This window comes from Musca domestica, unplaced genomic scaffold, assembly GCF_030504385.1.
Source record: "Musca domestica strain aabys unplaced genomic scaffold, Musca_domestica.polishedcontigs.V.1.1 77, whole genome shotgun sequence".
NCBI lineage: Eukaryota > Metazoa > Arthropoda > Insecta > Diptera > Muscidae > Musca > Musca domestica.
In genome coordinates this window covers 1,265,181-1,337,269 of record NW_026712400.1, presented here as the reverse complement: position 1 = coordinate 1,337,269, position 72,089 = coordinate 1,265,181, and the positions used below count along the sequence as shown (strand labels likewise).

Below are 72,089 nucleotides of genomic sequence, written 5' to 3'. Positions count from 1 at the left end.
CATTTTGAATATAAAACAAGTAAAAAAGTTGTAAGTTCGGCCGGGCCGAACTTTGAATACCCTCCACCATTTGGAACGAATTTGGCACTTCTCCAAAAAATAAAATCCGTTAAAAATTCTGTTAAAATCTTAAAAATACCGAATAACGGGGGTACGGTATATGGGGGCTATATGAAGACGTGGACCTATATGGCTCATTTTCTGTTTTATGCTGCAGTATCTATTACGAACTTCAAATACCAAACTTGGAACGATTCCGCTCATTTTTTGACTTAGCATGTAGTATCCATTACGAACTTCAAATACCAAATTTGAAACGATTCCGGTAAACAATGTCGCTAAAATCATCAAAATACCGAATATTGGGAGGTACCGTTATATGGGGGCAGTACAAAGACGTGAACCTGCACAGACAATTTTCTGTCATAGGCTGTAATATTCAGTACGAACTTCAAATACCAAATTTGAAACAATTCCGATGAATAATGTCGCTAAAGTCATCACAATACCGAATATCGGGAGGTACCGTTATATGGGGGCTGTATGAAGACGTGGACCTGCACAGACAATTTTCTGTCTTAGGCTGTAGTATCCATTACGAACTTCAAATACCAAATTTGAAGCTATTCCAGTGAAAAAATGTGACAAAAACCATCAAAATACCGAATATAGGGAGGTACCGTTACATTGGGGCTATACCGAAACATGGCCCGTTTTCAATACCAAAAGTCCTGCAGACATAACATACATTTGAGCAAAAATTTATCAACATACTTCAATCTACCTCCATACTAAGGTGGAGTGTATAAACCCTTTAGAACGAAATTGGCAATTTTCAAAAAAAAAAAAAAAAAAAAATAAAAAAAAAATAAAAAAAAAAAAAATAAGTAAATAATTTAATTAATTAATCCGTTAAAAATTCTGTTAAAATCTTAAAAATACAGAATGTCACCGTTATATTAGGGTCTAAACAAAGTGGACCTGCACAGGCAATATTTGCAATACGCCATTACAATATTCGAATGCGAAAAAAAAATCAGGGAATAATGTAGCTAAAATCATCAAAATACCGAATATCGGGAGATACTATTATATGGGGGCTAAACGAAGACGTGGACCTGCACGGAAAATGCTGCGGTATCCATTACGAACTTCAAATACCAAATTTGAAACAATTCCGGTGATTAATGTCGCTAAAATCATCAAAATTCCGAATATCGGGAGGTACTGTTATATGGGGGCTATACGAAGACGTGGACCTACATGGCCCATTTTCAATACCAAAAGTCCTGCAGACATAACACACATTTGAGTAAAATTGTATCAACCTACTTCATTTCGTTCGGAAGCTCGAATGATTTCCACAGTCGGATAGATGGACAGACGGACGGACAAAGCTAAATCGACATAGAATATTAGGCTGATCAAGAATATATATACTAGTGGGGTCTACAATGTATATTTCGAGGTGTTACAAATGGAATGACAAACTTAATATACCCTCCATACTATGGTAGTGGATATAAAAATGCCAAAATTTTTTTGTATTGGCTTCATATCTTTTTTTTTTCTTGAGTTACAAATACAATTATTGGAATTACAAGTGAAATAATTCGAATTTCAAATGGAATAATTCAAACAAAAAATATAAAAAATCAATCGTCAAATGAAGTAATTCGAGTTTCAAAAGAAATTTTAAGAATTGTCATATTATTATTTTTGTGCACCGTTTTTTGGGAAGTACCATTAAGATTGGACCTACATCCTAAATTTCGACTAAATATCACGGGAATTATATTTATTCAAAATGTTGACCCTTTTCGAGACGGTACCAGAAAGTATAGCCTATTCAAGCCTATCTTTTTACCAGAACTAGGGTTGCTAAAAATATTGGAATTTGCAAAATTTGAAAGGAATCGGATGCTTATTTTGCATTGTGTAATCGTCAAGGTTATTCAAAATGTTGTTCAGTTGTGAGAAAGGTACCAGAAGAGGTAATCCGGTCTATCCTATCTTCATACCAGATCTAGGATCACTAGCTTGGTTCGCATAATTCTAGAGTTGTAATAATTCTAAATATTAACCCTTTTGGGGGAGGTACTACAAAGGAATGGGTCACCTGATCTGAAGTGGGATGAGCCTTTCTCTTTCTATGCGGAAAATTATTTTCTGTTATAATCTTGACCTTTTACCAGAAGGGGTGAACCTGCCCATTTTCGAATTTGATATAAGTTCGATAATAATATTACGATATACAAAGTCGAATACTCTCGGAAGTGGAGGGACACCATCTAGTAGACTTCAAATGTTCTGAAACCTACTTCGATTATGGTCGTATCAAAAGATAGCCTTTGTGGCCATATGGCTGAAAATAAACCCTTGTCCATTTTATTAAGAGACTTTTTCAAAAATGTTCATTAGGTATCAAAATTTCTTTTTGCCTGACAAATGGCGAAAACTAAAAACATTGTTTCGACATTTAAAATCAAATGTATGCCAGTTCTCCTGTATGGCACGAGAAACCAAATAATTTCCACGAAAATGACCCAATTAAAGAGGGAATGTGGGGCCAACTACTATTAGCGCCAAATCTGAGGAATGTGCTTTTCTATTTGCTTTGGCATTTAAAAAGTTGAACATTCGTTTTTTTTAGTTCATTTTTGTTCAGAGGAACCCCACAAACCAGCCAGCAAATCACCAATCGCAATTGAAGCAAGCAGCGAAAAACGCTTGTGTCTTATCACCAAAAACTAAAAACGACGCATGCATATCGCTAAGCAAACAAATCAAGCCATCAACCGCGCAAAGTTGACTAATACCTACACAGAGTAAAGAAAGCGAAAAGAATACGAATACGAAAAGAAAAACAAATACCAAATGCAACAACAACAACAAAACTAAAGGCGACGCTACAAAGATAATTGAAGACATTAAATTTACCTTTTTTCGGAGCATACCTTGCTGCTCGCCCCGTACGACGCGTCGTTGTTCCTTATCAAAAACGCCTTGAACATCGAGCATGCGGTTGGTGATGATGAGGCGATTAGGGAGCGATATCAAGCCAGCATTTCCTGATACCCAACCGGTATTTGATTGGCTCAACGTTTACCTACTTTTTTCTTTTATTCGTTTTGTTGATGAAACGACAAGTATGTAAATACATACATACGTACGTGCACACAAGCAAACAAATCTATCAAATTGTGCACACAACCAACCACAACGTATCAGACTCACATGCGCTCCAAAATAATTCCTCTATTTTCCCCCTCCACCTACAACCATAAATATTTACTTGTCGTTTTGAATTTGTGTTTTATGGAAAAATAAACAGCTTCTTGAAAGAATGCTCGTGGTTAGTCTTGCATTTGAATGGAGGAGCCACGAGGAAGCATTTCAAATGGCGTAATATGAAGGATGGCATCTGATTTGGACCAAGCCGCTTGACATTGGTTGTTTTTTTTTTTTCGTTAAAGGAGATAACATAAAACATAATCTAACCGGTTATGGAACGCAGATGACCTTATGATCTTGGGAAACCAAATAAGATAAAATCATTAGAAATGACGTTTAAATATTATCCATTTTTAAAACTAAAATAGAAATGGTAACATAAGAAATGATTTGACATCACAAAACGCATATTCACAGCCTATTTGTTAAATATGAAAATAAGTTAAACAATGTTTCAGTTTATATTATTTCAAAATATTTTATCTTTCCTATTAGGTCTGCTCTCCTATAAAAGTAATTAAATTGTGCTTTTTAATGGCTATAGGAAAGTTAATTTGACTGCGACTGCGCCTTCCGCTTATTCCAATTTTGGCAAACTCTCTCCAACATTTTCAATGCGTCAATTAAAGCAGACTAGATGTTCGATTATTTAATTATATTTTGACTTCTGTTATGATTGTTCAAAACATAGGACCTAAATAAATATAATAAAAATATTGCGAAGTGCCAGGTTTGGACTATATTGGTTACATTCACTTTATATGAGATAGCTGAACCCGGTGCGCTTCGCTACCCCTTTTGATTTTATATGCATTCAAAAATATATTTACGAATATATGTTGGTTAAAAAAACAAATTTTATAATTAAAAAAAAAAAAAATATTGCACTACTTTAATGCGTAAATATACAAAACCATTAGAAAAACAGTAACATGACATATATACACGAAGGGTTTGTCGTTCGGATTTATTTATTTCATAGCAAATACCAAGCGTGCAGTAAACTGCAATCTTTTGAAGTTGAGTGGCATTTCTGTTGCAATTAATGAATTCGAGATAGCAACATACTTCGCCGTAATAAGCGTATTTCAAATTAATTGTTGTGTTGTTTTTTTGTGTTAGCCTAAGGCGTTGTGGGTCAATGGTTCTTATTAAAATCATATCCCAATCTGATACGATTTAAATATAATTTTAAAAAAATTACTTTTACACCAAATTCCGCCACACCTTTCATATTTCATTGAAATTGGTGCGTCAAATGCGTGAAATCGGCCGAGAATATATATATGGGAGCTATATCCAAATCTTAACTAATTTCCAATTAACCTCAACTGATTTCAATAAAATTTGGCAATTTTTTCTGGTGCCAGATTTCGTCTTTCTCGCTTTGGGTGCATCAAATATGTGAAATCGGCTGAGTATACATATGGGAGCTATAATTAAATCTGAGCGTATTTGAATATAATTTGTCAATTTTTTTTTTTTTTTTTTGTACCAAATTTAGCCACTCATGCCGAATTTCATTGGAATCGGAAATACGTATCGTGTTTTGTGCATCAAATATGTGAAATCGGCGGAAAATATATATGGGAGCTATATCCAAATCTGAACCGATTTTAATATAATTTGACTAATTTATTTTCTAATCAAAATCCCGTTACATATTCCAAATTTCTTTGGAATCGAACATACATATCGTGCATGGTGCATAAAATACATGAAATCGGTCAAAAATATATATGAGAGCTATATCCAAATCTGAACCGATTTTACTATAATTTGACAAATGTATATTCGTTTTAATTTCCCCTACAGATTCCAATTTTCATTGAAATTAGAGATACATAGCGTGTTTGGTGCATCAAATACATGAAATCGGTCGAAAATATATATGGGAGCTATATCCAAATCTGAACCGATTTCAATATAATTTGGGAAATAAATTTTTTTAGATAAAATCTATCACACGTTTCAAATTTCATTGAAATTGGGGATACATAGCGTGTTTTGTGCATCAAATGCTTGAAATCGGCCGAAAATATATATGGGAGCTATATCCAAATCTGAACCGATTTCAATATAATTTGACAAATTTATTTTCGGATCAAATCCCGTCACATATTCCAAATTTCATTGGAATCGAACATTCATATTGTGTTTGAGGCATCAAATGAACGAAATCGGTCGAAAATATATATGGGAGCTATATCCAAATCTGAACCGATTACAATATAATTTAGCAAACTTATTTTTGTTCCAAATTCCGTTACACATTCCAAATTTGGAGACTGTATCTTTAACCGATCAATAGATATGTGCATATAAAATCTAAAGATTTGGGAGGTACCTCCGATTCTGATGCTATATCTCCAGTTCCAAGTGGAAATTCAAAAATGTATATAGCCTATGTTACTTTCAGGCGATGTTGCAGTATATATGGAAATTTTCAGAAAAATCTATTCAGCAGTTTTCGAGTCCATAAATTACCAACAAACAAACAAACAAACAAACAAACAAACAAACGTACAAACATTTTCCTCTTTTATAGATATAGATATGTGATAATTTTAGAAACTGTTAAAATGTGTGTGAGGTACCGAATAAAGTCGACCGAGATATTCCATTGGTATGAGGAAAATTACAAGAAATTCAAACATTTCTATCCAATTTTATGCGAAATCATAAATTCCATATTAATCTCAGGTTTCTGGTGGAGAGAAATATTTAGATGCAAACAAGTAAAAAAGCTGTAAGTTCGGCCGGGCCGAACTTTTAATACCCTCCACCATTTAGTACAAATTTGACAATTTCCAAAAAAAAAAAAATAAAATCCGTTAAAAATTCTGTTAAAATCTTAAAAATACCGAAAAATATACGACGACGTGGACCTGCATAGCCAACTTTTGTCATAAGTTATTACAATATTTTAATGCGAAACTTGAAGAAAAATCCGTTTATAATGTAGCTAAAATGATTAAAACACCGAATATCGGGGGTACCGTTATATGGGGGCTATACGAAGACGTGGACCTGCACAGACAATTTTATGGCATGGGCTGAAGCATCCATTACGAACTTCACATGCGAAATTTGAAACAATCCCGGTAAATAATGTCGCTAAAATCATCAAAATGCCGAATATCGGGGGGTATGGTATATGGGGGCTATACGAAGACGTGGACCTACATTGTCAATTTTCTGATTTATGCTGCAGTATCTATTACGAACTTCAAATACCAAATTTGGAACGATTCCGTTGAATAATGTAGCTAAGATCATCAAAATACCGAATATCGGGGGGTACCGTTATGCCAAATGCCAAATTTGAAACAATTCCGGTAAACAATGTCGCTAAAATCATCAAAATACCGAATATCGGGAGGTACCGTTATATGGGGGCTATATGGTAACTTAGACCTACATGGTCCATTTACGAACTTAACCTGCCTACTGGCAAAATATACATGTGTGCAAAATTTTAGACTTCTATCTCAATTTGTTCGAAAGATAGCGTGATTACAACAGACAGACAGACACACAGACAGACAGACGGACATCGCTAAATCGACTTAGGATTTTACGCTGATCAAGAATATATATACTTTGTTGGGTCTGATATGAGTATTTCGAGGAGTTACAACGGAATGACAAAGTTAATATACCCTCCATAGTATGGTGGAGGGTATAAAAGTTGTAAAGAATCGCGAACTTGTTGCTTCACAAGCTTGACATGTAACAGTATTAAAATTTGTGACCCTATGTGGGTGAGGTACCAGAAAGGGGTTCGCAGATACAGGGTGAGATGAAAAAACTGCAACCAACTTCAGACTGCTGTCATTTCTAAGCCACTCGTCCGACAGCTGTTAAAATTGTTCCAGTGACAGCTCATTATATTGTTTACAAGCGCACAAAAGCATTTTGGTAAGAATTTTCCAAAAAAAAAAAATATTCGTGAAGGAATTCAAGCGTGATAGTGTGATTTCTTTAAATTTGGCTGGAAAACCATAAGTGGCTATCGTTAGGGCACTCCAGCATATAAATGTGAATAAATCTTTTGTGTCTCGTACCATCGCTCGTTACCGTGATACTGGTAGCGTAGCCCGACGTCAAGGAAGTGGACGGAAGAAAACAGCAACATCAGCAGAAATGGTTGGAAAAGTAAAGAAATGACTTGATCGAAACCCGCGTCGCAGTGGCCGAAAATGGCTCGTGAGCTCAACATATCGCAATTTTCGCAACCTTATTTTGTAACATTCTTCAGTGGCGCGTGCTGAGTGCGATGGAGCTGAGTCCTTGTTTGCATGCCCAAGGCTTTGATACACCTTCCACAATATTTTCCCGATAATATTCGGCATTTATTCTGATGCCACGGTCGATTAATATGAGCGGAGAGCGACCATCGGCTGTTATGGCGGCCCACACCATCTCCATGACCGGTTTCACATTTTCAGCTGATCTCTTTGGCAATAAAACACGATCATTATGTTTGTTTACAAACTGCTCGAAAACGAATGTTTTTTCATCGGAGAAAACCAAATTCGGTAGTTCACCACTTTCGGCCAAGCGAAGCAACTCTTTAGCTTTTTTGAATCTATTTTCTTTCTGCTTCGGTGTAAGTTCTTGCACTTTTTGGAATTTCAATGGCTTTACCCCGAGCTCATTTTTCAGTATTTGCCGAATGGAATATTTCGATATGTTCAGCTCACGAGCCATTTTTCGGCCACTGCGACGCGGGATTCCATCAAGTCGCTTGCTTACTTTTCGAACCATTTCTGCTGATGTTGCTGTTTTCTTCCGTCCATTTCCTTGATGTCGGGCTACGTTACCAGTATCACAGTAACGAGCGTAGGTACGAGACACAAAAGATTTATTCACATTTAAATGCTAGAGTGCTCTAACGATCGCCACATGTGGTTTTCCAGCCAAATATAAAGAATATACACTATCACGCTTGAATTTTATCACGAATAACTTTTTTTCTGGAAAATTCTCACCAAAATTCTTCTGTACGCTTGTAAACAATATAATGAGCTGTCACTGGAAAAATTTTAACAGATGTTGGGCGAGTGGCTTAGAAATGATAGCAGTCTGAAGTTGGTTGCAGTTTTTATACCCTACAACACTATGTGTTGTTTGATTGGACCAAAAATTATGTAACACCACGAAATATTGGTTTCCCACAGAGGAAAGTATATATGGATCTTCCTATCTTGCCGAGCTGAGTCGATCTAGCTATGTATGTCCGTCCGTCCGTCTGTCCGCCTGTCCATGTTAATTTGTAATCACTCTACAGTTCGCAATTATGGCACGATCTTCACTAAATTTAGAATGGAGGTGGGGCTAGGGTCAGAATAGAACCATATTTCTTTTGGAGATGATCGCATAATATTTAGAGGTCGAAATGGACCATAAACTGAAAAAAACTGATTTTGCAGTTGCTCTACAGGTCGCAATTATAGACCAATCAAAGCGGAAGTTAGCATGGGGCTAGAGCTTAGGGCTGGGCAGAAGCCTACCAATTTTGATGGTCATCGGGTAATATTTAGTGAGTGAAATAGGCCACAACATTTGTGTTAAATAAAAGTCATATTTTCCATTAAACAGCGAATATTTTTAATCCCGGCGAAATCACAAATAAGCGAACAGGTCAATTCTGACCGTTACGTAGATGCTGACAGTAAATATATCGGATATATCTAGGGGTCACAAATGGAAACCAAAGGACACGGAATCTCGCATTAATTTAGAGTTTAGGACAGCGGGTACAATGGACCACTAATTTTGTGTGAAAAATACCAGCATTACTTACAGGCGATATCCGTAATACACAAAAGGCGAACTTCTGGCTTTTTTATGCTGATTTCGTTGACGAATATAGCCAAATATCGTAGACAAGCAAATCATATAGATGAGTCTAAATTTGGAGATATAGAGGGGCTTCTTGCTTTTGGAGATGATTGCAAAATATTTAGGGGTTCAAATTAACCAAAAACAGAAATGTTTTTCCGATCCCACAATTGAAGCCAATCTACACGCCTGTGAAGAGAGTTAAGGACAGGGAGGAATTCTAGAATTTTGGATGACCATTGGATTATATTTATCTGTAAAATAGACAACAACAACTAACAGCCCAACGGAGTGCATAAATGTTGGGCAAATGTCCCTAGTCAAAATCCTAATTTCAAAAGCGAAATCTTCCAATATGGATTTGGACATAAGTGGGCTTCTAACATATTGTAGTGTTGTAGGGTATAATATAGTCGGCCCCGCACGGCTATAGCCTTTACTTACTTGTTTCATCTCACCCTGTACTATGTATGGTGGAGGGTATAAAAAGATATGTCGAAGTCACTTGGTAAGTGTGAAAACCTCACTTCCCCAAAGTTCTAATTAAATAATTTTCTGCTTTTTACCAATACAAATATAAGCGAAATATTCAAGAGTTTTTTAGCGTTCACTTTACATTTTTGAAAATTACACGACACTTTCAACAACAACTACAATCGGAGGGTATGAGAATACACGCCGCTTCGTAATAAAATCCATTATTTATTTTCAAATATCACACAATTGCACTTGTAAGTCAGACATTCATTCATTCGGTCGCTGTAATCACGTTTCCGCCATTCAAAAGTTCCTAAACTTAAACGACCCCGCTCATGTACGTGTGGAAGATCATTTGCTCTGATCGTTATCTTAAGTATCTCTGATGTAATAGAAATAGTTTACCCTCATTTCCACTTGGGCACAAATTGTTGTTGCTGGCAATTGTTGTAACTGGCATTTGTTGTTGGTGTTCGGTGAGTGTATTATGCGCCACTTTTGTTTAATATTTTGCGTTTCTTTTGTTTAATGCAAATATACTATGACATTGTTTACATATTTCTTAGAGAAGAGAGAGATTGGATTGAAATATGTTACCACTATTTCCTGTTGTTGTTGTTATCAAAATCATCCTTGAAATCATATTCTAGTTATCTAAATATTTCTTTTTCAGCAAAGAGAAAATATCCAATAAAAATCCAGCAATAATTTGGTAAGTATATGTGGCACTTTTGGCTCCACCAGTAATTATAACTTTAAACCCTTGTCATTAGCATCGTACTAAATTTTCAGCTGCACCAGTTCGGTAACACTTTATTCATATTCAAGATGTTTTCTTCAAAAATGATTACGTCTTTTCGGAAATCCTAGAAACCAAAAGTGACCTCAACATCAAATTTCTGGATTCAAGCTCTATTCATTCACTCAACGGCAAATTTAGTACCATTCAGTACCTTTCGAACAATCATAGTACTCATTCCTAAACCCACCTCCTTCTGTCAACTACAGACACCAAGGGTGACATCCATATTAAATGCGAGGATTCCAGCTCTATTCCTTCAACCAATACCAAACTAAGCACTTTTGATACATATCCAAAACCACCTCCATATCTCAATTTCAGATACAAACAGCGATCTCAGTATTAAATTTCGGGTTTCCACCTCTATCCCTTCACCCAATACCCAATTAAGTACCACTTAGTACTTGTCAAAAAATTATAGTACACATTTCCAAAACCACCTCCATTTCTTAACCACAGAAACCAACAATTTTGGGATTCAAGTTCTATCCATTCACTCAACAGTAAATTTAGTACCATTCAGTACTTTTCGAACAATCATAGTACGCATTTCCAAACCAAACTCCTTCTCTCAAATTTTCAAACAATCTCCCTATCTCATTTCCAAATACCAACAGAGACCTTAATATTAAATTAGAGGATTCCAACCATATCCCTTCACCCAATACCAAATTTAGTACCTTTTGGAACTTTTCGTACAAATATAGGACGCATTTCCAAACCACCGCCAAATTTTAAACACATGAACAGCGACCCTAATAACAAATTTCAAATTTCAAGCACTATCTGTTCATCCAATACCAAATATAATACTATTTAGTACTTTTAGTGCACTTGTAGCATACTTTTCAATAATCTCTTCTTTATCACAAACCTGCCAACAACAGGGACCCCAATACAAAATTCCAGCTTCAACTGCTCATCCTAAACCAAACTGTTGCAAATTTAGTACCATTTCCAAATCTTCTGTCCAACCTTGATTCTCATACCAAATTTAAATTTTTTAGTTCTATCCGTTCATACACTCAGCCATATGCCTACAGAGGGCATCTTTGAACAAAATCCGTTACAGGACATATGGAGCCGATCTAGCGATGTCCGTCCGTCCGACCGTCTGTCTGGCTGTTGTGCACGATAACTCTCGAAGAGAGTATCCGATTTGGTCCAAACACGATACGTCATAATATTATTATCAAACTTAGATCGAGTTCGGAAGTGGGCAGTATCAATCGACTCTTACTTGTCCCTCCTTCACAAAAGGTCGAAATTTTCTAAAAAAAAGAAATATATATATATATATATATATATATATATATATATTTTACTGCACAGAAAGAGAAAGGATAATCCGATTTTGCTCCAACTTTTCAAATCCTAATATTTGCATAAGTGCTAGGTCAGGTACGAAAATGGACAATATCGGTCCACTCAATCAAGTACCCCCACAAAGGATCAACATTTTTGAATAATTACAACTCTTATAAAATTTTATAATTTTTTTTTTATATTTTTACTAATCCAATGTCTGGAGTGAAGATGGAATATATCGGTCCATTCATTCTGGTACCTCCCCCACAAAGGGTTAACATTTTGAATATACATTAAGCACATAAAACGTGAAATTAACATTCGATTCTATTCAGACTTTGTACATCTCAATATTTCCATCAACACAAGATAATAATAAACAAATAAAATAATATAATAAATTGACAAGTGATTGATATAAAGATGGAAGAGATCAGACCATTTCTTCTGGTACCTTCCCCACATAGGGCTCAAGATTTTGGAAATTGCATCCAACTCTCCTCAAATTTCACACAATATTTTTTGCTAACACAAGATCTGTTGTGAAGGTGACATACAGGGTGAGATGAGAAAACTGCAACCAACTTCAGACTCCTGTCATTTCTAAGCCACTCGTCTGACAGCTGTTAAAATTATTCCAGTGACATCTCATTATATTGTTTACAAGCGTATTGGGGAGAATTCTCCAGAAAAAAAGTTATTCGTGATGGAATTCAAGCGTCATAGTGTGATTTCTTTATATTTGGCTGGAAAACCACATGTGGCTATCGTTAGAGCACGCCAGCATTTAAATGTGAATAAATCTCGTAACATCGCTCGTTACCTTGGTACTGGTAGCGTAGACGACGTCTAGGAAGTGGACGGAAAAAAACAGCAATATCAGCAGAAATGGTTCGAAAAATAAAGAAGCGACTTGATCGAAACCCGCGTCGCAGTGGTCGAAAATGGCTCGTGAGCTGAACATATCGCAATATTCCATTCGGCTCGGGGTAAAGCCATTGAAATTCCAAAAAGTGCAAGAACTTACACCGCAACAAAAAGAAAATACACTCAAAAGAGCTAAAGAGTTGCTTCGCTTGGCCGAAAATGGTGAACTGACGAATTTGGTTTTCTCCGATGAGAAAACATTCGTTGTCCGGCAGTTTGTAAACAAACAAAATGATTGTGTTGGTCCCCAGACCTCAAGCGCCGGTCATGGTGATGGTGTGGGCCGCCATAACATCCTATGGCTGCTCTCCGCTCGTATTAATCAACCTTGGCATCAGAATAAATGTCGAATATTATCGCGAAAATATTCTGGAGAGTGTATGAAAGTTTTGGGCACGCAACCATTTTGGCCGCAGACCCTGGACATTCCAACAAGACTCAGCACCATCGTGCTCAGTACGCGCCACCCAAAAATGGTAATAAAATGAGGTTCATCGCTTAATTTCCAGCGCATAATGGCCACTAAAACATACCAAAGTGTCGATCACCTCAAGAAAGCGCTTCGCCGGGGATGGGCCAAAATACCGCAGAGCAATATTCGGGCAGCGGGTGACAGTTTCATTGGCCGTTTGAAGGCCATAATTCGTGCCAAAGGTGACCAATTCGAACAAATCATAACTTAATCTAAAATTTGATGTTATTTCTGACATTTTTTGCTTTCCTTCAATAAAATTAAAAAAATGTTATAAATATGGGGTTTGACTTTGTTGCAGTTTTTTTTTTATCTCACCCCGCATATTTTTTGAGTTGAGTTACAAATGAAATCACAAACTTAATATACCCACCTAATATTATGGTAGAGGGTATGTATTGAATATTGACATCAATCTTAAATATTATCAATGTTCTAAACCTTCAAAGTCAGCCACTGCAATTGGTAATGATATTCAATGGCAATGCTTCGAAATGGGTTCATTCATCACTCACATCACTAAATGTAAAATCTAAATAAAACATAAAACACAAGATAATAATAAACAAATAAAATAAAATAATAAATTGACAAGTGATTGATTGATAGCTACCAGACGAAAAGCTAAAAACTATTATCTTTAAATTTTGTAATATATCGTATTTTTAGCGCGGGGCAAACCGGTTGAGTTAGAAATGAATTTGCAAGAATATTAATGTGTTCCAACATATGTGTTGAAACCCCTTTCTGAAAATATAACACCGAATCTTAGTGGCGTCTTATATAGGATCCGGAATCTAACGAGTCAAGTACATATGCATGTACAAGGTGGCGCAAAATTAAACTTCCGATGTATTTTGACTGTAATTTACACAGTAGGGGCCAATCGTAAAATTTATGCCATTTTCTGATAGAAAGTAAATGTGCCTCATCAAATAAACGGTTGTGGAACACATTTATATTTGGGCGAAATTCGATTCAGGGCATTTGTGGTTAGTCCAAACTTAGCACGTCGTATTATTTATATCATATTTAAACTTTACCATCGTTCTCCTCTAATAAACAAACGTTGTTTTTATAAAAACAACAATAAAGGTATTAAGCCTAACCATTTTGCAACAACAAAATACTATGGTATCCCGACTATGGTATCCCGAACAAACAAGCCAACACTGTTCTATATCATATTTATCTAGATCCAATACGAGATGGACAATATTGGCCCATTCCTTCGGAACCTACTCCATTGAGGTTCAAGCATTTGAATTATAATGACAGAAGACGACATATATTTAAACAAGTAAAAAAACATTAAGTACGGCCGGGAAAAACTTTTAATACCCTCCACCTTAGGGTAAAGGAAACATTAGAAGAAATGTGGCAAAAACCATTAAAATGCCGAATATCGGGAGGTACCGTTATATGGGGGCTATACCAAAACGTGGACCTATAATTACAATGACACACCACACGAACTGGGACCCATTATGATCTACAACTACCAATTTTCAGAGAAATTCTTGAAAAAATGTCTCAAAAATCATCAAAATACCGAATATTGGGAGGTACCGTTATATGGGGACTATATCAAATCATGGACGTATACATACAATGTTTCGCCACACGAGCTAGGACCCATTATGACCCACAAATACCAATTTTTAGACAAATCAGTGAAAAAATGTGGCAAAAACCATCAAAATATCGAATATCGGGAGGTACCGTTATATGGGGGCTATACCAAATCATGGACCCATACATGCAATGTCTCGCCACCGGAGCTGGAACCCATTATGACCAACAAATATCAATTTTTAGACAAATCCGTGAAAAAATGTGGCAAAAAAAATTAAAATACCGAATATCGGGAGGTATCTTTATATGGGGGCTATACCATAACGTGGACCTATACATTCAATGTTTTGTCACACGCACAGGGACCCGTTATGACCCACAAATACCAATTTTCAGACAAATCCGTGAAAAAATGTGACATAAATCATCAAAAAACCGAATATCAGAAGGTACCGTTATATGGGGACTATACCGGAACGTGGACCGATATATCTCATTTTCAATACCAACCATCCAACAACCAACACAATACAAATTGCTCTGCTAAATTTTGGCGCTCTACGTCAAATAATGTGGGCTGTATCGTGATTTCAACAGACAGACGGACGGACAGACAGACAGACAGACAGACGGACATCTTTAAATCGACTTAGAATTTTACGCTGATTATGAATATATATACTTTATGGGGTCTACGACGAATATTTAAGAATGTTACAAACGGAATGACAAAGTTAATATACCCTCCTTTCCAAGGTGGAGGGTATAATAATCGAACATTGACTGAGGGTATACATCTGTGGGCAAAAACGACTGATACTTTTTAGATTGTTTATTATACCCTACAACACTATGTGTTGGGGGTATTATAAGTTTGATTGGGCCAAAAATTATGTAACACCACGAAATATTGATTTCCCACATAGGAAAGTATATATGGATCTTCCTATCTCGCCGAGATGAGTCGATCTAGCTATGCCCGTCCGTCCGTCTGTCCGTCTGTCCATATTAATTTGTAATCAAGCTACAGGTCGCAATTATGAACCGATCCTCACGAAATTGAAATCGGAGGTGGGGTTAAGGTCAGAATAAAACCCTATTTCTTTTGGAGATGATCGCACAATATTTAGGGGTTAAAATGGACCAAAAACTGAAAAATTTCCTGATTTTGCAGTTGCTCTATAGGTCACAATTATGAACCAAACGACGCGGGAATTTACATGGAGTTGGAGATTGAACCTGGGAAGAATCCTATCAATTTGGACGGCCATCGGACAATATTAAGCGGATAAAATAGACCCTAACTTTTATGTAAGTAAATAGGAAATTTCCATTAAACCGCGAATATTTTTAACCCCAGCCAAATCACAATTACATTAAAAGGTCACTCCCGACCATTAAAGCGATGCTGTTAGCCAAGAAATCGGATATAGGAACAATATATATGTAAAAGAAAAGGATCTTATTTATTCTGCTCATAAGTTAAAAACCGCTGGGTCGATTTTCACAATTCCCCTTAATTCTGAATGGTCTCTGGCCAAAAAAGGATAAAATCTAAAAAAAAAATTGCAGAAAAACATATCAATAAATGAGAGAATATCTTTTGTTAATTTTTTTTCAATTTATGTCATATTTTTTATCGCATGCGATTTTTTCGATTTGACTTACAATTTTGAATTGAAAATTTTCTAAATTTTTACACTCCTCAGCACTACGCTTTGAGGGTATTATATGTACATTGCAATTATCGTCCAATCCTCACGAAATTTTGCATGGGGGTAGCGTTAGGTTCAGAATTAAAGCCTAGTGTTCTTCTATTGTTCTTCTATAGGGGTTCAAATGGACTAAAAAAAATAAATTTTTCTAATTTGTAGTCGCCACAAATTGAAAACTAATCGACACGGAATTTCGCATCAGAAGAGAGTTAAGGACAGGGAAGGAGTTTAGCATGTTGGATGACCATTTCGTGTGAAATTGTTTTGAATACAACACGACGGAGTACGTGATTATTGGCCAAATTTTACGAGTCTGGGCAGTGCTCCGTGACATAATTTTAAAAGTGAAATCTTCCAAAATGGATTTGGACATAAGAGGGCTCCTAACATATTGTAGTGTTCTAGGGTATCACATGGTCGGCCCCGCACGACTATGAACTTTGCTTACTTGTTTAAAAATTTAGATTTGGGATCCTGCTTTAAGGCATATATCTGAATAAGCAACTGAATTGCCCTTTTAATATTACTCCCTGCTTATCTGTTCTCAAAAAAAAAAAAAAAAATGCATTTAATAACAATTATTGTTTTAAAACCGACTCCAGTTCTTTGATAGGTGATAGTTTATATATATGTGTTTTAATTTCAACACGTCTGGGTCAAACAATATTATGTCTCAAGAAGTTTTATTTCTGTTTAGATAAGATTAGGAATACCAAAGAAACGATATGTGTGGTTGTGTTAAATTTCTCAAGGCAATAAACTTTTTTACGATCACTTCGGCCTGTTACGAGTTTTCTTTAACGAATTAGAAGAGAAAATGAAACGATATGTTTTTGTTGCTGTTTTTTTATCGGCATATTGGGTAAATTAAAAAAAAAAAAAAACTCTTTTTATAAATGCGACCTAACGTTGAATTCTCTTTTTAAGTCCTCCACCATTCCAATTTGTTAAAATTTAAAATTTGTTAAAATTTGTCATTTCATTTGTAATACCTTTAAAGTACCGATGTAGTCAGTACCCAAGAGTTGTCGGTAAGGCTCTCCATCTTCAACGTGTAATGGCTTATCGTCCAGCGGGATCATTGGCTTAAGGTTTTGCGATGGATTACGCAAACATAAACATAAATGAAACTATTTTAAGGCGAAAGTATCCGGACCGTGTTATATACGCCAATAGCCCAGCGTCGGTCATCGTATTGTTTTCCATTATTGACATTATACCTTCCTATTAGTAATTAAAAATAAACATATGATTATTTACCTCAAAACATGGTACTATAATAACAAGGTAAGCCTATCAGGTCAGCTGTTGGCAATATAGTCGACCGAAGGTTTCCATTTTCATACATTATCTAATACAAATATAAATACAGGGTTGCCCATATTCGACGGGCCCAAAGGTCTTTGGGCCTATTCCAATCGACGAGGCTTGTCCACAGGCAACATAATTTGCGTCAATTGAATTTTGTACGGGAACAAATGCAAATCAATGCGAATAATCCGTTGTAAAGTGGACCGAGCCATGCCCAACTGCTGAGAACAGCGTTTTTGGGATGTTCTTGGGGACCTCTCAACACTGGCTCGTACGGCAGCGATATTCTCGGTCGATCACCTTGGTCAATTTTTATATGACCTCTTCGGATTAGAAAGAGCCTTATTAGTCGAAAATTTTTCGTATAAACGCTTAATGGAGTTCTTAGAAGTCGCACTTCTCACATTTTTTTCACAATTGACTTCTTCTGTTGAATGTAAATTTCAACTATTTCAGAGCGCTCGCATGGCGTGTATTGGTTCATGGTAAAAATCTGCTTGGACTGACGCTTCAAACGCGGTATGTCCGCGGTATGTCAAAAGTTATGGCGTTGCCAGATGGGTCCGTCGAATATGGGCAACCCTGTATTGGTATGGGCAAAATTACAAGAAAGTAGAACATTAAAATATATATAATTTTATGCAAAACCATAAATTCCAATTAATCTCAGGCTTATGGTTTGGGAAATTGGAGTTTTGGTGAGAATTTTCCAGAAAAAAGTTATTCGTGATGGAATTCAAGCGTCAAGTGTCTATCGTCAGAGCGCTCCAGCATTTAAATGTGAATAAATGTTTTGTGTCTCGTACCATCGCTCGTTACCGTGATGCTGGCAGCGTAGCCCGACGTGAAGGAAGTGGGCGGAAGAAAACAGCAACATTAGCAGAAATGGTTGAAAAAGTAAAGAAGCGACTTGATCGAAACCCGCGTCGTAGTGGCCGAAAAATGGCTCGTGAGCTGAACATATCGCAATATTCCATTCGGCAAATATTGAAAAATGGGCTCGGGGTAATACCATTGAGATTCCAAAAAGTGCAAGAATTTACACCACAACAGGAAGAAAATAGACTCAAAAGAGCTAAAGAATTGCTTCGTTTGGCCGAAAGTGGTGAACTGCCGAATTTGATTTTTTTCCGTTGAGAAAGCATTCGTTGTTCAGCAGTTTGTAAACAAACAAAATGATCGTGTTTACTTGCCAAAGAGGTCAGCTGAAAATGTTTTGTGGTTACAAAATGAGGTTCCTCGCTCATTTCCAGCGCTCAATGGCCACCAAAATCTCCGTATAGCAATCCATTGGACTATTGTGTGTGGAGTATTTTGGAAGCAAGGTTGGCACGAAAAAATACCAAAGTGTCGATCACCTCAAGCAAGCACTTCGCCGGGAATGGGCCAAAATTCCGCAGAGCAACATTCGGACAACGTGTGACGGTTTCATTGGCAGTTTGAAGGCCAAAATTCGCGCCAAAGTTGACAAATTCGAGCAAAACTAAACTTATTCTAAAATTTGATGCTATTCCCCACATTTTTTGCTTTCAACAAAATTCCAATAAAAACTAAAAAGAAAAAAATAATGAAAAAATTATGCAGAAGTGACTTCTTAGGGATTGTCGAACGTAATTGATTGCATATTGCAATAATAATGTAAAACTTAGAGCAGGTGAGAAAATCGACAATATCGGTCCACTTCTTCTGGTGTCAAAATTTGGAACAATTGTAATTTCTCTATTCTCAATTAAGACTATATACAACGTGAATGTGTGTCCAAATCTGATATTTCCTCCACCAAGGTACAACACTTTTGAATATTACATAATTTCCAATAGCACTTAATCCAGAATGTATATAGGCTATGTAAGTCTTCTACTTCTTGGCAAAATGCAGACAACTTTTAGAATTAGAATTAGAACACTTCTCAAACTTTTCTTCCAATAGAAGTTCTAGTGAGGAAATTGGGAATACATAGCTGTACTTTCTCCTTTGCCTCCCCAAAAAAATTTAAAAATTTCCAAAAAGAGAAAACAAGTAAAAAAATATTAAGTTCGGCCGGGCCAAACTTTTAATACCCTCCACCTGAGGGTAAAAGAAACATTAGAAGAAATGTGGCAAAAACCATCAAAATACCGAATATTGGGAGGTACCGTTATATGGGGGCTATACCAAATCATGGACCTATACATGCAATCTTTCGCCACCGGAGCTGGAAACCAATATGACCCACAAATACCAATTTTTAGACAAATCCGAGAAAAAATGTGGAAAAAAAAACTAAAATACCGGAGGTACCTTTATATGGGGGCTATACCACAACGTGGACCTAAACATGCAATGTTTTGCCACATGCTCAGGGACCCGTTATGACCTACAAATACCAATTTCCAGACAAATCCGTGAAAAAATGTGGCATAAATCATCAAAATACCGAATATCGGGAGGTACCGTTATATGGGGACTATACCAGAACGTGCACCGATATATCTCATTTTCAATACCAACCATCCTAGACACAATGCAAATAGCTCTGCTAAATGTTGGCGCTCTACGTCAAATAATGTGGGCTGTATCGTGACAGACGGACAGACAGACGGACATCGTTAAATCGACTTAGAATTTTATGCTGATTATGAATATATATATATATATATATATATATATATATATATATATATATATATATATATATATATATATATATATATATATATATATATATATATCGAATATTTAAGGATGTTACAAACTGAATGACAAAGTTAATATACCCTCCTTTCCAAGGTGGAGGGTATAAAAATGTGTATCATGAAATAAAACGAGTAGATATTGATATTTTCAAGGAAACAGTTTCGGTTTTGATGTGAATAAAACAGTCTGTCGCAAAGATATTACATATCTATAAAGGTATTGCTCATGTAACCCGAAATTTTAGGAATTTGGAAAAGAACAAATTTAGAACGGGGCACAAATAGTTCAGTCATGCCGAAATCAACGCCATTTTTTACATTACCATTCCACCACTCCAAAATGAAAACTATATGCGCATACCCACATACATCCACCCTGCATGTGTTAATTCTCCCAACATGTCTAGCGTTTTGAATGACATTATAATCCAGCATTTAATCCATTTATCAAAATTTCCCAGAATACAATGAATGCCATCATGTGAGTTTTTTTTTTTTTTTTTTTTTTTTTGATGATTCGATAAATATAGAATATGACATTTTTCTTTTCAATGGAAATTCGACACACTTAGCACGACAAATGATGGATAAATAAATAGATTTTCCCAATAGTTTGTTACTTTGTCTCAACAGACACACGCACACACACACACACTCAAAAGAAATGCCGCTGAAAATTTGTTAGTTTTGTAATTGAATCCCCCAGTGAAAAATTCGAATTTGGAATTTATTCAAGTGAAATTCACAAACCCTATGCAGTGAAAACAACAACAACAACAGATGAATGAAAAATCGTGTAATTTAAATATGCAGCCTTTCTTAAAGTTGTAACAACAACAACTACTACTGCGTGAACAACACACTGTAGCACTGTGTAAACATGTGTAAGAGTGGCCACTTTAGATAGACACAATTTCTTTGTGACATTCTTGTACGCATTACTGAAGGAGAAACAAGTGGCTGAACAGTGGTGAACTCAGTATCAAGGGGGTTGATGGATGGACACAATCTGCCCTGGGAGTTTGTCGCATCACGAAATGTTGATTGTAGACCCAGTATTTAATAGAATTTAGTATCTACGAGGACCTGACATATCTCAATGAGCAGACAGATGTTCATACGAATTTATTATCAATTTAGAAGACACAATATTAATTATATTAATAATCATGTATATATATATTAAAGTAGTGCAATTTTTTTTTTTAATTTTTTTTATCCAACCCATATATATATATATATATATATATATATATATATATATATATATATATATATATATATATATATATATATATATATATATATATATATATATATATATATATATATATATATATATATATATATATATATATATATATATATATGTATGTACAGTGGTGGCCATATCATATGCAACTAAGATTCATCTACGTTAAAAGGCTATATAAATTTGTAAATTTCACAACGAAGTATATAAAGATGGGTTAATTATAGTCAATACGTTCTTACGATTTCAAATTATTATCAAAATGTGCAGCTTTTGTTTATATCTCTATGTTCACAGGTGTTTTGTTGACAAATATGAAATTTGGTGTGGTCAAAACATATGCAACTTTATATATTTGGTTTAAATAACGGCATTTTTACAATTTCCTTTGTTCTATTGTTCTTCTTATTATTAGCTAGAGACACTGCGTAAAGAGATTTAAAGCTACCTTCACATTTTTATTGCGTTGTTTTTTCACAAAGCTACAATAGAGTTTGGTCAAAAATGGCACGCGATAAATTTGGATTTGAGCTCAGACAACGAATTGTGACTGCGTATTCTTCTGGATTATCACAGAAATGTATTGCCGAGAAATATACCGTTCATAAAAGCTCCATATCGCGCATCATTAATAATTACAAAAAAAATTCACAAGTCTCTGTTATACACCGTGGTGGTCGAAGTCGAAAAACAAGCGATCGGACGGACAAATTAATAATCAGACACGTGAAAAAAGACCCATTTATATCTTCCTCTAAGATAGTGGAAAGATTTCAGTTGCCAGTTTCTGCTCGCACCATCCGTAGAAGACTTTTACAAGCCTCCCTCTGCGCAAGACGTCCTGCAAAAAAACCACTGATATCGAAGCGAAACCAGAAAAAGCGTTTGGAATTTGCTAAAGCTCATATAAATTGGACAGAGAGTAAATGGAGAACTATATTATTTAGTGATGAGTCCAAATTTAACATCATTGGTAGCGATGGCATGTGCTATGTAAGGCGACCAGAAGGAAAACGACTCGAAGCACGTTACTGTAAAAAAACGGTCAAGCATGGAGGGGGCAATATAATGGTGTGGGGTTGTTTTTCTGGTGCTGGAGTTGGCCCCCTACATAGAATTTTTGGTATTATGGATAGATTTATGTATAAAGACATATTGCAAAGGGTAATGCTCCCATTCGCAGAATATAATATGCCATTGCGGTGGGTCTTTCAACAGGACAACGACCCCAAACACGCTTCGAAGGTGGTCAAATCGTGGTTTGCCGATAATAGAGTTACGGTAATGGAATGGCCACCCCAATCCCCAGATTTAAACCCAATAGAGAACCTGTGAGAAATCGTAAACAAAAAAATTGATCGAAAAAATTGTACAAGTTTAGATGTTTTATTTTGCCGGCTGGAAGATGCCTGGAAATCAATCCCAAAAAGCGTCATTGACAATCTTATAGCGTCAATGCCTCGAAGATGTCAGGCTGTAATCGACAACAACGGATTTGCAACAAAATATTAACTTTATTTGCACTTTACTGAGCTCGATTTAATTAGTTGCATATGTTTTGGCCACTTCATAATAAGACTGAATATCTTTTTCTAATTTTTTTTTATAAATGAATTGAATATCTATGGAGTATATGTTTTTTTCTTAAACTACAAGCAATAAAAAATAATATTTAAAAAAATAATTGCATAATTTTGTTTTCAGAAAAATTTTTCACGGTTTTTGGTAAAGGTTAGATTTCAGTTGCATATGATATGGCCACCACTGTATATATGTTGGATAAAAAAAAAATTAAAAAAAAAATTGCACTACTTTAACGCGCTAATAAACAAAACCATTAGAAAAGCAGTAACATGACATGTATACACGAACGGTTTTTCCTTCGGATTTATTTATTTTATAGCAAATACCAAGCGTGCAGGAAACTGCAATTTTTTGAAGTTGAGTGGCATTTCTATTGTAATTAATGAATTCGAGGTAGCAACATGCTATATCCATAGCCGTAATAAGCGTATTTCAAATCAATTGTTGTATATATATATATATATATATATATATATATATATATATATATATATATATATATATATATATATATATATATATATATATATATATATATATATATATATATATATATGTTGGATAAAAAAAAAAATTTAAAAAAAATTGCACTACTTTAACGCGCTAATAAACAAAACCATTAGAAAAGCAGTAACATGACATGTATACACGAACGGTTTTTCCTTCGGATTTATTTATTTTATAGCAAATACCAAGCGTGCAGGAAACTGCAATTTTTTGAAGTTGAGTGGCATTTCTATTGTAATTAATGAATTCGAGGTAGCAATATGCTATATCCATAGCCGTAATAAGCGTATTTCAAATCAATTGTTGTGTTGTTTTTTAGCGTTAGCCAAGGCGTTGTGGGTCAATGGTTCTTATTAAAATCATATCCCAATCTGATCCGATTTAAATATAATTTAAAAAAAAAATACTTTTACACCAAATTCCGCCACACCTTTCATATTTCATTGAAATTGGTGCGTCAAATATGTGAAATCGGCCGATAATATATATATATATATATATATATATATATATATATATATATATATATATATATATATATATATATATATATATATATATATATATATATATATATATATATATATATATATATATATATATATATATATATATATATATATATATATATATATATATATATATATATATATATGTATGGGAGCTATATCCAAATCTTCACTAATTTCCAATTATTATTGTAACCAAATTCCGCCACACATTCTGAATTTCATTGGAATCGGTCATATATATCGTGTTTGGTACATAACATGTATGAAATCGGCCGAAATATATATGTTAGCTATACCCAAACCTCAACCGATTTCAATATAATTTGGCAATTTTTTTCTGGTGCCAGATTTCGTCTCTCTTGCTTTGGGTGCATCAAATATGTGAAATCGGCCGAGAATATATATGGGAGCTATAATCAAATTTGAGCGAATTTGAATAAAATTCGTCAAATTTATTTTTGTACCAAATTTAGTCACTCATGGCGAATTTCATTGGAATCGGAAATACGTATCGTGTTTTGTGCATCAAATATGTGAAATCGGCGGAAAATATATATGGGAGCTATATCCAAATCTGAACCGATTTTAATATAATTTGACTAATTTATTTTCTAATCAAAATCCCGTCACACATTCCCAATTTCATTGGAATCGGATGTTTGGTGCATCAAATTAACGAAATCGGTTGAAGATATATATGGGAGCTATATCCAAATCTGAACCGATTTCTATATAATTTGATAAATTTACTTTCGGATCATATCCCGTTAAACATTCCAAATTTCATTGGAATCGAACATTCATATTGTGTTTGAGGCATCAAATTAACGAAATCGGTCGAAAATATGTATGGAAGCTATATCCAAATCTGAACCGATTTCTCTATAATTTGGGAAATCAATTTTTTAGATAAAATCCATCACACGTTTCAAATTTAATTGAAATTTGGGATACATAGCGTGTTTGGTGCATCAAATGCTTGAAATCGGCCGAAAATATATATGGAAGCTATATCCCAATCTGAATCGATTTCAATATAATTCGGCAAATTTATTTTTGTTCCAAATTCCGTTACGCATTCCAAATTTGGAGACTGTATCTGTAATCGATCAATAGATATGTGCATACAAAATCTAAATTTTTTCCGATTCTGATGCTATATCTCCATTTCCAAGAGGATTTTCAAAAATGTATATAGCCTATGTTACTTTCAGGCGATGTTGCAGTATACATGTAAATATATATATACATGTAAATATATAAAATACTGCGACGTGCCAAGTTTTGACGTGCTTGTTTGTACTGCATGAGACATGTGAAAACTGTTAGAAAAAGCGGAGTAACAGATGTAGACGACCGAAGTATTTCATTTTCATACTTCATCTAATTCAGATAAAACAAGTTAAAGAGTATCTGTCGGTTTTGCTGACAGATGTATACCCTCAGCTAATGTACGATTACTTAAAAATGTTTTGTAGGGGAGATAGCAGAAGGAGTGGACCGATATGTTCCATGTCACAAGACCTTGGGTTAATAAAATTATTGTGATGTCTGAAAATCGGAGACAATCGGACTCTTAATCCAAATTTTATATGAGTTGCAATTATTCAAATTTTAAACCTTTTGTAGGGGAGGTACTTGATGGAGTGGACCGATATTGTCCATTTTCACACCTGACCTAGCATTGACGCAAATATTAGGATTTGCAAAGTTGGAGCAAAATCGGATTATTTTTCGTCTTTTTGTGCAGAAAATATATTTTTTTACAAATTTCGACATTTTGTGTGGGTGGTACCAGAGAGAGTGGACCGATATTGTCCACTTTCACACTTGACCTAGCACTGACGGAAATATTAGGATTTGCAAAGTTGGAGCAAAATCGGATTATCTTTCTTCTTTCTGTGCAGAAAATATATTTTTTGAAAATTTCGTCAATTTGTGTGGGAGGTACAAGAGGGAGTGGATCGATATTGTCCATTTTCGCACCTGACGTAGCACTGACGGAAATATTAGGATTTGCAAAGTTGGAGCAAAATTGGATTATATTTTGAAAATTACAACATTTTGTGTGGGAGAGTGGACCGATACATTCCATTTTCACACCAGAGAGAGTGAACCGATACATTCCATTTTCACACCAGACCTTGGGTTAATAGAATTATTGAGATGTATGAAATTTGAAGACAATCGGACTCTTACACCACATTTTATAAGAGTTGTAATTATTCAAAATTTTCACCCTTTGTGGGGGAGGTACCTGATGGAGTGGACGGATATTGTCTATTTTCGCACCTGAACTAGCACTAATTGAAATATTCGGATTTGGCAAAGTTGGAGTAAAATCGGTAATCCTTTCTCTTTCTGTGCAGTAAAATATTTTTTTGAAAATTTCGATTTTTTGTGGGGAAGCGACAAGTAAGAGTGGACCGATATTGCCCACTGCCGAACTCGATCTATGTTTAATAATATTATGATGTACCGAGTTTGGACCAAATCGGATACTCGCTTCGAGAGTTATCGTGCGCACTAGCCAGACAGACAGACGGACGGACATCGCTAGATTGAATCCAAATGTCCTGAAACGGATTTGGTCCAAAGAGACATAGGGTCTAAATCCGTTATTACGAAGAGGCACGTGTTGGCCATATCAAATGGTATATTCCCTCTCTTGCCTGGACAATTTGAGGTACTATTATATGGAAGCTGTGTGAAAACGTGGAGCTGTATAAACAATGTTCCGCTACCATAAGTATACCCCATTACGAACTCCAAATACGGATTTTGAAACAATTATGTTAGAAAATGTGTCTGAAATCGTCAAAATACCAAACGCTTGAGTGCGAAAGCTCAGCCTCCTATCTGTAGTCTTTAGCACTTGGACTTTGTTAAATCGAACTAGAATTTTACGCTGATCAAGAATACGTATACTTTGTTGAGTCTAAAATGATTATTTCGAAGAGTTACAAACGGTTTGGCAAGCTTAGTAAACCCTACATTCAATGATGGAGGGTATAACATACGAATTTTTGACTCGATAGTGATATATAAATATGCTCGATAGGTTTTATCGAAAGAATGCCGAATTTTACCATGTTGTCATGAAGACTCGTTAAATCCCTTAGCATGAATAAAGGCCCCCTAAAGTTTGGCCTGCAACGATTGGCTGCAATGAACACATCTCTACGTGTCAGTGAATTGGGAGAACGCATGTGGGTGTTAACATATGAATCTTTTATGAAATTCTTATTACAACACAGGCACAAATGCATAAACTGTGTGTGTGTGTGTGTGTGTGTTTCTTCAAGGGTATCATCTTCTTCCATTTCATCAACGCACAATGACGCACTTCTATATATATTCATGGTACATCACTCATTCCACCGACCGACCATTTGGAAGAATACAAGGCAAAATTTTAAGCGTGTGACCTAGAAGTGGCGGGATAATAAATATGGAACGACAACCGCTGTCATATTATGGTAGATGAAATTTATGTAGTTTCGAAGGTGTTTTACAGGGAATGACAATTCATTTTTCAGATACTAGCAAAAAGTTATTTCAATTCGTTTACCTTCAAACTCTTAATAAAACACAAGTTAAAACACATCAGTTGGTTTTGCCGACAGATGTATACCCCCGACCAATGTCTGCTTACATATATATTGACTTAAGTTATAATTATTCAAGCTTCTGACCCTTTATGCGGGAGGTTCCGATATTGTCCATTTTATATATGACCAAAGTCTGACATAAATATTTCAAGGTACCAACCACACTACTTCCTATACTTTATATGGGATACATGATAATTTCTGGAAAATGTTGATATGTGACCGATGTACCAGATGCATTTCACCGAACCAATATATTAGACTTGTACAACAGATCTTGTGTTGATTAGAATATTGAAATGTGCCAAGTTTAAAATAAATCATTTGCTCATTTTGCGTTTTACGAACTTCATTGGTATCAAGTTTTTATCCGTTGTGAAAGAGGTAGAGAGAAGAAGTGACCCAATTGTCAACAATTTGAAAGAAAATAATTTACTGCACCGAAAGCGAAACGATAACCGAATTTTGTTCCAATTTTGCGAATCCTTATATTTGCATCAGTGCTAGGTCAGGTGCTAAAATGGACAATATCGGTCCACTCCATCAAGTACCTCCCCCAGAAAGGGCCAAAATTTTGAATAATTATGATGTGATGTAAGAGTCGGATTGTCTTTAAAACAGCATTTTAATTAACCCAAGGTCTGGTGTGAGTATGGAATATATCGGTCCACTCCTTCTGGTACCTCCCACACAAAGGGTAAAAATTTGGAATTTCCATGAAATTAACATCCGATTCCATTCAGATCGGATTCAAATCGGATGCTCATTTTGCGTTTTACGAACTTCATTGGTATCAAGTTTTTACACGTTGTGAAAGAGGTACCAGAAGATGTGACCCACTTGTCAAGAATTTGAAAGAAAATAATGTACTGCATCGAAGGCTAAACCATAATCGGATTTTGCTCCAACTTTGCGAATCCTTATATTTGCATCAGTGCTAGGTCAGGTGCTAAAATGGAAAATATAGGTCCACTCCATCAAGTACCTCCCCCAGAAAGGGCCAAATTTTTGAATAATTATAGTGTGATGTAAGAGTCCGATTGTCTTTAAAACAATATTTTAATTAATTCAAGGTCTGCTGTGAAAATTGAATATTTCGGTCCACTCCTTCTGGTACCTCACACACAAAGGCTCAAAACTTTGAATATCCATGAAATTAACATCCGATTCCATTCAGACTTGGTACATCTCAATATTTCCATCAGCACAAGATCTGCTATAAAGATGGTAGAGACAGAACCATTTCTTGTGGTACCTCCCACAAAAAGGGGCAAAAATTTGAATAACTAAAGCGATTATAAAACTCGAAATAAAAATCCAGTTCTCATCAAATTACACACTTCACAATATTTTTATGTAGTCAAGGTCTGATGTGGAATTGTGATATATATCGGTCCACTCCTTCTGGTACCGCCCCCAGAAAGGGTCAAAACTTTGAATATTCACGAAACTCATAAAACGCATATTTTTTACATGCGATTCCATTCAGACTTGGTACATCTCAAAATTTCCATTAACACAAGATCTGTTATAAATATGGTAGAGATCGGACCATTTCTTCTGATATCTCCCTCACACAGGGTTCAAGGTTTTTGAAAAACAAAACGCTCAAAGAAAGCGAGATAAGCATCCAACTCTCTTCAAATTTCACACATCCAAATATTTTTGTTAACGCAAGATCTGTTGTGAAGATGATCTGCCAACCACTTCTGGTACCTCACCCACAAAGTGTCACAATTTCCAATACTGTCTGTCTGTCCATGTATTTTTGTAAACAAAGTACAGTTCGCATTTATTGCCCGATCCAGATGAAATTTTGCACAAATCATTTATATGGTCCAAGGACGAATCCTATTGAAATTGGAGATAATCGCTCAAAATTTAGATATAGCGCCCATATATATCTTCGTCCGATTATTGTGCATTGTCCTTTTATTGTGCACCAAACGTGTAATATCGGCCCGAATAGTATGGAATTTTGCACATACAACCAAATTTGGCCTGAAAATAAGTATGCCAAATTTGATCGAAATCGGTTCAGATATAGCTATAGCTCCCATATATATATTGTTCATCCGATTTGTTATTTTTGTCCTCCGCAGCCGTAATATGCACTCCGTAACAACAATATTTGGGGAAATATATCAAATACAGCTCAGAAATACATTTTCTAAATTTTATCGAGATCGGTCCAAATCTGAATATAACTCCCATATATAACTTCGTCCGATTTACATTTTATTGTGCACCAAACGTCTAATATTTTTTTCAAACGGGATGGAATTTGGCACATACGACCGACTTGAGTATAGAAGCTAGTATGTCAAATTTGGGAAGATCGGTTCAGATATAACTATAGCTCCCATATATACTGTTCATCCGCTTTGTTATATTTGTTACCCACAGCCGTAATAACGATATTCAGGGAAATATATCAAATACAGCTCAGAAATATCTTTACCAAATTTTATCGAGATCGGTTCCGATTTCGGTATAGCTCCCATATATATCTTTATCCGATTTCAAATTAATTTTGCACCAAATAAACAATACATGTGCGAATTTAAAAGATACAAATGCTTTGGCATATTTCGTCCTTTAAATTATAATTATAATCATAGCGTGTATGATTAAATTATCCCATAAAAGCTGTTAATTGTTATGCGGAGGGTATCATAAAGTAGGCCACGACTGACATTAAGACTTTCTTTACCGATTTTATCTGTATTAGATAAAGTATGAAAATGGGATACTTCGGCTGCTATATGTGTTACTTCACGCATATTTCCACATTTTCCAAAAATTTGAATAAATCTCATATAAAGTATAGGAAGTAGTCGACATAGTCAAAAAAAAAAAAAAAAAAAAAAAATGTTGTAATATTTTTGTCAGTCTTAGGTCAGATACAAATTGGTCAATATTGGCCAACTGCTTCGGAACCTCACCCATAAAGGGCAAACGGTTTGAATAACCATAACTCAAGGCTGGGGGCATAAATCTGTCGGCAAAACCGACTGATATTATTTTGCTTGTGTGTTCTCTCTCTCTCTCTCTAACTATTTCCTCTTAAATCATCTCTGAATGCTTTAATTCCACATAATTTCAATAATCCCTGATTTTGCTAAAATGTAATGGAAATAGGATTCAATTTTATTATATTTTTTCTTAAAATTTTGAAAAACCCTCCCCCCAACATTTAAACTAAATTCCATGTACATGTCAAAATGATGAAGAATTTGTTAAAATTTAATCTTCAGCTGTTTGGATCTATCACAAAAGTAACAACAACAATGTCATTTTTTGTAATTATATTATTCAAAAACACTTCAGATTGGTCATTATAGATTTGGAAAGTGTAAAATGTTGCTGTAAAGGCATGACGATGGCATTGACAATAACCTGCCAGCATCTGAGAGTGGCCCTTAAAGAGTTCTCGTTCCCTATCTATGTTTGTTTATATTAAATTACAACAACACCGCCTGTGTCAATGTAAAAAAAAAATGTCGTGGCAGCTAAAAATGTCTATCCATCAGACCAAATGCGGAATATGAAATTCTAGAGAATGAGACAAGAAACGCGACAACCACGTGGTTGTCTGTCTACATCAAAAATAAATTAACAAAAAAATCTAATAGGCGAAATATTATAAAAAGATTAAAACATGTTCATGTATATATGTATATATGAACACATATATGGAGCTGATAACAATATTTGATTACAACAACAACAACAAATGCAAAAAGTAAGTGCCAAAAACACACATTTTGATTTCATAATTGTTAAATATGGCCATTTGGGCGTTATATATATAGCCAACCCTTAAGTGATAGATGCGTTGATTTTGATGCAAGACCCTGATCTACTTAAAGTTAATAATAGATGTCCAGTGTATATTTTTAGTTGCAGAGATGGCTTTATTTTCAGCAAATAGATTAACGCTGGCACTGGTCTAGATTTATTTGACTTTATCTTATCTGAGTAACCAACTATTAATAGGAGGTACAAAAGTTATGTGTATTTGAACCAGAGCTGCAGGATCGAAATATAATTGGCTAAACTGGATCCACGTTTGGATCAATAATTTCGATATAGTGGATATAGTTTCACCTTTTGATATACCACCCATATAACTTTACTTTTAAGATTCTAGCCATATTTTCCTAAGAAATGTGTTCTGGCGACTCAAAAAATGTACATGTCGACAATCACCTATACAATCGTACAATCTAATTCATATTTATTTGAAGGATCGTGTGTCAATTTTTAATTCGAATGTAGCATTTTTGGGATCACAATAAATTGAAGTTCATCTCCAAAACAAAAACCAGTAAAGGAAGTCTTAAAGTCGGGCGGGGCCGTCTTTATGATACCCTACACCACTTTGCTAATTTAGTAGAGCTCCACATAACGATTAAAAGTTTTTATGGGAGAATTCAGTCATACACGCTATGATTATAATTATAATTTAAAGGTCAAAGAACTAAATATGCGGAAGCATTTGTATATTTTAAATTCGGAATTGTATTGCCCATTTGGTGCACAATAAATTTGAAATCGGATAAAGATATATATGGGAGCTTTATGCAAATCTGAACCGATCTCGATAAAATTTGGCAAAGATATTTCTGAGCTGTATTTGATATATTTCCCTGAATATCGATGTTACGGAGTGCATATTACGGCTGTGGATAACAAATATAACAAATCGGACGAATAATATATATGGAAGCTATAGCTATATCTGAGCCGATCTTCACCAAATTTAACACACTAACTTCTAGACTCAATTCGGTCGTAAGTGCCAAATTCCATCCCATTTGGACAAATATTAGACGTTTGGTGCACAATAAACGGTAAATCGGACGAAGTTATATATGGGAGCTATATCCAAATCTGAAACGATCTCGATAAAATTTAGCAAATGTATTTCTGAGCTGTATTTAATACATTTCCCCAAATATTGTTGTTGCAGAGTGCATATTACGGCTGTGGGTAACAAATATAACAAATCGGATGAACAATATATATTGGAGCTATAGCTATATCTGAACCGATTTCGATCAAATTGTTGACCCTCTATGGAGTAGGTTCCGAAGGAATGGACCAATAATGACCATTTCGTATAGGACCAAAACAAATATGTTATAAATATTGCGACGTGCCAGGTTTGGACTATCACTTCCTTCAATTTATATGAGATATGAAAATGTTAAAATGTGTTTTATTTTTTTCCATTTTCATACTTCCTCCAATACAGTAAAAATATTGGTATGGGCAAAAGAAATTTTTGAAATTTTAACAGTTCTGGATTTTTATTTTGATTTCTTTGAACGTTTTGTTTTTAGAATCTTGAATCCTACATGGGGAAGGTACCATCCATGGTACTATGGAAATATTGAGATTAACTAAGTCAAAAAAAAAAAAAAAAATCGGATGTCAATTTTGCGTTTTATGAGCTTGAGGATATTCAAAGTTTTGGCTCTTTGTGGGGGAGGTACCAGAAAGAGTGGACCGATATATCACATCTTCACAAAAAATCTTGTGTTAGTGGAAAAAATGGGATGAGTAAAATATGAGAAGAACCGGATGCTTATTTCGGATTTTATAATCGTTTTGGTTATTCAAAACTTTGACCCTTTGTGGGGAAGGTACCAGAAGAAATTGTCCGATCTCTACCATTTTTATAACAGATCTTGTGTTGATAGAAGTTTTGAGATGTGCCAAGCCTGAATTAAACCGGATGTTAATTTCGTATCGTTAATCAAAAATTTGACCCTTCGTGGTCAACTGATATTGTCCATTTTCGCTCCCCGACTTATCACTAATGCTAATATTAGGATTTGCACAGTTGGAGCAAAATCGGATTATCCGTTCTCTTTCTATGCAATAAAATATTTTTTGAAAATTTCAACCCATTGGTAAATGTTTTGGCGTGTCCGCCATATAGCTAGATACCAAATTTTAGACATTTTACAATATTTTTTATCCGAGTGATTCATTTAAACTTCGAAATTACCTTCAAAGTCCTCAAGTGAGCTATTTGCTGAAAATGTACAATTTGTTCATTATTTCTTGGACAAAATAATTTATTCATATTCATATTTATTATTCATATTCATATTCAAGTTTTTCCTTTTTCGAAAAGGATAATCGACAAATTATTACATTTTTTAATCGAAAAGTCTTCAAAATCTTTTGTTTTTAAGTTTACCGAAGAGCATATGAATTAAACCCTTGGACAATGATTCCACAACAAACCTATTGCAACGTGTTTTCATAATAGACATTGGCCACCGACACATCCAAATCCTAGAAACCAGCCGTGACCCCAATATCAAATTCCAGGATTCAAGTCAAAAAAAAACGGTAATTCAAAAACGGATTCATTCACGAAACGGTAATTTGAGTACCACTTTGACCTCCATCACCTCCTCTCATAATCATATACCAACAGTGGACACCATATTAAATTTCAAAATTCCAGCTCTATTCTAAGATCCAATCCCAAATTTATTACCCTACTTTTCATACAGATATATTATATATATAGTACAATTCAGTACGTTTCGCACAATTATAGTGCACATTTCCGATACCATCTCCATTGGTCCCAGCCACCCATGAACAGCGAATTTTAGATTTCAAGCAGCAAATTGTACCAAACATGGTACTATTTAATATTTTTCATACACTTGGAGTTCCCATTTTCAAGACCATTTCTTTATCACAAACCAACCACGAATAGGGACTCCAAACAGAATTTAGTACTTTTCGTACAACTATAGTACGCATTTCGAAAACCAACACTGACATCCATATCAAATTAGAGGATTCCAGCCCTATTCCTTCATACCAATGTACCAAATTTAGTACTATTTAGGTACGTTTCGTATAAATATGAGACACATTTGCAGGACACCGCCAAATCTCAAACACAGATACCATCAGTAATCTAAATATTAAATTTTAGAATTTTACCTTTATCCCTTCATTCAATACCAAATATAGTACCATTCAGTACTTTTAGCATAGTATTATTATAATACACACTTTCAAAACTACCCTTGTATCACAATCCTACCACCAACAGGGATCCTAATACAAATTTTAAAATTGCAATTTCATCTGTTCACCCTAACCCAATTTTTTCCAAATTAAGTACTATTTAGTTCAGTTCGCACACTTAGTACAGGGTTGCCCATATTCGACGGACCCATCTGGCAACGCCATAACTTTTGACAGAGATGTCACATCGCTTAATGACATACCGCGTTAGAAGGGTCAGTCCAAGCAGATTTTTACGATGAACCAATGCACGCCACGCGAGCGCCCTGAAATTTACATTCAACAGAAGAAGTCAATTGCGAAAACTCAACGTGCTTTTAAAACATTAAGAAATGTGAGAAGCGCGCCTTCCAAGAACACCATTAAGCGTTTATACGAAAAATTTTCGACTGGTAAGGCTCTTTCTAATCCGAAGAGGCCATATAAAAGTCGACCAGAGCCAGTGTTGAGAGGTCCCCAAAAACAAAAATTCAATTGACGCAAAGAATGTTGCCTGCGGACAAGCCTCGTCGATTGGAATGGGCCCAAAGGTCCGTTGAATATGGGCAACCCTGTATACATTTCCAAAACCACCTTCATGTATCAAACTTATTTCAACCTTGATTCTCATACCAAATTTCTATCCGTTCACATAATACCAAATTGTACCATTTTAATGTTCGAATTTCAAGAACACTTTGATACAGCTATTCTGCACTTCATCAGTAACTCTCATTCCAAATTTGAGAATTCTAGATCAATCCGTTTGTCCAATACTTTGACTGTTGTTATACCCTCCACTATACTATGGAGGTTATATTAACTTTGTCATTCCGTTTGTAACTCCTCGAAAAACGCATGTCAGACCCAACAAAGTATATATATTCTTGATCTGCGTAAAATTCTAAGTGGATTTAGCCATGTCCGTCTGTCTGTTTGTCTGTCTGTCCGTCTGTCTGTTGTAATCACGCTATCTTTCGAACGAATACGATAGAAGGCTAAAATTTTGCACACATGCTTATTTTTCCAGTAGGCAGGTTAAGTTCGTAGATGAGCCATGTAGATCCACGTTTTCATATAGTCCCCATACAACGGTACCTCCCGATATTCGGTATTTTGATGATTTTAGCGACATTTTTTAACGGAATTGCTTACAAATTTAGTATTTGAAGTTCGTAATGCGACTACAGCCTAAGACAGAAAACTGTCTGTGCCGGTCACGTCTTCGTATAGCCCCCATGTAACGGTACCTCCCTATATTCGGTATTTTGATGATTTTAGCGACATTATTAACCGGAATTATTTAAAATTTGGTATTTGATGTTCGTAATGGATACTACAGCCTAAGACAGAACATTTTCTGTGCAGGTCCACGTTTTCATATAGCCCCCATATAACGGTACCTCCCGATATTCGTTATTTTGATGATTTTAGCGACATTTTTTAACGGAATTGCTTACAATTTGGTATTTTAAGTTCGTAATGGATACTACAGCCTAAGACCGAAAACTGTCTGTGCAGGTCCACGTCTTCGTATAGCCCCCATATATCGATACCTCCCGATATTCGGTATTTTGACGATTTTAGCGACATTATTGACCGGAATTGTTTAAAATTTGGTATTTGAAGTTCGTAATAGAAACTACAGTCTGTGACAGAAAATTGTCTATGGACGTCCAGGTCTTCGTATAGGCCCCATATACCAGTACCTCCCTATATTCGGTATTTTGACGATTCAAGGTACAATACCCACCGAAATTGTTTGATATGTCGTATTTAAAGTTCGTAATGGAAGCTACAAATTATCTATGCTGGTCCAGGTTTTCGTATAGCTCCGATATAATGGTACCTCCCTATATACGATATTTTCATGATTTTAGCTACATTATTCACTGTTTATTTCAAGTTTCGAATTTGTATATGGCAATGACTTATGACAAACAATGTCTATTAAGGTCCACGTCGTATATACACCAATATAACGTCCATATTCGGTATTTTTAAAATATTAACAGAATTTTTTAAGGATTTTATTTCCAAATTTATTCCAAATGGAGGAGGGTATTCAAACTTCGGCCCGGCCGAACTTACTGCTTTTTAACTTGTTTTTATTTATCTCTTAGTTATTTTACACAGCGGTACTCCGAAATGGTGTTTAGAAACGCTAAAGTCGTTTTTTTTAAGGGAAATATAAACCACCGAACTAATTTCATATTTGCCTTGTAAAAACGGATAAAGTTTTGTTGTTCCCTTTATAACTTAAAAAAATTGTCTGGCCTCATAAACGGAGCGATATCTCTCCAATGCTATACATATTGCTTTTATCTAAACAAATATATACAACTTTGTACTTCCGAATAGTTCTCCTTCAAAAGTTAACAATATATCAAACTTTTCACACATCCACAGCGATAAGTAGTGGTCACCGTTTTGGTCTTTTTATCGAATTTGTTTGAAGTTAAGATATGGTATTTTTTTATTTTATATAGATCTGAGTAATTACCAATAAATACAAAAAAAAAAAAAAAACAGCGGCTCTCGAGCCGAAACGCATGGTAGCAACAATTGAAGTTATAGCGTTGGTTTTATCAAACCGTCATACTTCGGAATACAATAAGTGACTTTGATAGCGTACACGCGGCCCATAAAATTATGACCATTGTACTGCTGTCATAAATCCCCCGCAAAACCAAAAAAATAATAGAAAAAAAGATATTCTTGCGATTAAGTGTTTTCTTTTTTTCAGAAATGGCGGTATAATGTAGGGTATGCCTTGAATTGTCTGCTTTGTTGTGTGTCTTATGTTGTTTATTCCATTTCCTGTATAAACAAAAGACAAAAGGAATAAATGCCGTTAATGGAAAAGGACAAAATGAAAACTTTTCCATTGTTTTACGATGGAAATAGAGGTCAGACATTTTAACTTAAGTTGTGGGGATATAAAAAAACCAGTGGGAAAAGTCAAAAGTCGGGCAGGGCCGACTATATGATACCCTACACCATTATGCATATTTAGTAGAGGTCCCATAACAAAAGTATTTATTCGAAGTAGATCATACCACCTATTAACATTTGGCTTAAGAGCAGTTATAGTTTGGTTTCAGAGGGACCTAATATATGGGAGGCATATCCAATTCTGATTCGGTTTCCACCAAATGTTACGGAGACATTTTTATTTTTTATACCAAATGACATTGCTATAGAGTGCATGATACCCCTTCGAGAAGGATTACATGAAGAAAAAAATATACATCGGAGTCAAGTTTCACCAAATGGAAACGTAATTCCCGAAATTCACTCAATTTGGGCTGATATTAGCCATTATTTGCACAATAAACCTGAAATCGGATTACGGATATATATGGGAGCTGTTTTTTACTTCACCTTTTTTTATGTTTTTCTTTAATTAAAAGATGTTGTTTTATTTTTGTTTTTTTGTATTGTTTTATTTCAATGTTTTATTAAAATTCAATTTTTTTGTTACACTTTTTGTTTAGTTTTAGGTTTTTTTTTGTTCAATTAGTTTTTTCCTTTTTTTTTTTGTACAATGTTTTATGTTTTTTGTATTATGTTTTTTTTTTTTTTTTTTGTTTCACACTTTGGTTTTTTTTTTTTGTTTTTGGGCACTGTTCACTTCGGGGGGGAAACTTGCGTTCGCGCTTTTAAATTCGAGACAGAACTGATCTAATTCCAATTTGCATCGTCACAGAAAACCTGTTTTGGCTGGTGACGATGCTTATTTATTTGAATTCAGCATTGGAATTTACCGGTGGCTGCATATATGTGCATGTGTGTGTGTATATGTACATCATTTTTTTATGATGTTATTTATGCAGCCACCGGTAATGTAACAAACAACACTGTTGCGCAAAAAACTAGCATCTCTCATGAACATTTCTGGCCCCCGAATGACAAGTGTTTACATTCATTTTTGAAATACAATGTTGTTCTTTATATTTTTGGCATATTTTTTATTGGACCGGCAAACACGTAACCCAGTTGGGTATCATAGGCCAGGACATCTCCAATTCCAGCCTCCTTGCACTCGTCTTTTCTTATGGCTGAGTAAACGTCAGCACCCAGTTCCACATCGACGGGATTCTTGCCTCGGGGATCAGGGTCGGCTAGGGCGCAATTTCTGAAACTTCTTGTAGGGTCCTCGAGGATTGGGTCCGAGTAAATGCGCCTGGGCAAATCTTCGATTATCAAGGCATTAACTCTAAGACTCCAGTGGCTGTTTGTGCGGCGGGGCGAAACCGTAAAGGTGGTAAATCGCTGCCCTTTGTAAATCCGCGATTGTAGGCCCAATCTACGGAAAGCCGCATACGATATTTTGGACATCGTCGCTGATTGGCTGATTAATGCCCTTATCATGGTGTACCCCTCTATTTTGTCAGCTTTGATGCGCACCATAGCCGTTGGCACAAATACCAAATCCCACGCAAAGTTTGGCGTTGTTACAACTTCCACGTTTAGAGATACTTCCTCCAGCTGAGACGCCCCGTGTAGCAGCGTATGATGCCGATTGTTGCACCTCCTGCAACCAGTCAACGACGGACAGTCAGGGGCCAAATGACTTCTGGCAAGGCAATTTCTGCAGTACCCCCTACGCTCCACAGTCTCATAGCGCTGGAAGGGGGTCTGGTGGCGAAACCTCTCGCAAGCACTGAGGGCATGGTCCTCCTGACACAACCCACAGGAATACTGCCAATAGCTGGGTCGTTCTTGGCGTTGGCGGGATCTTGCAGCGGAGCGGCTTCGTTGACGTCTTTCTGGCGATGTGGAACTGGGAAGTCTGCGGTGTCTATGAGCCGGTCTGCTGGGAATGGGTTCGGTTGGGCGTCTGGGTCTGCTAGAACTTCTCGCTGTTGGACGTTCGGATTGGTTGGGACTGCGGCTGCGATCATCTAAACGGCAGTCTTGATTGGGCAAGTAGGCAGCCATATCTGAAAAAAACCAAAGGCGAGTACTATGTTCTTTTTTAAGTAGGATTCCGGCTAGTCAGTCGGAAAACAATTTGACAATTTTTGTGATAGGTCTGCTAATGTTGCCACTTGATGTCCGTATGTCTACAACCCTCGTATTCTGATCGCTACCGAGATATGTTTTTGCAATTCGACCCAACTTCCATTCATTTGGAGCCAACCTATCGTCCTTTATGACTACTAAATCTCCTTCTTTGACATTCTCCTTTTCACGCTTCCATTTAGTTCTTCTGTGAAGTTCGTGGAGATATTCTAATTTCCACCTATTGCAAAAGTATTGTGAAATAACTTTGAGTCGTTTCCAACGATTTACTAGACTAAGATCTGTGTCGGAAATGTCGGGTTCAGCAGGAGTAAGAATTGATGTTCCAATTAAGAAATGACCAGGAGTTAACGGGGAAAGGTCATTTGGATCATCGCTACCAGGACTTAAGGGTCGCGAATTAAGGCAGGCTTCAATTCTTGCTAAGATAGTTGTAAATTCTACAAATGTGAAATTCATTTTTGGAATACTTTTCGCAAATGCATTTTAAACGATTTAACGCCGGCCTCCCACAAACCGCCCATGTGCGGAGCGCCAGGCGGGATAAATTTCCAAATAAGATTTTGATTGAAATTGTTTTGGATTGTGCTACTTTGAATATTCTTCATGAAAGCTAATCGATCTCGCTTTAATAGATCGACCGCTCCCACAAAATTGGTTCCGTTGTCGGAAAATATACAAGACGGACAACCTCGCCGACTTATGAATCTGGAGAAAGCGGCGAGAAAGGCATAAGTCGATAAATCGCTAGTTGGTTCTAAATATATAGCCTTGGTGGCGAAGCAGACGAACAGGCAAACATAGCCTTTTGTAATGAAGCAAGCCCTTCCTGAATAACTTTTAATATTAAAGGGTCCTGCAAAATCTACCCCAGTGTTTGTAAAGGGTCGAGACAGAAAAGTACGTTCGGATGGCAGCGAGGCCATTATTTGAGTTTGGGTTTGTTTCTTGTGAATTAAGCAGATTCGACATTTTCGTATAGTTTGTTTAACCAGAGATTTGAGTCCAAATATCCAGAATTCGGATCTTAGCACTCGGGTCATCAATTGATTACCACCATGTAAAGTGATCTTATGAGTGAATTCGACCAACAATTTGCTAAGGGTAGTTCCGTGTGGTAGTATTATGGGATGACGTTCGCTATATGTAAGGGCTGGAGATTGAACTAATCTGCCATTAGCTCGAATAATACCCTTTGAGTCGAGAAACGGGTTTAACGTCAATAGAGGGCTAGATGGAGAAATTGGAGACTTTTTCATTAGTGAATTATATTCATCTGCATAAACGAATTTTTGTGTACGAATTATGCAAGATCGTTTTCCATCTTGGATTTCGGCTGCGGTAAGATCTATTGACGAGGAGCGAAGATTTTGCCGATTTGCGCCTGTATTTTTCCAAAATCGCAGAGCATTGGCGTATGATCGGTAGACTTTTGCCAATGATGAGAAATTTTTTAATGGATCCTCTCTTTCTTGAAATATAGTCAGAACTTTTACAGCTTTAGCCTCTAAATTTGTGTCGTTTGGGATATCTTGCGATGGCCAACGATCTTTTGGCATTTTGAGCCATTGAGGTCCATGCCACCAGAGCTCATGAGTCGTTAGTTCAGTTGGAGAACATCCACGACTAGCAATGTCAGCTGGGTTGCTTTCAGAGTCAACATGTTTCCAGTTTTCTTGCCCAACATTATCAGATATTTCCGAGACTCTATTTCCCACAAAGGTGCTCCAATGACAAGGAGGCTTTTTTAACCAGGCCAAGACGATAGTAGAGTCTGTCCAAAAATGTGTTGAATATTTTGATATTTGTAGACTGTTTGTAATAGATTTTGCTAATTTGGAAAGTAAGACTGCCCCACATAATTCGAGCCTTGGTATTGATAGTTTTTTGATTGGTGCTACACGAGTCTTTGCTGCTAATAAAAAGGTGTGTGTGGTATGGTCAGTTTTTTCAATCCGAACATATAGCGTTGCTCCATACGCGCTCTCCGATGCGTCACAAAATCCATGAATCTCAACAGAAGCATCTAGTGTAAACTGTATCCATCTTGGAACTCTGAGAGATTTAATATCATTGCTATTTTTGACAAAGTTTTGCCAATTTATATGGGTGATTGGTTTCAATGTATCATCCCAATCGATTTTATCCAGCCAAATTTGTTGCATAATCAGTTTTGCTACGACCACTATTGGTGCTAGCCATCCGCATGGATCAAACAATTTGGCTATAGTTGATAAAACTTCTCGTTTTGTGTAAATGTTTTTGTTTTCCACGGTTGAAGGTGTAAAAGTGAAAAAATCACCTGATATATTCCATCGAATTCCCAACGTTTTCGTGGACGCATCTTCAGAGATATCCAACCAGTTAAGAGGCAATAAATTTTCTTGTGGAATATCTTTTATTATTGTATGATAATTTGAGGCCCATTTCATAAGTTGAAATCCCGCGGATTCGAGCGCTGCTACTAAGTCCTTCCGAGCTTTTATAGTCTCCTCGATTGTGTGTCCACCTGCAAGTACATCATTCACATAAAGATTTTGTCTTATAATTCTTGCAGCTCTTGGATACGAATCTTGAACATCATCTGCCAATTTCATAAGAGTTCTCAGTGCCAGAAACGGTGCGCAATTTACTCCAAATGTTACAGTTAGTAATTCATAGTCTTCAACTGGGTCTGTTGGCGATTTTCTAAACAGAATTCTTTGATATTTTGTTTGAGTTGAATCCAACAGTATTTGCCTATACATTTTAGTAATATCGGCGTTAAAAGCATACTTAAAAAATCTCCATTTTAGAATTTGTAGTACCAAATCTTGTTGTAAAATGGGTCCCGGAAACAATATGTCATTGAGACTTGTTTTGTTTGATGATGGGCAAGAAGCATTGAAGACGACTCTTAACTTTGTCGTGATTCGATCTGGCTTAATTACTGCATGATGTGGTAGATAATAATTGGGCATTTCGTCTCTTTCGTCCGGATTGATCCTCCGCATATGACCAAGTTCTAAATATTCAAGTATTGAGGCATCATATTGTTCTTTTATCTCGGGCGTTTTCATAAGTTTTTTCTCCATTCTGTAGAATTGAGCTAAGGCGATGTTTCGGGAATTTCCTAATTCTTCGCATATTTTGAATGGGAGAGTCACCACATATCTTCCATCCTTGTTTCGTATTGTTGTTTCAGTAAAATTTTGTTCACAAAATTGGTCTGACCGTAAAACTTTTTTATTGGTCTCTTCCACCTCCCAAAATCGTGTAAGTACTTTCTCTATTGATGTTGTATTTAGAAGTGATATTTGTTTTCGTTGAAGAGTGCTTCCCGGTATGGGTTCTCCAACTATCCATCCAAATTTGGTTTTTTGAGTTAAAATTGATCCAAATGTTCTCATCGGAGTTCCAAGTGTGAATATTAATGGTCCTATGTCCATTCCAATAAGTAAATCAATGGGTTGACTAACGTAAAATTTCGGGTCAGCCAGTTCTAATGCTGTTACATCTCGAAGTTGTGATTCATCTAAGTTTTGTGGTGGTAGATTTGAAGGTAAATTCTTTAAAACTGGAGCCCATACTTCCAGTTTAAAGCTAGGGTCGTATTTGGATCTCATAGTAAACAAGCAAGATTTCGTAGATGTTTCGGCAACAAATTGACTAAGGCCGGTGATATGAACTAGATTGTTCCTTGTGGGTAATTTCAAGAGGTTTTTCATCTTCTCAGAAATAAAAGTGGATTGTGATCCTGAGTCTATTAGAGCTCGGGCATCGTATAGTTGTCCTTTGGTTTCAATTTGTACTATTGCTGTGAAAAGTAGAGTTCCTCCAGATTGTTGCTCACTAATTCGCTCATCTTGGAGGGTCAAAGTGGTAATAGTAGTTGGTTCTAGATTGGTAGTGGACTGTATGTGAGTTGAAAGAGCAGCAGCACTGGTACTAGGTTGTGCTTCCACTCGAGCTAGGTATGTGTTTGTGGTTTGGGTTTCCGACCCCTTGTGTAACAAAGTATTATGTCTCATAGTACAAATACGACAACCAAAGCGACTTTTGCAATCTCTTACTCCGTGGTTTGAAGACAAGCAGTTGTAGCATAAGTGTGACGTTTTCACAGTGTGAATTCTGTCATTTACACTCTTTTTTAAAAATTCGCTGCAATTCCTGATAAAATGGTTTGATTTGCAGACTTGACATGTTTGAATATTTTGTGATTTATTTTGTTGAGGTTGTGCTAAGTTGTTTCTTCCTCCAAAATTGGTTGTATTTTTTGCGACATTTGTTTGAAATGTTTTCAAATATCTAGGTTTATTGATGTTATTTTGCTTCTGTTGAGCAAATTTTGATGTTGAGGGTTTTATATTCCCTACAGATTCCAAGGTTTTGAATTTGTTTGTTAAGAAATCGTCAAAATGTTCCCATTTTGGTATTTGTTTACAATCGCTTAATGAGTTCTCGAATTCTTCTAGGAAGCCTCTAGGTAATTTTGTTGAGCAAATGTATATTAAAATCGGATCCCATCCTTTTACATCGACGTCAAGCATCCCCAAGGTTTGAATACAGCTATTTACAGTGCGTTGTAGTTTTTGAATAGTGTGACTTGAGTCTGTAGAAACACCAGGTAGATTAAAAAGTGTTTTAATTTCTTCATTAATTTGCATCCTTTTGTTCTCATAACGATCCGTAAGATTTTTCCATGCTAATGCAAATCCATCATTAGTTAGTGGAACATGCGTTATAATTTCTCGTGCTTCTCCTGCTGTCTTTTGAGTCAAATGGAATAACTTTTCGACATTACTTAATTTTGAATTGTTTATGTAAATTGCCGAAAATAAATCTCTGAAAGTCGGCCATTCTCGATAACCCCCTTTAAAAGTGTCTGTGTCGCATGGCGGCAGCCGTGATATTGGCGTAAAATCCACTTCCTTTCCTTGCTGTGACATCTCTGAATCTCTTTTCATTTTCTCCTGTGCCTTTTCATCCAAAATATTTTGAATTTGTCCATTTATTGAACTCAGCGCCTGTTTATATGATCCCATGGTATCCATATAATGTTTCCTCAGTTTATTTTTGTCGATGGTTTTTCCTCCTTCCTCTGGAACATAATCACGGCAGTCTAAATATGCCCTTTTGACCTGGTCCCATGCAGAATCCAACTCCATACGTGTTGTCTCCAAAGTATGAACCGTGTCATCCGGTTTGGTTATTGAAAAAATTGAAATGTAATCCTGAAGATCGTTGACGCAGTTTGCGAATTTTTCGCTTAGGGTCCTATCCATTTTGATGACTGAGTATTAACCTTTACCGAAATTTTGTTGTGTTGCAAAAGGGAAAGGCAACCCAATGAAAAGGATTGACTTGGAATAAGATTCAAACTTTTATCCAAATTTTTATTTTTAAAAAATAAGGATAAGCTATCTTCTTCAATTTGATCAACGAAATCTATGTTAAATTTTTGGTTTGGGTCGAATTATATTTCGTTTTGTTCCAAAGACTTGAAAGTTCTTGCAAAATTCCAAAAACTTTACTTTGTATGTGACGCCGAAATAATTTTGTTTAAAAATGTTTGCTGGGTTGTCCAGAGAAGTCAAATTCAATCAAGATATACCAAGGTGTCATAAAATATCTTGAAATCCACTCACAGGGATATTTTATTTTAAGAAAATCCAGAAATAATCAATATTATTCCAAAAGGAGTAAAGGTGAGGATTGTACAGGCAAAAAACGCTACAAAAACGACCAAAAGATTTTTGATTTTCCACCAACGAGGGTTTTTTCCCAGCAGTAAAATTGTAGAAAATGAAAATTTTCAATAAATATTTCCAAAAATGAAAAATATTTCCTATTGAAATAAAAATGTGTGCTGGGTTGTCGAACAAAGAATCCTCAAAAATATTACCATAAAATTGCAGGAGTAATTTTAAATTTTGACGAGACAAAAATATTGCTATGAAAATTTGTTTGAGGCAACAAATTTTCTAAAAACGCTAGGTAATTAATTTAAATTCACAAGGTGCTAGTATTGGGTCAAGTTCCACAAATTTTTTTTCCTCCAGAAAAATTCCAATAATTTGCAAAATTTTCCAAAAAAAAAATTGTATATTCCAGCAAAATGTTTGTTGTGTCAAACTCCAATTAAAATTTCCACGAAAATCTAACTTTTTCGTTCAGCAAATTCTTTCCAAATGTTTGTTTTAGCAAAAAGCAAAAAAAAAAAAAATACCAGCAAAATATTTCTGCGAAAAAATGCAGAAATAAATTTTGGGTCCCAGAAATGTTTTTCTTGATTTAAAAATTTTAAGATATTTGTAAAATATAATAAAAATGTGCTATATTATATATGGGATCGATTTTTTTTTTGTTTGTCTGTCCACAGACGCCAATCTAATTTTTTTCAAAAATCCCGAAAAAAAATTCTAGGTTAAGTATTGTTTCATGTCCGTCCACTAGACGCTATTATTTGCAAAATCCGTCTGTCCACCAAACGGTTGCTATGTATTTCGCTTATGTATTTTTGTGACGCCAAAAATGTTAAAAATATGGCGAGTATATATTTTTATGTGACGCTAGATTTTTTTCCAATATGGCGTTTATATATGTGTCAAGCGACGCCAATTTTCCAATAAGAATGTTTTTTTCCAATATGGCGTTTATATGTGTCAAGTGAAGCCAATTTTCCAATAAGAATGTTTTTTTTTTCAATATGGCGCTTATTTATTTTTTGAACTGCACGTTCAACAATTTCCAATATTATATATTTATACGTATGAAAATTCGCGCTATTTTATAAGTACTTATTGCGCCTATGTGAGTCTATATTTAGATGTCCGTCCACAAAATGGCTCCAAAAAAGGGAAATTTTCTCAAAAAAGTGTCTTAGAGGCAACGCAGCAACTTTAAAAAGTGTCAACTTGAGATTTCAAAGTATGGGAATCTTCGGGTCAATGCAAATATTGAGGATTTGCCAGCTCCCGGTATGCCCTTTATGTCCAACAAAAGAAATTTGATTGAGTACTCACTTTGATTTAGCCTTTGGGTCTCAAAAATTTGTTGTTGTAGTGTTGCTATTGTTGTTGTTGTTGTTGTATTGCCAAAGTCCTTCGTAGTCTTCCGGCAGCTTCCACAATTTTGACTACTTCTGGATTTTATATTTAGATATTATATCCTGTATACTATCTCTTTTTTGTGGTATTGTGTACTGTCACTTTTTGTTACACTTTTTATTTTAGTATTGTGTCTTTTGTGTAGACCTTTTTTATTTTGACGAAAAAATAAAAAATTAATTAATTTTTGTTTATTTTTGTAGCACTGTGTAATTTCTTTTAGTTCTGTAGCACCGTGTAATGTCACTTTGTATCACTTTTTAATGTCACTTTTGTAGCACTGTGTATTTTCTGTTTGTTTTGTAGCACTGTGTGTTGTCCCTTTATTGTAGTAAATTTGTAATAAATATATATTTGTTTGTTTAATGTCACTTTTTTGTAGCACAGTGTATTTTCTATTTTTTTCACTTTTTCTTTTGGTTGCACTTTTTTAAACGTCACTTTTTGTTAATTTGTTTACTTATATTTTATTATGCACTTTTGTTTTTGTTTCAATTCACTGTGTCTGTCCACTTAATACTTTATTTTTTGTTTTTAATATTTTAAAAACTTCACTTTATGATCCGGCTCTGGAGGACCAAATGTTTTTTACTTCACCTTTTTTATGTTTTTCTTTAATTAAAAGATGTTGTTTTATTTTTGTTTTTTTTTTTTTTTGTATTGTTTTATTTCAATGTTTTATTAAAATTCAATTTTTTTGTTACACTTTTTGTTTAGTTTTAGGTTTTTTTTTGTTCAATTAGTTTTTTTCCTTTTTTTTGTACAATGTTTTATGTTTTTTGTATTATGTTTTTTTTTTGTTTAACACTTTGGGTTTTTTTTTTTTTGTTTTTGGGCACTGTTCACTTCGGGGGGGGAAACTTGCGTTCGCGCTTTTAAATTCGAGACAGAACTGATCTAATTCCAATTTGCATCGTCACAGCAAACCTGTTTTGGCTGGTGACGATGCTTATTATTTGTTTCATCCTATTTGGATTTTCAAGTTCCTCTTATGCGTTATATGCACTCCACAACAATGATATTTGGCACCAGATATTAGATACAGCATAGAAATATCTCTTCGAAATGTTATCGAGATTGGATCAGATTTGGATATAGCTTCCATATACATCTTTATCCGATTTCACGTTTATTGTGAACCAAATATGTGAATTTTGGCACAACCGACCGAATTCGGCATACAAGCAAATTTTGGTGAAAATCGGTTCAGATATATCTATTGCTCTTAAATACAGGGTAAGTCAAGCAACTTTTTTTTTAAATAATTATACTTCAAACTTTACCATTAACGAAATAAGCATTAGTTGAAAAAAAATGTTATATGTTGGTCAGATGGTCGACCTTAGTCCCTTCAAGATGACGGTGACTTATGGAACAATTAAAAAAGCAGTAAGTTCGGCCGGGCCGAACTTTGAATTCGCTCCACCATTTGGAACGACTTTGGAAATTTTCAAAAAAAAAAAAAAAAAAAAAGCGGTAAAAATATGTTAGTTCTTAAAAATACCGAATATAGCAGTTATATTGGGGTCTATACCAAGACGTGGACCTGCATAGGCAACTTTTGTCATAGGCCATTACAATATTCCAATACGAAATTTGAAAGAAATCCGGTAAATAATGTGGCTAAAATCATCAAAATACCGCATTTAGGGAGGTAGCGATATATGGGCGCTATACGAAGACGTGGGTCTGCATAGACAAATTTCTGTTTAAGACTGTAATATCCATTACGAACTCTTAATACGAAATTTGAAACAACTCCGGTGAATAATGTCTCTAAAATCATCAAAATACCCAATATCGGTGGGTACTGTTGTATGGGGGATATACGATATTGTGGACCTATGTAGACAATTCTCTTCCAGGGGGTAGAGTGCTTAGAAATAACTTCTTGTGTGGATTTTCAGACAATTCCATTTAAAAATGTAGCTGAAATCATCAAAATACCGAATATAGGGAGGTATCGTTATATATCCCCATATAACGATACCTCCCTGTATATGCTATCGTCGACCTACATAGACAATATTCTTCCAAAGGGTAAAGTATTTAAAAGAAACTTCTTGTGAGGATTTTCTAACAAATTCATTGAAAAATTAGCTACAGTCATCAAAATGCCGAATATCAGGGGGTTACGGTTATATGGGGGCTATATGATATCGTGGACCGATATAGCCCATCTTCGAACTTGACCTGCCTGAAGACAAGAGACTGACAAATCGTCTTAGAATTGTTTGCTGATCAAGAATATATATACATTGTTAGGTCTAAAATTATTATTTCGATGAGTTACACACGGAAATGCCCTCCATGCTATGTATGGAGGAGGTTGTAAAAGGAATTATTAACCAGGCCTCAAAAAAGGAGACGACTACGGAAAACCCCTGCTTATCTGGAATGATGAAATCAGAGCATAGAACTATTACGATGTGGAATGCTCGATCGATTTATCTGAGTTTTGTAAAGTTATATTATGCTGGATATAGTATGCTGAGATGAGCAGAAGGTCCATGAAAACGAGGGAACAATTATCAATATTTTCGAAAATGGTTTGATAGATATACCACGATGCCTAAATTCTGGTCAGAATCGGAACTACCACATTGTCAAAAAATGTGCGATACCTAAACTTTGACTTATGCCTACTGTAGTATATCAAACGAAGTGTACAATATTCAAAATTTGGACTAATTTTCGGAATGACTAGTTTAGGTGCATGTAGGTATGTATTTTTTTTTTTTTTTTTTTTTTTTTTTGAAAGCGATATCGACTTTCTAGATTTGATCTGACGCAATTTTATTTACAAATTGCATTTATCAATAGCCTATATACACTGGTGGCCAAAACTAAAGCAACTTAAATCGCAAAGACAATAAATGTCCTGTAACTTTTACAAATATAAACAAATCGTAATTATTTTTCCAGTTTTAAATGAGGGGTTTAATTCACTTTTAAGAAACTAAAAATAAAAATACAAAAATAATTTTGAACGAAAAATAATATGCAGAAAACTAAAATGACCCAATTTTTGCTTGGTCAAAACTAAAGCAACTTTTGATTTTTTATTTTAAAATAATTAAATTTTGGCTAGTAGTCGATAGCATAACCATTATTTTTGATAGCAGCTGCACACCTGTGAGGCATTGAATCTATAACACGCTCAATTTGATCCTTAGGTGTGCTTTCCCAGGCACCCCGAATTCTTTAGAAAATGTTGTGCTTATTTATTTCCGAATCTCTATTGATCTTCCTATCTACGATACTCGAAAGGTTTTCTAAGGAGTTTAGGTCAGGTGATTGTGCCGGCCATAACAAAACATGAATTTTTGACTCCCGCAACCAATATTTGACAAGTTTTGATACAAGTTTGGGACCATTGTCATGCTGAAACACCCAAATCAGACGAAAATTATACTCAGCGTAAGGGAACAACGTGATGTCCAACACATCTTTGTAAACAAACAGATCCACAACTTCCCATTTTTGACTGATAATTTGCTGTTTTATTCTGGTACTGTATTTGCTTTTAGCCATTTTTAAAATTTTTTTGGGCAGTAGTTAAAAAACGAAAAGAAAAACACATACTGTTGTAAAAAACTTCTCAAAAAGGATTTATGACAAGCGAAATTGTCGAAGGAAGCAAAAAGCGATAAATATCACAGTGAAAACAAAAGAAATTGCAGCGGTTATATGAATGTACAACAGAGTTGCTTTTGTTTTGTCCAAGCCAAAATCGGGTTAATTGACTTTACCAAACATTATTATTTATATAAAAATTAATTTTGGTTTTATGTTTTAGGTTTTTAAAAAATGAATAAAGTACCTAATTTAAAACAAGAAAAACTTTCTCATTTTCTTAATTTTTGAAAAAGTTACAGGGCATTCACTCTCCTTGTAATTTCAGTTGCTTTAGTTTTGGCCACCAGTGTATGAGCAATAAATAATTAACATTTTTCGATACAATTTAAAACAGGTAGATACCTACTTTAAAAATGTCGTCACAACCAAGCATTTTGTTTGATATCAATCTCTGCCAAGTGGTCAGTAGATTCTATGACGTTATGACGAGAATTTTTGACGTCACGCAATAAATCTCACCTTCAAAATTCGCGTGTAGAGACAGACCTCAAATACATTTTGCTGTTTTTTTTTTTTTTTCTATTTTCGGTATTAAAGGTGAATAAAGTACAAAAATATATTTTTTGTGGATAGATAAGTTCCCAATACCGACACACTTATCTGAAAACTAACTCAAAAAAAAAAAAAAAAAAAAAAAAAAAAAAAAAAACACAGGCGAGCCCATATGTATACATATAGGTGGAGATATGTGTGTGTGTGTTTTTTATGGTTTTTATATTTTTGTTTATTTTGACAGCAAACACAAATACCCAATGAAAAAGTCACGTGAAAATTAATTAAATTTCGCCCACATTTTTTTTTAGGTTGATGGCAAATAGTTTCGAAAACCTTCGCCAGAGGTGAAATGTGTTTGATAAGCAATTTGTGTGAGACATGCATGCTATGGACTTGTCTGTGGAACTAGTTTGTTGGAGTGTGTCTCATTGTTAGATATTTGAAATTTATTATTATTTAAACATTGTTTAATGTGACACCCAGAACCTCTATAAATTTTATTATGTCCAACTATTTATTCAAATGTAAGACATATCCCACAACCTGCAAATTGGTATTAATTTCTACGATTCTATTTCGACTGCTTTTATGAGATATGTGATAATTTTTGGGAAAATGTTGAAATATGCTGGAGCTACAATATATAGCGGACCGAAGTATTCCACTTTATCTGATACTGATAAAAATATTGGTATGTGCAAAATTTAAAGAAAATCGAACATACAGGGTTGCCCCATGTTTTTTTTTTTTAAATCAAAGAAAAAAAAATAAAAAATTGGCGGTTGGCAATGTTAATCATTTAATTTGTTCCAAGTAGATTTGTTTACATCAATTTTTGAATATGATATCTCTCTAAGGGCCGCCTCTGGCGTTAATGACGTATTGTGCCCTTTTTGCTGCATTTTCCATCGCTTTTGCCAACATTTCAGCCGGAATAGAGGCTATTTCTTCACGAATGCTGCCCTTGAGCTCTTCTACGGTCCTTGGCTTGTTAACGTAAACCTTTGACTTCAGAAAATCGATTGTTATGCGACTGTGTGTGGTGGAGCGCCGTCTTGTTGAAACCAGAACTGCCTCATACGCTTTCGACGAATTATTGGCATCACAAAATTGGTCATCATGTCGCGATAACGCTCCTGATTGATGGTAACAGCATGGCCATTTTCATTTTGGAAGAAAAACGGCCCAATGACCGTTTTCGCACTGACGCCGCACCAAACTGTGACTTTTTCGTCATGAAGAGGCACTTCTTGAATATCCTGAGGATTTTCAGTGGCGTAAAAACGGCAATTTTGCTTATTTACGGTCCCATTCAATGTGAAATGGGCTTCATCGGACATGGTATGACAAACATGTTCCAAAATTGCTCGTCATCTTCGGCCATTTCGTTAACTCTTTGGGCCCATTCCAATCGACGAGACTTGTCCGCAGGCAACATTCTTTGCGTCAATTGAATTTTGTACGGGAACAAATGCAAATCAATGCGAATAATCCGTTGTAAAGTGGACCGAGCCATGCCCAACTGCCGAGAACGGCGTTTTTGGGATGTTCTTGGGAAGCTCCCAACACTGGCTCGTACGGCAGCGATATTCTCGGCCGATCGCCTTGGCGTTAAAATGGCAATTTTGCTTATTTACGGTCCCATTCAATGTGAAATGGGCTTCATCGGACATGGTAGGACATACATGTTCCAAAATTGCTCGTCATCTTCGGCCATTTCGTTAACTCTTTGGGCCCATTCCAATCGACGAGACTTGTCCGCAGGCAACATTCTTTGCGTCAATTGAATTTTGTACGGGAACAAATGCAAATCAATGCGAATAATCCGTTGTAAAGTGGACCGAGCCATGCCCAACTGCCGAGAACGGCGTTTTTGGGATGTTCTTGGGAAGCTCCCAACACTGGCTCGTACGGCAGCGATATTCTCGGCCGATCGCCTTGGTCGACTTTTATATGGCCTCTTCGGATTAGAAAGAGCCTTACCAATCGAAAATTTTTCGTATAAACGCTTAATGGTGTTCTTAGAAGGCGCATTTCATGTTCAATTTTATGTGAACAAATGAAAATTCACATCGGATCCCTGGTTGTGAGAGATATTTAGATATAGAAAGTTTGAAAAGAGTCGCAGATTTGTCCTATAACGTAAATTATTTTCTGTGAAAATATTTTGTGTGGGAGGTACCAGAAGGAGTGGACCAATATTGTCCATCTCCGAACACGATCTGAGTTTGATAAAAACATTATGATATGCCATCGGATACTCCCTTCGAGAGTTATCGTGTGCACTCGACGGACGGACACCCCTAGATCGACTGCAAATGTGCTGAAACGGATTTGGTCCAAAGAGACCTAGGGTATAAAACCATTATTTCGATGAGGCATGTTTTAGCCGTATCAAATACAAATCTGTTTCGTTTTATCAGAGTAAACATTTCCACAACAATTTTGAAATCGGTGAGACCGACAATTATTTAAATCATCTGCTATAATCATCATTGCCATGATTAACGAGAACACCGACGACAAAGATCACCACCATGACTATTAGTGAAATTTATGACAATAGGCGAATTTACACCAACAAAACTGAAGGAAAAATAAAAATTTCCATCGCACGAATAAATGTTGTCGTCATATTTGTTTACACGTTTGTTGCTATGTTTTTGACAAAAATTTAATCAAATCGATGTGTGGTTTCTTTAGCTACACTACTGTACATTGCTATAGTCGAAATCAAGAGCCCACATGATTTCATGTAGAGCTCTGAATTGTTGGCACAATAGATGGCATGGTGTCTGGGATGATCGATTTTATAAATATATATTTCTTATCGCAAGGTACAGTTTTGCGGGGACTGTGCTTACGGTGGCGCAGAACTGTACCCTCCGATTTTCGGTATTTTGAAGTTATCAGTCATAAATTTCCAAACAAATCAGGTGCAATTTTTCATTGGGATTTTTAATTATATCCTCATCCATATAGCTAGAGAGAGTATATCATTTGATACGGCCAAAACGTGGGACCTTAGGTCCCTTTGCGCCAAATTCTTTTTCAGAACATTTGGAGTCGATGCAGCGATGTCCGTCCGCCCGCCTGTCTCTCGAAGGGAGTATCCGATTTGGTCCAAACTCGGTACATCGTAATATTATTGTTAAACTAAGATCGAGTTCGAAGATGGGCAATATCGGTACACTCCTTCTGGTATCTCCTATACAAAAGATCGAAATTTTCAAAAAAAAAATATTTTACTGCACAGAAAGAGAAAGGATGAACCTATTTTGCTCCAACTTTGCAAATACAAATATAATATAGTGTTAGGTCAGGTGCGAACATGGACACTATCGGTCCACTCCAGCCAGTACCTCATTCACAAAGGGTCAATATTTGAATTTGAATAATTATAAAATGCGATGTAAGAGTACAATTCTTCAAATTACACACATCTCAATATTTTTATTAACCCAAGGTCTGGTGTGAAGATATCGGTCCACTCCTTCTGGTACCTCCCCTACAACAGGCCAGAATTTGGGATAGCCATGAAGCTCTTAAAAAAATCCGATACCTTTCAGACTCGGTACATCCCAATATTTCTATCAACACAAGATCTGGTAGGAAGACGAACTATATCGTAGGAAGACGAACTATACTCCTTCTGGTACTTCCATGAAACATGATATATTTCATAAAATGGGAAATAATCATCTGATTCTCTCTAAACACATCTCAATGTTTTTATTGACACAAGATCAGATTTGAAGATGGGTCCACTCCTTAAGGTACCTCACACACAACGGGTTAACATTTTGAATAACCGAAACGTTCATAAGCCTCCGATTCTCTTAAAATTTCATAATATCCCGATATTATCACTAATAATTAGAATACATCGGCCCACCCCTTCTGGTACCTCCTGCGCAAAGGGTCACGATTTCAATATTTATTTTTCTCAACCCGTGATCTGATGTGAATATGGAATATATCGGATACTCATGCGGTTCCTCCTCTCAAAAAGGTTAAGATTTTTATACCCTCCACCATACTATGGAGGGTATATTAACTTTGTCATTCCGTCTGTAACTCCTCGAAATACTCATGTCAGACCCAACAATGTATATATATTCTTGATCAGCGTAAAATTCTAAATCGATTTAGCCATGGCCGTCTGTCTGTCTGTTGTAATCACGCTATCTTTCGAACGAATTGAGATAGAAGGCTAAGAAAAGGCACACGTGTTTATTTTTCCAGTAGGCAGGTTCAGTTCGTAAATGGACCATGTAGGTCCACGTTTTTATATAGCCCCCATGTATAAGTACATCCCGATATTCGGTATTTTGATGATTTTAGCGACATTACAGAAAGTTATGTGCAGGTCCACGTCTTCGTATAGCCCCCATATAACGGTACCTCCCAAAATTCGGTATTTTGATGAATTTAGCGTCACTATTTAACGGAATTGTTTCAAATTACGTATTTAGAGTTCGTAATGGAAACTACAGTCTGTGATAGAAAATTGTCTATGCCCCATATATCAGTACCTCCCCTATATTCGGTAGGTACAGTACCCACCGAAATTTTTTGAGATGTCGTATTTGACGTTCGTAATGGATGCTATAGCCTGTGACCGAAAATTGTCTATGCTGGTCCAGGTCTTCGCACAGCTGCGATATAATGGTACCTCCCTATGTACGATATTTTGATGATTTTAGCTACATTATTCACCGTTTATTTCAAGTTTCGAATTTGAATATGATAATAGCTTATGACAAACGAGGCCTATGTAGGTAAACGTTGTATAGACCCCAATATAACGGTATTTTTAATTTTTTTTTTTTTAATTTTAACAGAATTTTTTAAGGACTTTATTTTTTGAAAATTTCCAAATTCGTTCCAAATGGTGGAGGGTATTCAAGGTTCGGCCCGGCCGAATTTACTGCTTTTTAACTTGTTATCAAGAAATATTCGCATAAAGTAGGAAATATCTGGACCCACCAAATACCAAATTTAGTACCATTTAGTATTTTTCGTACAAATTTAAGACGAATTTCCAAGCCAACGCCAAATCTCAAACACAAATGCCATCACTAATCTAAATATCTGAATTGTTTGTCTATCATTTCACCCAAAAGTACAAATTTCCCATTTGTCCGGGCTACACATGAACAATAAATGACAAATTTCAGCTTTAAAGCGCTTTCTGTTCCCCTATAGCCAAATTGTGCCAAACGTAGTACCAAATAGTACTCCAATAAAAAATTTCAAAATGTCAGCTTAATCCATTCACCCTAAACCCAACTGTTCCAAATTTACGACTATTTAGTATGGTTCCCTCACTTAGTACAAAAACACCTTCAAATGTCAAACTTACTTTTAAACCTTAACTCTTATAAACAATTTCAAGCGTTTATCGTTCACATAATACCAATTGGTACCATTTTAGAAGTTTAGTGACATTTTAGATTTCATAAATTTAAAGTGTGAATTTCCAATAACCCTGCACTCCATCAGTGACTCTCATTCCAAATTTCAGAATTCCGGCTGCATCGGTTCGTCACAATTTCAATTTGTACCATAGTTAGTACCATTTAGTACAAATAAGTACGAATTTCCGAAACGTTCTACATACCACTAATCCACCAATAATCCTAATTTTAGGATTCCACCCCTGTTGGTTCGCTCAAATACAAATTGTACTTTATTTAGTAATTTTTTTACAAATTTCCAAATCTACCTACATATTCCAATCCTACACTCCGAAATTAATCTTATTTCCAGTTTTCAGGATACCAGCTCCATTGGTGACCCCAAATCCACATTGTACCAAATTGAGTGCTATTTAGTACACTTAAGTACAAATTTTCCTAACTACCTACATCATACAGTTTAATAGAAATCTTATTCTCAAATTTTAGGATTTCAACCCTACCGGTCTACCCCAAATTTAAATTGTACCAAATTTAGAAGCACTTGTTACACAAAAGTACGAATTTTCAAAATTACCTACATAACTCAGTGCTACAATACAGTAATATTATTTACAAATTTCAGGATTCTAACAATATTGGTTCTTCCAAAATTGAAATTGTACTAAATTTAATACCGTCTAACACACATAAGTACGAATTTCCAAAAGTACCTAAATTCCACAGCCCTAGAATTCAATAATAAACTTATTTATAAATTTCAGAATTCCGGCTATGTCGGTTCACCCAAATCGTAATTGTATTAAATTTGGTGTTATTTAGGACTTTTCGAAAGAACGGTTTTAGACTGTAGGTCTCTTTGGACCAAATCCATTTCAGGACATTTGGAGTCGATCTAGTGATACCCTTCCGTCTGTCTGCGCACGGCATGATAACTCTCGAAGGGGGTATCCGATTTGTCCGAACTTGGTACATCGTAATATTATTATTAAACTTAGATCGAGTTCGGAGAAGGACAATATCTCCCATCTCCTTCTGGTACATCCCCCACAAAAGGTCGAAATTCTCCAAAAACAAAAAAAAAAAACATTTTACAGAAAATTTTGCTCTAACTTTGCAATTCCTAATATTTGCATCAATGCTAGGTCAGGTGCCAAAATGGAATACATCGGCCCACTCCTTCTGGTATCTCCCCAAAAAAGGGTCAAAATTTTGAATAATTATGACTTTTATAAAATGTAATGTAAGGGTCCCATAGTCTTCAAATACATCACAATATTTTTACTAACCTAAAGTCTGGCATGAAGATGGAATATATCGGTCCACTCCTTCTGGTACCTCCCCCACAAAGTATCCAAATTTTGAATAGCCATGAAGGTCATAAAATACGAAATTGACATCCGATTTCATTCAGACTTGGTACATCTCAATATTTTCATTAACACATGATCTATTATAAAGATGGTAGAGATCGGACCATTTCTTCTCGTACCTCCTCCACAAAGAGTCAATGTTTTAAATAACCAAAACAATCATAAGACCCGAAATAACCATCTGTTCTCTTCAAATTACACACATCACAATATATTTATTAACACAAAGTCTGGTGTGGAAATGGGATATGTCGGACCACTTCTTCTGGTATCTCCCCCACTAAGGGTGAAATTGTTGAGTAAATATCAAGCTCATAAAACGCGAAATTAACATCCGAATCCATTCGGACTTGGTACATCTCAATATTTCCATCAACACAAGGTCTGTTATAAAGATGGTAGAAATCGGCGTACACCTGCTGGTACCTACCCCACATAGTGATCCAGATTTTGAAAAACAAAACGCTCAAAGAAGACGAAACAAGCATCTAACTCTCTTCAAGTTTTTTACTTACATATATTTTGCTACCACTAGATATATTGTGCAGATGACATATATATGAGAATGCCTTCTTGTACCTTATCCCGAAAAGGGTCACAATTTTCAATACTTTCACTTTTAGCTGTTGTAACTTGCGATAGAAGTCAGAGATTCTTTACAACTTGCTATATCTATTTCTCTCAATCAGAAACCTGAAATGAATATGGAATTTATGATTTTGCATAAAATTCGATATAAATGTTCGATTTTCTTGTAATTTTGCCCATACCAATATTTTTATCTGTATAACATGAAGTAGGAAAATGGAATACTTCGCATACAACGTAAAAATACCTACGTCGGATTTAGTAAAAAAGCAGTAAGTTCGGCCGGGCCGAAATTTGAATACCCTCCACCATTTGGAATGAATTAGAAAATTTTCAAAAAAATAAAATCCATTAAATTTTTTTATATTTAATATAGGAAGGTGCCGATATATGGGGGTATATATGATATTGTGGACCTATTAAGACAAATCTATATCTGGGTGTAAAGTACTCACAAGGAACTCCTTGTGTGGATTTTCAGATAATTCCATTGGAAAAAGTGGCTAAAATCATCAAACTACTGAATATCGGGGGCACCGTTATATGGGGGATATACGATATTGCGGACCTATATAGATAATTCCCTTTCAGGGGGTTAAGTGCTCACAAAAAACTCCTTGTGTGGATTTTCAGACAATACGATTTAAAAATGTGGCTAAAGTCAACAAAATACCGAATATCGGGGGTACCGTTATATGGGTGCTATACGATATAATTAACCTATATAAAGAATTCTTTGTCCGGGGGTAAAGTGATCACAAAAAACCCCTTGTGTACAATTTCCGTTGAAAAATGTGGCCAAAATCGTCAAAATACCGAATATCGAGGGTACCGTTATATGGGGGCTATACAATATCGTGGACCTATAAAGATAATTCTCTGCCGAGGTATAAAGTACCAACAGGGAACTCCTTGTGTGGATTTTCAGACAATTCCGTTGAAAAATGTGGGTAAAGTTATCAAAATACCGAATATCGGGGGTACCGTTATATGGGGGATATACGATATCGTGGACCTATATAGACAATTCTTTGTGAATTTTCAGACAATTCCATTGAAAAATGTGGCTAACATCTTCAAAATACCGAATGTCGGAGGGTACCGTTATATGGAGGCTATACGATATCGTGTACCGACCTTGACCTGCCTGCAGACAAAAGAGAGATCTGTACAAAATTTTAGCTTCCTATCTTAACTCGTTTAGACTGTAGCGTGATTACAACAGACGGACAGACGGACGGACAGGGCTAAATCGTCTTAGAATTGTACGCTGATCAAGAATATATATACTTTGTTGGGTCAAAAATGATTATTTCGATGAGTTACAAACGGAATGACGAACTTAATATACCCTCCATACTATGTATGGTGGAGGGTATAAAAACATTTTAAATTAAGATATAACTACTCTATGTTGTTTTCCAAAAATACCAATTTACAATCAATTCGGATGAAAATTGTGGCCGAACCGATCAAAAATGTGACTAAAATCATCCAAATATAGAATATCGGGAGACTGCAGTAAAGCCTGAATGACAGTACCCTGCAAGAATGTTTCCCACATAATGGAAACACAAAATACCAATTTTTACCGAATTCGATGTAACTAAAACAAAAAAAATACCTTACATTTGGAAGTACCGTTACATCGGATATTTTCAATATCAAGTGTGGAACTAACATATATCTGAGAAAAGTTTTATCAACGTACTTAGTTTTGTTCAGAAGCTAGAGTGTTTTCTACAAACGGACAGATACACGGCCATGCCTATAGCGACATAGAATTTTATACTGATTAAGAATTTATATACTTTGTTTGGTCTAAAATCATTAATTCGTTTTTTGTTTCAAGGTCATCCAATCGAGACCTACTGCACATAATCATGTCAGTAAAATTCTTAATCTGCTTCTATAGTTTCGATTTGGCAGCAAGCATATTTTTTTTATTTTCGGAAGGCAGTCTTAATTTGTGAAAAAATTATCATAATGATATTAAATTATTTATCAATAGGCGGTGTGATCTAAAAATAACATCAAAACCTGTTTAGCAATCCGACAACATGCTGTACAGTAGACCACATTATGGCTCATATGTTAATTTTCAATTTTTTTCATTCGAATCCACGTGTTGTGTTGGGAAGAAAGACAGAAAAGTGATCAACATATATGAGTTATTTTTGATATAGATCACATGCTTATAACTTATTGTGGTCTAATGAATCAAGCTAGGATTAGTCATTCAATTGGGGGCAGGTTTCGGAAAACTTTGGATTGTTCACAAGCGTACGAAAGCATTTTGGTGAGAATTTAAAAAAAAAAACCTTATTCGTGAATATCATCATCTTTGTGGCTATCGTTACAGCACTCCAGCATTTAAAGCGAAAAATCGCTCGTGAGCTGAACATATCGCAATATCCCATTCCGCAAATATTGAAAAACAAGTTCGGGGTAAAGCCATTGAAATTCCAAAAAGTGCAAGAACTTCCACCGCAACTGAAAGAAAATAGAATCAAAAGAGCTAAAGAGTTGATTCCCTTGGCCGAAAGTGGTGAACTGCCGAATTTGGTTTTCTCCGATGAGAAAACATTCGTTGTCCAGCAGTTTGTAAACAAACAAAATGATCGTGTTTACTTGCCCAAAAAGGTCAACTGAAAATTTACACCTTCAGTGATGGTGTGGGCCGCCATAACAGCCGATGGTCGCTCTCCGCTAGTATTAATTAACCGTGGCATCGGAATAAATGCCGAATATTATCGCGAAAATATTCTGGAGGGTGTATTAAAGTCTTGGGCACAATGGACACCAAGCAATAAATTTTATTGAATGAAAGTAGAAAATGTCGGAAATAGCATCAAATTTTAGAATAAATTTAGATTTATTCGAATTGGTCCCCTTTGGCACGAATTATGGCCTTTAAACGGCCAATGAAACCGTCACACGCTGCTCGAATATTGCTCTGCGGTATTTTAGCCCATTCCAGGCGAAGCGCTTGCTTGAGGTAATCGACACTTTGGTATGTTTTAGTGACAACCTTGCTTTCCAAAATACTCCAGACACAATAGTCCAACGGATTGGTATCCGGAGATTTTGGTGGCCATTGTGCGCTGGAAATGAAGCGAGGAAGCTCATTCTGTAACCATTCTTGGGTGGCGCGTGCTGAGTGCGATGGTGCTGAGTCCTGTTGGAATGCCCAAGGTCTGCGGCAAAAATGTTTGCGTCCTCAAGGCTTTAATACACCCTCCAGAATATTTTCGCCATAATATTCCGCATTTATCCAGAAATTTTCCGATTAATGCGAGCGGATAGCGACTATCGGCTGTTATGGTGGCCCACACCATCACCATGGCCGCCGCTTGAGTTTAGCTGACGTCTTTGGCAAGTAAATACGATCATTTTGTTTGTTTACAAACTGCTGGACAACGAATGTTTTCTCATCGGAGAAAACCAAATTCGGCAGTTCACCACTTTCGGCCAAGCGCAGCAACTTTTTAGCTCTTTTGAGTCCATTTTCTTTCTGTTGCGTTGTAAATTCTTGTACTTTTTGGAATTTCAATGGCTTTACCCCGAGCTAAGTTTTCAATATTTGCCGAATGTAATATTGCGATATATTCAGCTCACGAGCCATTTTTGGCCAATCCGACGTGGGATTCGATCAAGTCGCTTCGTTACTTTTCGAACCATTTCTGCTGATGTTACAGTTTTCTTCCGTCCACTTCCTTGACGTCAGGCTACGCTACCAGTATCACGGTAACGAGTGATGTTACGAGACACAAAAATTTATTCACTATTCACACTTATAGCCACTTGTGGTTTTCCAGCCAAATATAAAGAAATCACACTACCACGCTTGAATAACTTTTTTCTAGAAAATTCTTGCAAAAATGCTTTTGTACGCTTGTAAACTCCTGCTGGTACCTCCCCCACAATAGGTCAACATTTTCATAGAAAATAATTTATCTCAGATAACACCAAAGGATCATTTAATTTTGTTCAACTTTTGCAAATCCAATTTTTTCAGTGCTGGGTCAGGTGTGAAAATGTACAATATTGGCCCACTCCATAAAGTACGTTTCTCACAAAGGGTCAAAATTTGGAATAATTATAACTCTTATAAATTGAGAAATAATACACCGATTGTCTTCAAATTTCACACATTGTAATGTTTTTACCAATACAAGATCTGGGTCAACGGGTCAAAATTTTGAATAGCCATGAAACTCGTAAAACGCGAAGGGAGCATCCAATTCCTTTCAAATTCGGCACTTTTCATTCTGTTTATCAACACAAGATCTGTTATGAAAATGATAGCTATCGGCGTACTCCTTCTGATAAATTCGCCACAACGGGACAACAGTTTGAAAAATTATGTCTCTTAAAAAAATCCGAAATAAACAAAATATTCTCATTACATTTCATGTATCTCAATATCTTTATTAACACAAGATCTGGTGTGAAGATTGGATATATCGGCCGACTCCTTGTGGTACAACCCCCACAAAGATTGAACATTAACCAAAATTATCATAAAATGCGAAATAAACATCAGACTTTCTTCAAACTTCACACATCCCAATATTTTAACTAACGCACGATCTGGTTTGGGATGGTAGATATCAGCGTACGCCTTCTGATAACTACCTTACAAAGGGAGACAATTTTCAACACTTAACAAATCCCTTGTACCTTGGTTTAGGTAAATAATTGTCCCTACCAGAGTACTGACGTGAATATGGAATTTATTAGCTAACTACCTCTCCCACCAGAGGTTATAATTTTGATTAACAATTATTTGCATAAAATTGGAAATAAATTTTAGATTTTCTTTAATGTTTGCTCATTTCAATTAGCATAAGATCTACTATATATGGTATATTTCAATATTTTTCCAAAAAATTATCACATTTCTCAAATAAAATGAATAAATTAGTCGATATAATCTAAGTGTGTTTGACCGTTGCCGGTCCGTAGTTTTAGTCTTTAGTGCATAGTTTTAAAACATAATAATTCACAGAACTGGCTCACATAAATGACACAATTTTTATTATAAATGATGACTCGTTTAAATACAAATAAATAAATACGTGTTTCAAAAAACCTCATCCTACAGCTAAAATCAGCGGATACCTTCATAAAAGTCTTATACCAAAGCATGGTCCTATACTTATAAGTATTTGAAAGAATGTGTTGTTCTCTCTAAAACCTCAAATTACCAACATTTAAGGTATTTGAAAGGGGCTATATCATTTTGTACAAATGATTCTTCATGTAACCTCTAGGACTGTATCAAATTTAGAACTCTATCGTAACTTTTGCGGAGTATAGAGCAAAATATTTGAGGCCTCTTTGTATGGTTAAGCTAAAAATTTCCGAAAAATTTCCCAACCTCAAGATTGTCTGCGGCGCAGTGTAATTACTGACGATAGCGCATAGCCCCCGTATAACTTTACTCATGATTTAAGGTTACTTTTAAGGGTTCGGAAGAATTTTCCGAGTATATGAATCCTTTTCCTACTATATTTTCAATTATCTCCACTATTTTGTATAGTCGGCATATTACAATGCCTCTTCATATTCGGTATTTCACTGATTGAAGTCCCAATGAATTTTGCATTTTGAGTATCCACTGGATGGATTATTTCCATATATAACAAAATTGAAAATTTTGGTATGGTAATCATATAACGACATGAATAGAAACAAGTAAGCAAAGGCTACAGTCGAGCGGGGCCGACCGTTGAATACCCTACAACACTATAATAAACGATACAGTTTATATAGGCGAGATACTCGAAAGAATTCCACAAGATATTGTGACAAATAATAAAAGAAAACCATCAGATTCCGTTCTCTAATTTTCGAAAAATAGCAACTTTAACTAATTTTATTGGTTTTTGACTGAATCGAATCTATATGAGATACAGACATTTGACTACATTCTTCAACGAAATCAGCGTTAACGAAATAGTCAGAAGTGCGTCTTTCCTGTATTTGTGAATTCTCCAAAAAGTCACTGGAATGGACATTTTCGTATTTTGTCTATAAAAGTTGGCAAACTCCTTCACACATTGAATATTTTTGGATGGCCATCCAAAACTGCTTGGCTTTAGCAATGTCCGGTAACCCCAATTCAAATGTGCGTGAGGATCGTGCGATAATTACGACCTGCTGACAATTTTGCAATTTTTTGGTCCATTTCAGATAGATATATTGCGATCATCTCCAAAAAGGATAGGCTTCTATTCTGACCCTCATCTTATACCCATGCAAAATTTCGTAAGGATCGGCCCATAAATGCGATCTGTATATGATATCCTGATATCCTAACTACTTAGTTTTGTTAGCTGTAGAAATATTACCAAATGTTTAATTCAAAATGAAAATATGCCAAAAATATGACAAAATTGAAAAAATATGAGAAAATTTTACAAAATCAATATTTTCATCTTTAGAGAGATATTTTTATGCGATTTTTTTAGACGTTTTATGTTTCCTGCCAAGAGGCCATTCTGAATTAATGAGAACTGTCGAAATCAGTTCAGCCGTTCTCGACATATAAGAGATCTTTCAAGCATATCTTCTTTGATAGACATATATATCGCACATATTTTGCTATATATCCGATTTGTTAGATGTTAACATCAATGTAAAGGTCAGAAGTAACCTTGTCATGGCTTCGTGATTTCGCCGGGATTTAAAATATTCGCGGTTTAATGAAAAATATTGAATTTTTTCAACATATAGATATAGTCTATTTTACCGCTAAACATTATCCGATGACCACCCAAATTGGTAGGCTTCTTCCCCGCCCTAAACTCTAGCTACATACGAAATTCCGCGTCGATTGGTCTATAATTGCGACCTGTAGAGCAAGTGCAAAATCAGGATTTTTTCAGTTTTTGGTCCATTTCAACCCCTAAATATTATGCGATCATCACCAAAAGAAATAGGGTTCTATTCTGACCCTAGCCCCACCTCCATTTTAAATTTCGTGAAGATCGGACCATAATTGCGACCTGTAGAGTGATTACAAATTAACATGGACAGACGGACAGACGGACGGACGGACATACATAGCTAGATCGACTCAGCTCGTCGAGCTAGGAAGATCCATATATACTTTCCTATGTGGGAAACCAATATTTCGAGGTGTTACATAAATTCTGGCCCAATCAAACTTATAATACCCCCAACACATAGTGTTGTAGGGTATAAAAATGTAGAACTTCTCGATTTTTTCAATAGAAATATTCAATTTCAAATGGCATTCTGAAACAATTCTACACAAAATTTCAAATCAAAAAAGGACATTCAATTTTTTCAGTTCCGCGATTTTTCTAGAGCTTTTCCTCAAAATGTTCTTTCATGACAACGTTTCCACTGTATTACAAATAACCAAAAGAAACATTGAGTCAAATCGGCTCAGCCGTTCTCAACTGATTTGTTACTATACTTTTTCAATTTTTTTACATATAAATTTAAAAATATAGTGTGGCCTGCTCCTCTGATCCCAAATAGATACCTAGGGTTGAAGGGGGAGTCAAGATTACGTCGCATACCAGCTGTGGAATAGATATCTTCATGATTTTGGCAAATATTATGATTGTAGGTAAATTGAAAAAATGGGCGTAAAATTGGCGTGGTCACATTTTGTTTTTTTTCGGAATAGTGGGCATAAAAGTAGGCGAGGTCAATATTTTTCTTTAAAAACCTAACTCGGGGTATGACGAACGTTTGTATAAAAAATTATGCAAATCGGTCCAGCCGTTCTCAACTGATTCCATTACTAACGAACAACATTTGATTTTTATATATATATAGATAAATAAAAATAAATAAATAAATATGTAAAAATAAATAAATACAAATATTTATATAAAAAATAAATTGAATCACAAGTCAAAATATATTTATGTAAAGGAAAACTGGCTGAGTACATAGTTTCTCGTACCCTGTACGAATATCTATCTGCACATAAATATTTGTATGTATTTATATGCCACTTAATATACGCATAACAATCGTAGTACACAGCAGCTAAATATGTCGAGTATCAGTCGATAATGTCTAACTGCGACCAACAGACTGACTAACTGTTGGGCGGTATAGTTTTTGTATTTCGCACGCATAAGCTGATTTTAATCATTTTGAACTTTGTCACAACCTGTTAATTTAGCCCCAGACACAGATAATAGTTAACCCAGGGCGAGTTTAGGTATTTATTGTCCAGTGTCGACTAATCGACGTAATCGTTGGACTTGCATTACTTTAAAATTTTGCCCTATGACAAATGGTATGTTTACGAGGTTTAATTTTATTATTGAATTAGTAACAACTCGAAATATTGGAATGAATATTTTAATGGGTTAATGTTTATCCATCTGTCAGTTTATTAAATGTAGCAAAATAGATGGATTACAAAAGGTGACAGATGGATTACAAAGGTGCCAAAAATAGATGGATTACAAAAGGTGCCATTACGCCCAAACGTTACCGTACGGCAATAAGAGTACAAAGGAGTTAAACAAAGAGCGCCTCGAGCAAAGAGCTGCTCGACCACACAACAGTAACCGTGCAATATCAAAGTACTATTATTCATTTCTAAATTATTAACAATCCTAAAATATTTACTATGTTTTTATACCCTCCACCATAGTATAGAGGGTATATTAAGTTTGTCATTCCGTTTGTAACGCCTCAAAATATACATTTTAGACCCCACAAAGTATAAATTTTACTCAAATGTATATTATATTTGCAGGACTTTTGGTATTGAAAATGGGCCATCTAGGTCCACGTTTCGGAATAGCCCCAATACAATGGTACCTCCCTATTTTCCCTATTTAAACCATTGTTTTACATAAATTTTTAAATTGTTTTAACCTCTTTTCATAATAAAGATTGACCACCACCATATCTAAATCCATAAAACTAACAACCAACTCCATCCCTCACTCAACTTCAGATTTATTACCATTTTGTTCTTTTTGAGTACCGAAATTCACCTCCTTCTCTCAAAAATACATACCAGCGTGACCTCGATAACAAATTTCTGAATTTCATCTCTATCCTTCATCCAATACCAAATTTGGTACTATTTAGTACTTTTCGTACAATTATCGCACACATTTCAAAAACCACCTCCGTATATCAAGATACCAATTAAGACATCAATATCAAATTTCGGTATTCCAGCTCTATTTCTTCACCCGATACCCAATGTAGTACCACTTAGTACAGGGTGAGATGAAAAAACTGCAACAAACTTCAGACTGCTGTCATTTCCAAGCCACTCGTCCGACAGCTGTTAAAATAAGTCCAGTGACAGTTCATTATATTGTTTACAAGCGTACAAAAGCATTTTGGTGAGAATTTTCCAGAAAGAAAGCTATTTGTGATGGAATTTAAGCGTGATAGTGTGATTTCCTTATATTTGGCTGGAAAACTACAAATGGCTCCTGTATTTAAATGTGAAGAGATCGTTTGTGTCTCGTACCATCGCCCGTTACCGTGATGCCCGATGTCAAGGAAGTGGACGGAAGATAACAGCAACATCAGCAGAAATGGTTAGAAAAGTAAAGAAGCGACATGATCGAACCCCGAAAATCTAAAAAGTGCAAGAACTTATACCGCAACAGAAAGATAATAGACTCAAAAGAGCTAAAGAGTCACTTCGCTTGTCCGAAAGTAGTGAACTGCCGCATTTGGTTTTCTCCGCTCCGATGTGAAAACATTCGCTATCCAGCAGTTTGTAAACAAACAAAATGATCGTGTTTACATGCCAATGAGGTCAGTTGAAAATGTGAACCTTCGGTTGGCCACCAGAACTCAAGCGCTGGCCATGGTGATGGTGTGGGCCGCCATAACAGCCGATGGTAGCTCTCCGCTCGTATTAATCGACCGTGGCATTAGAATAAATGCGGAATATTATCGCGAAAATATTCTGGAGGGTGTATTAAAGCCTTGGGCACGCAAACATTTTTGCCGCAGACCTTGGACATTCCAACAGGACTCAGCACCATCGCACTCAGCACGCGCCACCCAAGAATGGTTACAAAATGAGCTTCCTCGCTTCATTTCCAGCGCACAAAGGCCACCAAAATCTCCGGATACCAATCCGTTGGACTAGTGTGTCTGTAGTATTTTAGAAAGCAAGGTTGGCACTAAAAAATACCAAAGTGTTGATTAGCTCAAGCAAGCGCATCGCCGGGAATGGGCCAAAATACCGCATAGCACGTTTGAAGGCCGGGAGGGAGGGTATATTAACTTTGTCAATCCGTTTGTTACTCCTCGAATTACTCATCTCAGACCCAACAAAGTATATATATTCTTGATCAGCGTAAAATTCTAAGTCAATTTAGCCATGTCCCTCTGTCAGTCTGCACACATGTTTATTTTGCTAGTATGCAGGTTAAATTCGTAAATAGGCCATGTAGGTCCACGTTTTCAGATAGCCCCCATATAACGGTACCTCCCTATATTCGGTATTTTGATTATTTTAGCGATATTATTCACTGGAATTATTTCAAATCTGGTATTTGAAGTTCTTAATGGATACTACAGCTTGTGACAGAAAATTGTCTGTGCAAGTCATATAGCCCCCATATACCTCCGGATATTCTGTATTTTTGTTCACCGGAATAGCCTCAAATTACGTATTTATAGTTCGTAATGAGAACTACAGTCTGTGACAGAAAATTGTGTATGCAGGTCAGGTTTTCGTATAGGCCCCATATATCAGTACCTTCCTATATTCGGTATTTTGATGATTTTAGGTACAATACTCACCGAATTTTTTGATGCTTTTAGCTCATTATTAACCGTTTGTTTCAAGTTTTGAATTTGAATATGTTAATGGCTTATGACAAACAAAACATATATAGGTTCACGTCGTAAAGACCCCAATGTAATGGATTTATTCGGTATTTTTAAGATTTAAACAGAATTTTTAAAGCATTTTATTTTTTAAAACTTCCAAATTCGTTTCAAATGGTGGAGGGTATTCAATGTTCGGCCCGGCCGAACTTACCGCTTTTTAACTTGTCTGCTTTCACTAATGTCCTGTAATTTTCGAAAAAAAAAAAAATATTTTAATCGAGTGCATGTATCTTCAGTGTCATTTAAGTTGAATCGTTTAAAATTCGGTATGCAGAGTTTGTGATGTTTTCTTTTATGGGTTGCAGAAGACTGCTGGAATAGGCTCATGATTTTTGTATCATCCTTGTAGACACACTGTTACATTTTTTCAAATTTGGTATTTAAACCTGGTAGATAACCAACTGGATAATAACCACGGTAGCAGAAAATCAGTACTATCTACGTTACGCTATTTTTAAAATTTTTTTTCCAACCGATTTCACTGGTAAAATTGGAAGTGGACCTAATATTCAATCCCAATGCACAGTGGTCGAGGTCGTATGGGAACAGCGGCCAAAAATACTTTCAGTGCACATATCAATATAAATCTTGGTTATGGTACCTTGATGGGATAAAAATAAAAAATGTGACAAAATGGATATGGTCGATGCATGTTTTGGCATGGTCTCCTTACAATGTACCTCCCGAATAAGGGTTATTTGCCCAATTCTTGTCACATTTCTACACCAGATTGTAATGTGATTTGACATTTTACGTTCTAAGGAGTTAAAAAATAATCTTACTGAAAATTATTTGGAACGGCCCGCCTTTACCTGCGGGTCCCCCTGTAAAGATATCTCCAAAAATAGAAGTATTTTTTATATAAATCAATTCCAAATTTGATTTTTTGTAAACAAAATAAAATAACAATTCAATATAAAATTAAATCAAAGTTAAATTTTGCACAAATAATTTGTTTGACCCAGGGCCCGATTGAATTTTTAGATAATCGGTCAAAATTTAGGTATAGCTCCCATATATATTTTCATCCAATTTGCCTTATATTGTGCATCAAACTTGTATCAGCCCAAATAGTATGGAATATACGTACGACCAGATTGGACCTGAAAATAAGTATGTTCATCCGATTTGTTATTTTTGTCCACCGCAGCAGTAATATGAACTCTGTAACAACGATATTTGGGGATATACATATATCAAATATAACTCAGAAATACCCTTGCTTAATTTTATCGAGACCGGTTAATATTTGGATATGGCTCCCATATATATCTTCGTCCGATTTGCCTTTTATTGTGCACCAAACGTGTAATATTAGCCCAAATGGAATGGAATTTGCTACTTACGGCCAAATTGAGTCTGGAAACCAGTATGTCAAATTTGGTGGAAATCGATTCAGATATAGCTATAGCTCATATTGTTATATCACATATTGTTCATCCGATTTGTTGAATTTGCTCTGCATAGCCGTAATGTGGACTCCGTAGTAACGATATTCGGGGCAATATATCAAATACAACTCTGAAATACCTTTGTCAAATTTTATCGAGTTCGGTTCAGATTTAGATATAGCTCTCGTATATATCTATCCGATTTCAAGATAATTCTGCACCAAATGGATAATACAAGCCCGAATTGAAAAGGCGCAAATGTCTCGACAAGTTTAGTAGAAATCGATTCAGAGGAGGATACTCCTTCCATATATTAGTTCCTTTGGACTTTTTATTATTACTTTAATCATAGTTGGTCTGATTTAATTCTCACAAATTCCCCATTAAAACCTTTATTTGTTATGTGAGGCTCTACGAAATATGCAAAGTGGTGTAGGGTAACATGAAGTCGGCAACGCCCAACTTTAAGACTTTCTTTACTGGTTATTGTTTGCTAACGTTCGCTGTCCCGTTATAAAAGAGTCAGAGCTCAGAAGAAGACGGTTAATAAGATCTGTGTTTGTTGAAACACGAGACTTTTTTCGGATATGATTTAGTCGAAACTTTTTTATATATTTGTTTCTAGACTCCACGGCCTCCTCCTATAATTATCTAATCTATACGATGACAAATTTCTAAAGTCGGGTGCATGTATTAAAATTTTATGAACTGTGGGTGGAAGATAGTGCCATGGATATCTATTTGTTAACTGTTTAGCAGATTCCAGTGTAAAGGCCTTAAATTGTTCGGCATTAATCAGAAGACAATGCTTGCAACATTATTGAACACCACTCAGTTACATCCCTATCAATCCCAAACAACAAAAACATATTCTATGTCACTAGCACCATAGAACTGACAAAATTGCAGCGAAGTCACTTCAGTATATTGGGCATAACATACAAATCTGACAAAATCTGAAAGTTAAATTAGCACTTTTAGAATATTAGGGCCATTACTAATGGCGTGAAAAAAATCACATTGGAGGATTCAGGGGGGAAAATAATTAAAACTTTATCTGAAATCCAATTTTACTTTTCAAAATTAATCTTAAAGGCAACTCAGATAACTCACATCTTCTATATTATACCCAACTATTAAACACACAAATTACTGCACTAAAAATAAGTCAATACCTTGCTTTTCAATAATAATGCCAAGATTTGTCGTTTTAAAATAAATTTATATTTGTAATACAGTTCTATTTTTACTCCACTTTTTCACTGATCCCACTGAAAAAAGCAACTAACTACATTTTCTCTGTTTTGATGCTGTTCTCGAAGTGGGCCGTTAGAAT

The 72,089-nt window shown here is 35.6% G+C and overlaps 1 protein-coding gene and 1 long non-coding RNA gene across 2 annotated transcripts in view; both read right to left on the bottom strand.

Moving 5' to 3' along the window:
* Positions 1-38,483: 38,483 nt before the first annotated feature.
* On the bottom strand, positions 38,484-46,990 carry LOC131806470 (uncharacterized). The gene is made up of 2 exons (XM_059130575.1): positions 46,889-46,990; positions 38,484-39,802 (listed from the first exon to the last, which is right to left on the bottom strand). Exon 2 carries the CDS (start codon positions 39,798-39,800, stop codon positions 38,808-38,810), a length of 993 nt encoding a protein of 330 aa, XP_058986558.1. The 5' UTR covers positions 39,801-39,802; positions 46,889-46,990; the 3' UTR covers positions 38,484-38,807.
* Positions 46,991-69,362: 22,372 nt separating this feature from the next.
* Positions 69,363-72,089, bottom strand: part of LOC131806472 (uncharacterized) — a 6,874-nt gene continuing 4,147 nt past the window's right edge. Inside the window, exon 2 of the long non-coding RNA XR_009344052.1 lies at positions 69,363-69,545. This is a non-coding gene — a long non-coding RNA (uncharacterized LOC131806472). The remainder of the gene's footprint in view (positions 69,546-72,089) is intronic.

Bases quoted from the DNA above. Each gene is read 5' to 3' on its own strand.
- LOC131806470 (XM_059130575.1), bottom strand. From the start codon at position 39,800: ATGGCTGCCTACTTGCCCAATCAAGACTGCCGTTTAGATGATCGCAGC.